Source organism: Spermophilus citellus (genome assembly GCF_964194105.1).
Source record: "Spermophilus citellus genome assembly, chromosome: 16".
Taxonomy (NCBI): domain Eukaryota; kingdom Metazoa; phylum Chordata; class Mammalia; order Rodentia; family Sciuridae; genus Spermophilus; species Spermophilus citellus.
The window spans coordinates 78,224,838-78,296,926 of record NC_138196.1 but is presented as its reverse complement, the minus strand read 5'-3'; the positions used below and the strand labels follow the sequence as shown (position 1 = coordinate 78,296,926).

At 42.0% G+C, this 72,089-nt stretch overlaps 1 long non-coding RNA gene across 1 annotated transcript; it reads right to left on the bottom strand.

Annotated features, from left to right (window-relative positions):
- Positions 1 to 21,198: 21,198 nt before the first annotated feature.
- LOC308635023 lies at positions 21,199 to 48,475 on the bottom strand. Its single transcript, XR_014019135.1, has 3 exons — positions 48,222 to 48,475; positions 47,968 to 48,121; positions 21,199 to 22,560 (listed from the first exon to the last, which is right to left on the bottom strand). It is a non-coding gene; the product is annotated as an uncharacterized lncRNA (long non-coding RNA).
- Positions 48,476 to 72,089: the final 23,614 nt, after the last annotated feature.

Sequence of the window (72,089 nt, the reverse complement as noted above, 5' to 3'; positions counted from 1 at the left end):
AGGGTTGTTTGTTTGCTTTATTACAGAAAGAGGCTTTTCACACCTCAATATATAGACTGCAGTAGCATTTCACCATTGATTGCTTCACACACCCATCAAGTTATTCTCCATGGTAATTCCAAAGTGTCATTCTAGTGGCTAAAATGCATGCACCCTCCTTACACACACACACACACACACACACACACACACACACACACCACCACCACATCCAAAATATATATTATATATTCAAGTAATTGTTTGAACTTTACAAAAAGCACAATAAAGGCACATTAATTTTTTTTAAACCTCCTGCAATCAACCTAAATTTATCCCTTTTTGAATATAAAACTCTTTTAAAGATGTCTACCACATCTAGGCTGAGAACTAGAAAAGCGTGATACAAGTATGCTCTAATTAAAAAAGAAAAAAGAAAAAAAAAACACTTATTCATTATTTATTTATTTATTGGTACTGGGGATTGAACCCATGGATGCTTTACCACGGAGCCACATCCCCAGTCTCTTTTTATACTTTATTTAGGGACAAGGTCTTGCTGAGTTGCTACGTGCCTCCCTAATCTGCTGAGACTGGCTTTGAACTCATGATTCTCCTGCCTCAGCCTTCTGAGTTGCTGGGATCACAGGCATTCACCACCAGGCCCAACCACCTCTTCATTTTTTTTTTTTAATCAAAGTAATGCACATGTGTATTTCAAAAACACAAATGGTAGTATGGTAGTGTGGTGGTAACAATGACAAAGAACAGTCCCTTAACTCTTCCATCCCTGTCCTGAAGATGGACATTCTCTTCCAGTGAGATGGCAGCTGTTTCCTACCATTATGAACTCTTCCTCGGACTCTTTACTTGATTGCCCTAAGTCGATATTGAGGCTGCTGTTTCTCTACTTTTCCGTTCCCCACCTCATCGGCGTTATCTGGTGACCTCATAGGCTGGTGGCTGAGGAGTCAGCGTTCTTCACTGTCTCTCGCACACATCCTCGTGGTAGGAATCTAACACACTTTTCGCCTAGATCTGGATTCAGCATCTGCAGCACTGTGACTGTGTAAATATTTTCCCCTGATGAGCCACATAGGATGTTATGTTTACATTTCTGTGTCAACTTTTTATCTTCCCAAGTAAATTTTCTCCAGTTTCTTCTTGGCTTCCTTAGAATTTCCTTCCTTAGAATTTCCACTGTCGATGCAAAAACACCTCTCGCCCTGCTTTTCATGTGGTCAAACTCTTGTCTGCCCCACTCCACCTTCTCCTTCTCTTTCTTCCTTTCTACTGACCCTTTCTGAAGATCTCGGTCCATTTCTAATCAGGATTAGTTTTGCTGCCTTCATCACTGCCCACCTGTAATCCTGGGACTTCTTTTGCAGTTCCTCCAGAAATTTTTCCTGGGATTCCCTATTTTCTGTACCCTGTACTTTTTTATTTAAGGTAATCCTGACTGCTGTAGCAAACATACTTCAAAATGCATTTGATTCATACAATAAAACTTATTCCATCTATTAGGGTTTAAACAGGAGATGTCCCCCGAAAATTCATGTGTGAGACAATGCAAAAATGTGTAGAGGTAAACGATTAGATTATGAGTGGTGGAACCCAACCAGTGAATTAATCCATTTGAAGGGTGTTTTCGTGAGCTTTCTCATCACTGTGACCAAAAGACCTGACAAGAACAATGTAGAGGAGGAGAAGTTTATCTTGGTTCAAAGGTCTCGTCCATAGATGGCTGACTTCGTAACTTTGGGCCCAAGGTGAGGCAGAATATCATGGTGGAAGCCCATGGCAAAGGAAAGCAGCTCAGGACATGGCAACAAGAAGCAGAGAGAGCAAGAGAGAGCTCTGTTCACCAGAGACAAAAGATAAATCCCAAAGGCACGCCCCAGGGAATTACCTCCTTCAGCCACATCCTACCTGCTTACCATTACCACCCAGTTAGTCCTTTCAGTAGATTCATCCACTGGTTGGTTTTAACTCTCAGAATCTAATCATTTCACCTCTTAACATTCTTTCCTTGTCTCCCACATGAGCTTTTGGGGGGCACTGGATATCCAAACCATAACGGATGGATTAACTGGGTCGTAACTATAGGCAAGTTGGGTGTGGCTGGCGGAAGGAGGTTGCTGGGGGTCTCCTTGGGGTTTACATTTTGTTCCTGGGAACTTGTGCTCTTTCTCTCTGCTTCCTCCCTTTTTCCATGCGGTTCTGCCTCACCTTGGACCTAGAGCTATAGACTTGGATGACCACAGACTGAACCTCTGAAACTCAGAGTCAAAATAAAACTCTTCCTGCTTTGAGCTGTTCTTCTCAGTTCTCTTGGTCACAGAGATGAAAAGCTGACTAACACACCACCCCCAATGTGAGAGTTTCGAGCGTCTTTACAGGGTGACTAAGGTACAGAGGCTTCGTCTCGTGGTGCTGCTGTCCTTCCGGATCTTGATGTATTCTGCTTCCAGCCTGTGCGAAGAGGAGAGAGGGTTATATGTGGGAGGATTCCATTAGCTTGCCTAAACCCAGTGACATGCAGTTCCTGGCAGCAGTGAGGCCTAGGAATGTCTTCTGTGTCCAATTCGAGAAGTGGTGATGAACATGCAATATTCGAGGAGGTGGTAGCTAAGAATTTTCCAGAATTGGAGAAAGACACATATCTTCATGTTTAAGATGTTCTGAATCCTGAATCCTATGCGACACAAGTGGAAAGAGATGGACACACAGCGAGAAGGGGGTTGTTGCTGCAGTGGTTTGTTACGCAAGCTCCCTTCTCCTTTCCCTCCATTCTCAGAATGTTTTTGATTGACAACCCTGTAGGTGTCAATACATCCTTAAGAAATTTTTTTTTTCCTTTTGGAATGGTGTACTTGACTTTGCTTAAAATCTGAAAATGTCAGTGGGCTTTACATCTGAATGATAAGTTGGTGGGCAGTATCATTTTTGCTCTCAAATCGGTAGACCAGAGACTCTCTTAAGGGAGAAGAGTCACCCTTTGCCCCTCTCTCTGGAGGGACATTGGATCAGGTGTGTAGACTCTTTTATCGTTTCCAACTGTGCATGTGCACGAGGGTGGAGGCTGGGAAGCAGCTGAATAACCTGCTGTGTACAGGACAGTGTCCCAGTGTGCCAGTGTCCCCAGGCATCAGCTGGTGAGGTTGAGAAACCCTGCTCTAGACAAAGCCTCCTTGCTTTCATTATCTTATGACAAGGCTCAGCGAGAGGTGTCTGACGTTAATCTGATTTTTTAAAAAATGTGTTGCAGGGTGGATGGCGAAAGGAGTTTTTGAGATATTTTTAAAAGACATGTTTGAGTTGCAAAAGAATTTCAGAGAGCTAAGTCTACCAAAAAAATTTAAAGTTTAGATGGAATGGATTTTTTTCAAAATCCAAAAGTTCTGTAGAATGGACTCAGAGATGGATAGAAAAAACATGCATAATCAACAACCATTTAAAAATTCAGTCAGTGCTTAGAGGATACATTTTTACTTGTGAATCATTTTTATTTGGCATAGCAGAGTTTTTAGTGGCTTCTGTCCCACCACTAATGAAGTGGCCACCTGGACGAGATCCTGTGGATGGTCCCTAGACATTTGTCTATGACACGCTCATCAGCATCGCTTTCTCACACCTAATTGACATTCACTCCTGCTTGCTTCCAGAATTAGAATTTTAATTTGGATAACAACGATGTAACCAATACCCATGTTGCTCCTGGTACTGATCTAGACCCTGGCAATGCAGGAATGAACAAGAGAGAAGGCAAACAAAAAGCCCTTGCTTCCATGGACCTTATCTTTAACTTTTGGAAAACGTGCCTGGATTATGGGACTCGCCTTTTCTGAGTCAACCTCTAAAGTTGGGTTGTATCCCACAGCTCTTACTTCATTGGGTTCAGAATTTTTCACCTCTTTTCTAGCCCCTAGGTGCTGAGGTCTCAGCACGCCTTACCAAAGTAAATACAGTCAACCCTGCATCCAGGGCTCCCCATACCTGCATCCAGATAACCATGGATAGAAGATATTTGCAAAAAATTCTTGCATGGCTACTGTGTTGTGCCAACTTTTCTCTGTTGTAATTACTTTCTACACAACAATGCAGCATAATAACTACTCACACAGCAGCTTCATCGTATTAGGTATTGTAGGTGATCTAGAGATGATTTAAATATACTGGAAGGTGTCAGTAGGGTGTATGTCAGTACTCTGCCATTTTTAATAAGGGACTTGGGCATCCTTGGATTTTTTTGGTATCTATAAGGGATCCTGTACAATAGTCCTGTTTTGGTCTTTTCCAATGGCCTACAAGCTTGTGAAGAGCTCTGAAAAGTATTGTTGCCTCACAGGTTGGGAGCCAGCAGCGTGGTTTCTGTTTATTCTGCCCAAGACACCACAGTGAGAAGCATGGAGGTTTGGGGGCAGCACCCTGTTCCACGAGGCCATTAATTGTATGAACTGGGCACTCTTTCATTTTTATCTACAGGGTCCCATAGCCACCCACAAGGTTTTAGGGAACAGGCAACAGCAGCTCTAGGTGGCCTAAGAGGATATCTTAAGGAGGAGTTAGCTAAAAAGGATGTCTCTGTAGCTTGGTCCACGTATTTATATTTGGATTACTGACTTTTCCAGCTTCCCCGTCTGAGCTTATCATCTGTGTGATTTCCTCTGTACCCAATACCAACTTTCTGAAGTTGCCCGTGGTCACCTCCATCTCAGCTTCTCTCTACTCCTCCACGGCTTCTAAGGGAGAAGGGTGAACGTCATCAGATACATACCCTCTTATAGATGTCACAAGGCAAATCAAACCTTTCAGATGATGCTTGGTGAAGGCCTTGAGAGTTTTAGAGCCTCCCAGACCTGCCCCTGCCTCTCTGAAGGACTAGGACAAGCCTTTGAGTTCAGAATGAAGGATGGAAACCCCTGCTTTGAGCAGAAGCACAGTGAGGCCATTTCTCCATGTGGCTTTGGAAGGATCACGTGGGATCCTCTGTGGCAAGAACAGACCCCAGAAGGAGGAAAATGAGTTAAAGCAGCAAGAAAATGTGGAGACAAACTAAAAACCCAGGACCTTACCACACCTGCCTTATTCCCAGCACCCATCCTCCGGCCAGACTGTACTGATCCCCCACACCCACGGGCAGGAGCCTGTCCACAGGAGACTCGGGTGGGAGGGCAAGACACAAGAAGGGATAAGAAAACCAAATATTTTTATTAAGTAAGGGCCTTTCATCCGTGATGATAGGGGAGACTTTTGTGTAATTTTTCTTTCCATAATTGTGCAGTTTGACATAAAACTAGTCTTAAAAATTGCTCTGAAAATTAGTTGGGTAGATGATCATCTTCTTCTTGTCTCTGAAACAGTTTAATAAGAGGTGGATTATTTATCTGCTCCTTGAAGGTTTGAAAAAACATAATATACAAAACCATCTGGGCTTGATGTCTGTGGGTGGATGGGTGCGGGAGACTTTGAGCACTGATTGAATTTTTAAAATGGTTGTGATTACTCATGTTTTCCTATCCATCGTGGAGTCAATTTTAGAAACTTATGTATTTAAAAAAATCCACTCCATCTAATCTTTAAAATTTCTTGGTATAAATTTATTCTCAGTGTCTGTCACTATGGTCTCTGATTCATTTTTTCCCCAATAGCCCTATTTATTTTGTTAGTTTTTTTTTTCTTAAGTAATGATTTTAGTTTTGGTTTTGGTGACTGTCCTGCAAGATGGATCTTTTCTGAATTTCTAACTGTGGATCCCAAGCTGCGTCTATACCTGTCATCACCAAGTGTACGGGATGAATGTCACCTCACTCTGTGAAGACATGATTCAAGAACAGCCCTCATTGGGAAGATGGACAGAGGTCAAGGTTAAATACAAGGGGAAGCCAGGGTCCTTGCCAACCCTGACACATGGAGAGGCCTGCAGGGGGAGTTCCTGCCTGGCTACAGGGAGCCTCTTCCTCTCCTGTCTTCTTTCCCCTGGGTCAGGGTGGGAAGGAGGCTTCCAGGGGTGAAGTAAGCAGGATGTTGTACCCAGTCATCTGGGTATGGGGCTCAGCTCTGCAGAAGCTGTCGCAATGTGAGCTACTTGGTACCTGGGGATCTCGTTTTTGACCTGCCTCATGGGGGAGCATATGTCATTATTTCCTTGGGAACTCAAGTTCTTCTGAGTCCCTCCTGCTAGAAGAACAGGGGGAAAGACCTCATCTGGTTTCAACTAGCTCATTTCCATACAATTTGGGGTGGGGGAGTCAGGTTACTTCACCTGCCGGATGGCTCTGTTTCTGCTGGACGTGCATCACAGCCTGCCCCCTGCTTCTGGGCTGTGTGCCATGTTCCTGGCACTTGCATTAGGTTTGCTGTGCATGTTTCAAGGTCATGTTTCTGATCATGACAGTCATGATTACTCTCTCTTTTTTGATGGTTTGTCCTGATTGTTTTGTAGTATCCCTCTCTATCACTGTTAACACAAGAAGACTTTTAAAAGATAAACTTTTTATTTTTCAACAATTTTGAATTTATATGAAAATTGTGAATACCAAGAGTTCCTAAGAAATATATATCCTACATCCAGCTTCCTCTACTAATAGCTGCTTATGTATTGATAATTTACTATTAACCACAGACCAGATTCCTTAGAATTATTCAGATTTCCTTAGTTTTTGCCTTTTTCAGTTCCAGGATACTACATGACATTCAATTGTCACATGTTCTTAGGCTCTGCCTACTTTGACAGTTTCTAAGATTTTCTTTGTTTTCAATGACCTTGACAGTTTTGAGGAGTGTGAGTCAGAGATTTTGTGGAAAGTTGTTTAATAAGAATTGATCTGTTTTTTTTTTTTCATGACTAGATTATAGTTACTCTCAGCAGATCCTGTCAACAGTGCACACTCTCAACTTCAGTAGGGATGAAGTTCTCCATCTCTAGAAAGCTCATCCCTGTTGACATTGACCTTGATCACCCAGCTGAGATAGCATTTGCAGGTTTCTCTACTATAAAGTTGCTCTGTTTACTTCCCATGTCCACACCACACTCTTTGGAAGAACGTCACCATGTGCCATCCACACTAAAGGAGCAGGGAGCCATGTCCCATCCCCTCAATGGTGTGGAATTTATGTAAATTATTTGCATGACTGCACAGGAGATTCCTATGATCTTTCATTTATCTATTCAGTTATTCAACATATTTGTATCAGTATGGAGCTGTGGGTATTTATATTGCACTGTGTATTAGAATCTGACATTAATATATTTACTTTGTAGTTGGTATTTGTTCCAGCTTTGGCATTTGGGGAACTCTCTTTTGGCTCCTGTGTTCCTCTGATAACCAACCCCCCAGGGATGTGACCTGTCATTTTTTTTTTGAATACTTCCTTACTTTCAGGCACTAAAAGTGCTCCAGGCTCACCTCATATATTTCTTGCCTTGGTCCTAGAAGCAACCATTCCTCCCGCAGCCTGGTTCCTCTTATTGAAGAATGGTATTAGAACCCCAAATATGGACTTCTCTACTTCTGGACCCTCTTAGCTGACAAACAAGGAAACATATGCACATGTGCCCCCAGCTGTACTTGCGCAGATGTAGAGGATTTCTGTATGTACCCATCTCTGTGAAGCTAGACATGGGTTCCCACTGACGCCACTGACCTCAACCCATGGTTGCACGACCATTCTACCTCCTTTCCCTTGCTTATGTGTAACCTTCCACTCCAGCAGGGAGACAACCTGGATCCTGCTGTCTGCCACCCATTTATTTAATGCTCAATTCCAGTTTACATGTACATATGGCAGCATTAGAACTGAAAACCCAAATCCCTGTGGGAAACAACCTTATCAAGCGCAGCACATGCTATAGGAAGTTTCTTTGATGTTAGTCTTAAGACTAGTTTAGATCTGTAGCTTTCCCCTTTCAGTGGAATTATTTCATATATTTGTAATATAATTTGATAGTTTTGTCCTGTTCTACAGTCCTCCCATCCTATTGAGGTCTTAAAATCACTTTTATGGAGCCATAACTATGTATAGTGAGCTGCATTAATTGAAAATATAATTTGATGAACTCTGACACAAATTCAGAAAATGATTGGCACATCCAGGAACCACTGCCATGGTCAAGTCCTCAATAATCCCCATCATCCTCAGATGCACCCTCAGATCCTTTCCTACTCACTACCTTGTCTCCACCCCTGGCTACAGCTGATATGCTTTCAGTTACATAAACAGGATTAATTTATTCAATAATTGTTGAGAATTATCCATACTGTTGTGTGCATCAATAATTTGCTCCTAAAGAAAAAAAGTCACATCCCATGGTGTGGCTTCCTACAACTTATCCTTTCACCTGTGAGGAGTATTTGGTTTGTTTAGTGTCTTAGCCATCAGGAATAGATAAAGCTCTATGAACGCTTATGTGCCAGCTCCTGTGTGGCATGGCATCTCATTTCTCCTGGGTAAATAACTTGGAGTTGAATGTTGGGGTCATATGGTAGGTGTACATTTTACTTTAGGAAAATGCCAAACACTTTTCCAAATTGATTGTATCATTTAATTCCCAGCAGCAGTACATAAGAGCCTTCACATCTCCTCCTTTACCTTTGCCCTTCTGCCCACCTATTGAACCTTGTGATTTCATTACATCCCCTGGAGAACCTCACCATCTCAAAATCCTTAACTTAAAACCAACAGCAGAACACCCTTATTGATCTACACCTGATATAAATGAACTGCACGTATTTAATGTTTACAATCTGATGAATTCAGACATACCCATATACCCCTGAAGCCATCACCTCCATCAAGGTGGTAGTATCCATCGTCTCTGAAAGTTCCCTGGTGACCCTTTGTCTTTGAGACCCATAACTTACCACATCTTCAAAGTCCCCCTTTGCCACATCAAGTAACATTCACAGACTCCAGAGATGAGAATGTGGACGTATTTGGGGAGTCATTATCCAGCTCACCACAGACCCTGACTCCACAATCAGACACTCTCACAGAACGGGTGCCATATTTCACTTTCTACACCAGTTACTTCAGGCCGCGGTGTGGCTGGAGTTCATGGAGCATAGAGGAATATAGAGGACAGCAGAAGTCAGAAGAGAACCAAGAGGGGAACTGGACAACCTGATCAGGTGGTTCCTTCTCGGGTAACAAGAGACCCTTGCTTTTCCCTGGAGTCAGATGGGAGGGAGTGGAGGCTTTTCCAGCAGATCCACGGCAAGATCCGACACATTGTTCCCAATCCTAGTCTGACTGTCGTGCTCAAAGGAGGGCAGGAGTGGAAATAGAAGAATTAGGGAGTTCTCATAGTCATCAGAGAAGTAGGGAGGAGCAGTCGGGTCAACACAGACAAGGTGGTGGTGGCCAAAGAGGGATCAGTTTTTTTCAAACAGTTTAAGGATGGGGCCAGAGGTTGGCTAGGGGTTGAATATCAGAAATGCAAGAAAGAGAGGATTCGAGCATGATTCCAAATGTCTGTTCTTTTGCTTCAGCCATTAGAACCCTGCAGTTAAAATCCATGACTTGGAGAGAGCTGCTGGAATAGGAGTCTGGAGAGAGAAGATCAGACCTTCAATTTTGTTGTGTCCAGGGGAGATGTCTGTAAGATAAGCTTCAAAGACACTGTGGAAACAACTGGATATGAGATGGAATGGGGGGGAAGGCAGGGCTGAGGACGTGAATCTTGGCGTTATCAGCATACAGGTGCCACTTCAGTCATGCAGCTGGAAAAAATCACCAGAACAGTGAGAACACACAGACCAAGAGGACCAGTCCATGGCAGGAGCCCAAGCTTTCCAAGGTTAAGTGGCCAGGGGAATAAGAGGTCCCCAGAAAGACAGGCAGAGAAGGCATGACTTTCAAGGTTGGAGGGAAAACCAAAAGAGTGTGTTGTCCTGGAAGACAAGCAAAGAAAGTGTTTTAAGGGTTCAGGAGAGATTCACCACCACGTAAGGTCCAGGTTGAAAATCAGTCACTGACTGTAGCCACGTGAAGGTCCCTGGTGACCTTGATAAGAGCAATTTTGATAAAGTTGGGGAAGAGTCCACAAAATCGGATCAAAATAGTTTCGAGAGCTAATGGAAGGACAGGAATTGGAAATAGAAAGTCTTTTCCAGGTGATGGTCTCGAAAGAAAGGAAATAAATAGGGTGACCTGCAAAGAGTGTAGGGAGGTCAAAATAGGTCGTTTTAAACCTAGAAAACCAAACAGAATGTTCCGAGAAGATTCAACAGACAGGGCTCCAGGAGACAGGGAAGGACAGAAGAGGAAAACCTGGTGGAGCAGGGAGAGAACTCCTGCTGGAGAGAGACCTGGAGGTGGGTCCATCTGGGAGCTGGACTTCTCAACAGTATTATTCTAACTAGGAGCAGAGAGAGAATCCACATTTTGATCTCATCTGCCTCAAAAAATCATACATGAAGGCAGAATCACAGGGAATTTGGCACTTCAATCTAGAAAGCTGGAACCTAGGAAAATTGACTTATTTATGACTGTTAGGTGTTGATAAAAAATTTAAAAAGGAAGAGAAAACCTACTTGTACAAGATGGTGTTATCTCCAATTATTCATTTCTGCCTTTATGCATGAAGAGGCTGTGGCACTGATAATCATGTCATTTGCTAAGGTCACATAGTGGTGTGACCAGGGCTTAGAATAAGGATTGTCTGCCTCTAAAGTTCATGCGTTCTCTAGTGAGTGATGAATAAATAATTATTGTATTTGGAAACTGAAGAAACTTAGAAAAAGGAGGTAAGTAGTTTAGCTCACGTTTATGACCTCTATGAATTGTTCTCCAGTTTTCAAAGGCAGAATAAATTGTTTTTCCTCTCACGATTTCTAAAACACATGATAATTGCTTTTATTTTTGAGTAGGTTTTTTTTAGAGTAATTTTGAGTTCACAGAAAGATTGAGCTGAAAGTATAGAGAGTTCCCATATATCCCCTGCATCTCCACACCCCAAAGACTCCCCTATATCAGAAGCCTGAACCGGAATGGTGAATTTGCTGCAACCAGTGAACCCACACATTGCCATTACCCCAAGTCCCTGGTTTACTGGGGATTATTCTTGGTGGTGTGCATTTTGCAGGTGCATTTGGATGGTGCATGATGGTATGAGCTCACCGTTCAGTACAGTACAGAATGGTTTCACTGCCCTAGAGGACCCTCTGCATGCTGCCTGTTCACCTCTCCCTGTCCTCCGCTCCATAATCACTGATCTTTTTACTGCTTCCATAGTTTAAGATTTTCTAGAATGCTGTATAGTTGGAATTGCATTATGTAGTCATTTGACTAGCGACTTTCACTTAGTAATTAATTAGCAATTAGTGCACTTCATTTTCCTCCAAGTCTTTCCATGGCTTCATTACACAGCTCCTTTTGAGTCCTGTAATGCTGTTTTATTATCCTTGCTAACACTCCCCCCTATTGGAGCTTCTTGAGTGTAATAACATCTCATTTTTATGATTCCATATTTTCATTCCGTTCTCGGCACCTATTAGATAAGCCGTTAAAGTTAAATGGATGACAATAAATGAATGAATAAGTAGATGGATGGATGAAATCACAGCTTGTTTGTGGAATTAAAAGCCAGATTTCTTACAGGTGAACCCAGATTCCTTAACGTAGACAAGCCTGACAAGATGGGTCTTGCAAAAAGGCAAAACTCAGGAAGATTGTAAAAACATGAGCAAGACCATTTGCAGGCTAACCAGTAAATGTATCTTTAGCATGGCAAGTATTAGTTTTTCTTGAAGCAATTCTAATGTAAATTTTTGTGTGACTTACATTATTGAGTGCATGTGTGTGTGTGTGTGTGTGTGTGTGTGTGAGTGTGTGTGTGTACAGTAAATTACTGCTTTCCTCTTCCACTGGGAAATTAGAATTTTAATTACAAAAGCTAAGTACACACTATGGTTTGAATGTATCCCCTCCAAAATTCCGATATTGAAACTTAATGGCCAATGTGGTAATTTCAAGAGGTAGGGATTTTAGGAGGTGATTAGTCCATGAAGACTCTTCCCTCTTGAATCAGATTAAGACTTATAAAAGAGACTTCCTGCGGTGTTCAGCTCTCTTACCCTCCTGCCTTCCACTAGATGGGGACACAGCCTTCCTCCCCTCCAGAGGACCAGCCATCTTTGAAGCAGAGAGCAGCCCTCACCAGACCACTGAACCTGTTGGCAATTTGATCTTGGACTTCCAGCCTCTAGAACTGTGAGAAGATAAATTTCTGTTCTTTATAAGTTACCCAGTCTCAGTTTTGTAAAGAAGCACAAATGGACAAAGATACCATATTTTCTACTGTTGAAAATATTTTCAATCAATCCACCACTCTCAAATGCTGTCTGACATAAATAAGATGTAAAGGATAAAGGGACATTCACACAAGCCCACGGAAATGCAATGAAGCTCTGTATTTTAAACAAGTGTCCTCATAAGAATAGGAGCAGACCCTGTGGAAAGGAAGCTGTTCTAACCTGAGGCCAATGCATTTATGTCACCCAATGTAATAATACCAGGCACATAGTAGTCAGGAAATAAATATTTGTGAGTTAATAAAAAGTGATCTGGGAACCTGGAGACCTTATCTTTGTAAGAGGCATGAGGTACAGTAGAAACAGCCCTGGCCTGGGGGACACCCCAGTACTGGGTGTCTTTACTACTCCTTCACCCACTTCAGCCCTTCTGCACCTCTCCCCGCTCCCTTGCTCTTGGCTTCCAGATGGGTCCAGCCAGTGGGGATCAGTGGTGAAAGGGCCATACAGAGGGGGGCAGAGAAGGAGGCCAGGTCACCTTCCCCTACCCAGTCAGCATTCTAATCCTAGAGCTGGTGAAGTTGGTACCCTCTCCAGGGTACTGCTCTGTTCCTTGTAGCTTCCCAACAACCTGCTCATAACTTTGCAAATAGTCCATTAATGCCGCAGTCCGTCTGCAGCAAAATAGCTGGGGGGTGACGAGCAACTTGTGTAGATTGATACAGCAGGAGTGGGAGCCGTTTATTGTAGGACAGGAGGGGTATATATACATTCCACACAGCTTATCTTAATTAACATAAACTAGATACAGCAGTCAACCAATAAGGAATCCCCACACTTAATGGCTCGCTGGCGTTACTTCATAAACCACTCCCTCTGGCAAAATGCCAGGCGCCATCTTGACTTGTTTACAGACCCTAACACATTGATGAAAAACTTTCTCAATTGCCTAAATTGGATATTTCCACCTTTTCTGATGTGGTCCTGAGATATACTAGTTATTAGGAAACACGGGACTTTGTGTAATAGAGACCTGCTTGAGTGCATCAGAGATACATGAATGTAAGCTAATGGGTACTTTCCAGAGCCTGGGGGTTCAGTGAGTGGAACCTCACCCATGGGACTGGAACTGGAACCATGACCCTGTAGATCTGATGGGTCTTTCATACTGCTTCCCGCTTGTCCATGACTGGCTTTCCTGGTTTCCCTGGTGGAAGATGATCCCCCTTCCCTTCATTCACAGGTTTATATGTTCTTAACACAACAACCCATGAAGGTTCACAGTGGCTCTTAGGTCTAAAAGAATGCTTGGGTTTTCCCAGACAGGGCCAGCACTCCACAATTGTCCAGTTAGCCATGGCCAGGGGTCAGTGTCATGCTGTTTCAGACTTTGTGAATGAGGAAACTGTGGCACAAATAACCACATCATTTGTTAAAGTCTCTTGGTAGTAGGACTAGAACTTAGTATAAGAATGTTCTTTCCAGTAGATGATGAACAAATAATTATAGTTTTTGGATGATGAAGATATTGAGAAATGGAAACACTAAGTAGTTTGGCTAAGTTGTCCCAAAGGTAGGACAGGTTGCTCTTGGTATAGGGTATGAAGTCTCTGAGGAAGGCATAGTCACAGGTGTCTTACTGTAAGAGACAGTAGGAAGATCCAGTCTTTGACCTCATGTGCAGTCCTGCGTCACATTCACTCATAACTATGTAAACAAAACCAAGGTCTGTGCAGGTGCAGACTTCATGGTGCTGGTGTGAGATTAAAGCATGGCGCCTTCTATTTACTCATCACAAAAGTGATCTTCTAAGGTCGTTTAACTCAGCATTTTTTTTTTTTTTTTTTTTTTTTTTTGCTGCTGTGTCTAAAAGACCCTACCGGAACAATGGTAGCGGAGGAAAATTTTATTTGAGGTTACTTGAGGGCTCAAGGTTTCAGAGGTCTCAGTCCAGGACAGCCAGCTCCATTCCTCAGGACTTAAGGTGAGGCTGAACATCATGGAGGAAGAGTGTGGCAGAGGGAAGCAGCTCACATGACGATCAGAAAGCAGGGAGACTCCTCTTGCCAGATACAAATATATACTCCAAAGCCACACCCCCAATGCCCACCTCCTCCAGCCACACACCACCAGCCTTCCTCACCACTCAGTTAATCCCATCAGGCGATTGATTCACTGATTGGTTTAAGATTCTCACAACCCAGTCATTTCTTCTCTGAACCTTCTTGCATTGTCTCACACGTGAGCTTTGGAGGATACCTCACATCTAAACCATAACAAAAGTGATGAAACAATGTACAAATTATGCTTGCTGAAATATGTATTTTAGAGATATTATTCTTTTGGAGTTACAGAAGATGATAAGGAATGCATCCTTTAATTTTCTCTATGTGCATGGCCGGTACTCACCAAAATAAGGACCCAGTTGGGTCTGTGCTAAGAGAGCTTCCCATTGAATGAGGACACCACATCTAAGTTAACTAAAAATGCTTTCCCAAATACCCTGGGTGTTTTCCATAATGGAAACTCAGATTTCCCATGTTAACTTTACCTCCTGCCTTAAAGTGAAGAAGTACTGGTTTAGAAATGATAATTTCAGTCTTAGGAATTGCAGTGGGAGGCACATCTGGCTCAGGTAAGTGCTGAAATGCTGGAGAAGGTGGTAGTGGGAGCCATGGGCTGGGGAGAGCGCATAACTGGACCAAGGGGTCTTTTTGATCACACCCAGGCCTGCAGTGGTGAGGGTCATGGGCAGGTAGAGGTGGCCCCTTGATGGTTCCCTGGAGGCCAGGGATAAATTTCATTTGATATTTCTATACTTAGCACAGTGACCAACAACACTGAGCATCTTTCCATGTGCTCATTAACTATTTGGATCTCTTTTTCAGAGAAACATCTCCTCAAATCCTTTGCCTGTGTTAAAAATTAGGTTATTTGTCTTTTTGTCATTGAGCAGTATGAGTTTTTTTAAATGCCTTCGAAATCATAGGCCCTTATCAGACATATGATTGGCACATGTTTCTGCCATTTCGTTGTCTGTCTTCTCACCTCCTTGTGTCAAAAAATAAAATGAGATCAAAATTTTAAAATGCAGAAGTTGATCGTGCATACAAAAGAACAGTTAAAAAACCAGGAGACCTCAGGTGAAATGGGCAGGAGCCACAGCAGCTGGGGCAGCTTAGGAAGTAGAGATGAGAAGGTGCTCTGACCTTTTCCTCGATTGGCTGTTACACATTAGTGTTCTTTCTAGGTAAAATAGAGCTGTGTGAACTGATTGGCCTGTAGCCGACTGGCTGTATTTCACTGAATCATGCTGACAAGGGATGTGCGTCTCATTTGGATTAGAGGTAGGGTTTAGGGAAAAACGTTAAGAATGGGTTGGTCTAGCTTTATCTCTTATGAAAAGCTTCTAGGACAATTTTTATGTGTCTTTTTGTAGTGTTTCTGAATTCCCAACATATAGTCATATTTGGGATTTAGGAATAAGTAATCAGAATTCTTGAAATCCTAAGTTATTCTGTATTTTTTAATATTTTATTCGTATGTTTTAAAGCCATAACGAATGACCATAATGAACTTTCGCTTTCCTGTGGTAAAAAATTATACTCAGTTGCAGAGTATTTTTGCTTTTAAAAATTATATGATTATAAAGGTACTGTTCATTATCAGTAGAAACTAATACCATGACAAGATTATTTCAGTGTTGTGTAAATGTAGTTATACTTTACAAATAATTTGATACCAGGGAATATTAAAAGAAGGAAACATTAATCCAAAGCAAATGTTGAATATGCATTTTAAAGACTGAAAGATAATATCACACAGAATTAAAAGTTATTTTTAAACTAAAACTTCTAAGCATTCAAACCTCAACTTCCTTATACGGTCATCCTGATCTTTGATTCATGACAAATATTCAAGATGTAAGTTTTTCATTTTTTTTTATATGATACTGGTTGAATCATTGATTGCTACGAAAAGCATTTTCAATCTGGGTGTTGGGATCCCTGTTGCCTCATATAAGCTCGTTTGCTTTTTTAAAATAAGGACAACCTATTGTCTGCTTGCCGTGATTTTGGACTTGTCGTTGAAAATGCTACTGCTTTTGCTAGTTCAGATTTGGATTCATTTCTGATAGCCTCTCGTAGTATTACATGACATTTCACGTACGCTTCTCTTTGTGTTCATCTTGGTAAAGTGTTTATAAAGAACTGTAGCCTATAGGCAGTATTTGAAGTACTGAAAAATGCCAGCAAACGTTATTTAGTAGTCATCAAATAACTTAGCATTTGGATCTTCCAACAACGTTAACAGCAGTATCATGAAGAAACCCATCAATATTGCCAATGTCTGGACTTCTTTTCTTCCAAAATGTATTGTTTCTTGGAACACTCACAGGATCTGTCAAAAATTCTATACATACGACTATGCTAATGTTTATTTTCCTTGCAAGGATGCAGATGGGGACGTGTACACAACTTGAACGAGGCCGTGACTATAACCATGTCAGTGAATTGGATCAGGGGACGTGAACCTTAGCCTCTGACTCCTGATCTTGCCTTCAGCATGGTTCAGTGGATTTCTTCCAAATCTCTAACATCTTTGCGCAAATTGTGAAGCTTTAGTTTTCACAGGAGAATTATGATACTTTTTCCCATTTTTTTTTCAGCTGATTTTTCTCAGAATTGGAAAACATACATTTCCCAGTACATGACAAGCAGGGACTCCTGCATCGACATGCTCAACTTACGATGTTCATGTGCACTCATTTCTCTTGAGCATATTCTCAGGCGTGGAATTGCTGGGCTATGGGGTGAGCTTTAGAATCTCAACACTTTCCAGTGTTGGAATTTTAATTCAGATCCCCAGGAGAGAGGTAAGGGAATTTCATTGCTTCATTCTCAAAAACAAACAAACAAATAAACAAAAAAACCGAAACAGTATTGTCTTTTTAATTTTGCTTTTTCTGGTGAGTATGTTGTTGTGGTATTTACTATAGACTTATGTCAGCAAACACTCTTTGGTAGTAATCACATAATATTGGAATCTTAGGGGTAATGTAAATGACTAAGGTAATATAAGATATATAAAAAGTTTCTTCTTTTTTAGACCAACACATAGCAGTTATTTGGCCTTTTAAAATCTGGAAAGGTAAGTCCAAGTCTCTGTTCCTTCTATAGCTTATTGAGATCAGGCGATTTCCGGAGTGATTTTCTGAATTTCCAGGTAATCCATCATCTGTGGTTGCCTTTGGCTCTGACTCCTGCTTCTTCTAAATGCTGATTCTGTGTTCCGTGTTTTGCTGCAATTTGTCATTAGTCCCGTCATTGGCCCAAATGGAACACAGCCACTTTTCTTGCCATGAGCACATAACCACTTACACAAGCCCTTTTGTGTCAACTTTGCAGGAGATCCCAAGAGCTGCATCTTAAACCAGAAATGACCTAAAATTAAAAATTAAACATTCCAGTTAAGAGTCTTTTTGGCTGTTGTACCACAAGAGAGGAATGAAAGCTCCCTTCCCCCTTTCATTCCTCTCTTGTTTCCCCTCCCTTTTCTTTTCTGCTCCCTTCTTTCTTAGGCACAAAGAAATAAAAACCTAAATTTTCTTATGCATAAGAGCTCAGCTTTTACCAGTTCTTCCCCTTAAACCCATTTCCAAACTCCCCTTCACAAATCCAAACAATTGGCTAAAGCTTAGGAATTCCTTCTTGTAGGGACCTGATTAGGCTTCGGGACAAAAGCCCCATTCTATTTCCCTGTCTGGAAGCAGATAGTGGCTCCATTCTTCTAGTGCAATAGGCAATGAAAGAGGAAACCAGCAGAATATTAACAGAAGGCCCATATTATCTCTGAATATAGTTTCTCTGGAATTATTCTTGTTTTGTGAGACTTAACTTTCCATATATTCTAAATTTTCTAAGTAAACAAATCACGCTGTTCTTCTGTTAGAGATCAGTCCATTGAAGGAAACTTTTTTCTTCTTTGGGAACAAAGGTATCAGTCCAAGTGTAGCGTAGATGCTGAGACCTTGGGACTCAGATAGACCTAGGCTCAAATTGTGCTTCCATTTCTTATAAATTGGGTCATGTCTTCCTTTCTTATATAAATGGAGGATGTGGCCAGCATTTTGTCAGATAATATATGTTAAATGCTTAACACAGTGCCTGCTCTATACCAAGATGAACCCTGGGACCTGAAAAGATCAAGTTCAGTTGTATTGAAGGCACAACTCACCAGCAGATTGAACTAAATAGTGCCAGGTACAAAAAATAGAGTATTACCAATTATAATAAATGCATGAAAGCTTGAAAATTAAATACTTATGTTTTGTTCAATTAATTTATTTAAAGTATATATAAGTGGCTCTGAGGTAACTATGGTCCCATTGCTTTTTTTCATATTCAATTTCAGAATAACTTCTTGGTGGAAGAAAAAAGGGGTGAAGTTATTCTAAAAGTTCCAGACAAGTGTATTTTCTGTGTCACCTTTCATTTAGCCCTTTCTCATTGGTCAAATAGATTATGAATGATTTAACTGCTTGTGACCCTGTGATTGGGTAATCATTTCATTGTTAAAACTGAGTTTTTTACTGCCAGGAGTAATTTATGGTAAGAAAGAAAGCACAAATTAAGAAGTCTAAAGTTCAGTTCCCGTATTGTATCAGGGGGAAGGATGCAATAAGCATCTTTGTTTGAAGAATACAGCAATCAGAATGCCAAAGAAATCCAAAATGATAATCAGATGACTTTGCAGGAAATACTTCTATATTTCTAATTTATAAACTCTCTCACTGATTTCACTACCTTCATAAAAGACAGTATTTGCCATTATGTACTTTATTTCTGGCCAAGTCTTTAATTTCTTTTATACATGTTTTGGTGGGCGGGGGGAGGTGAAAATGTTCCTTTTCCTTAGATTTTCCAGTCTATCCTGAGATCTGGAATTGTGTAACCACGAGGCTTTCTTCCTCCTTTTAGTAAGCTCTTCATCTGAGTTCTCTTCTTTTATTTTTTTCTGCCTAAATTTGTTTCTTTCTATTTCTTTTCCTGGACCTTCTTCTTTCATTATGGAACCCAGAGATGTATATTCAGATATTAAGAAAATTAGTTGTAAAAATAAGACACAAACAAACCACAAAACACAAAATCCATTTTCACAGAGAAGGAAATAAAAGATGGAAAGGAGCTATTCTTGTAGGACAGATCTGTAGGAGCTCTGACTCGGGCGAGCATTATTGAAAACAACGTTCTCTGTGGATCTGCCAGACGATTATTAATTGATGCAAAAAGCATTTAATTTTGGTTGCTTTGTGTGGAGGGGACGGCAACAACCACAGCGATGTATAGAAAGAACTTAGAAAACCAAATGTGCTTTTCAGTAAATCTCATATCCTCATAGAAAATATGATTTAATACGTTGAGATGGCTATCGCTTATGAGCAGAAACTTAGAACTGTTCTGGATCCTCTAGCAAATCAGCATCTCCTGTGTTCCCTGTGGAGAGCCCAACCATTCTCACATGAATTAGGAATCAGAGATGGAGGACCCAATCAAAACCAAGTGAGCCCCAGAGGGGATTCCACAGCATTAGCCACTGGGTCTCTATGGTGGCTCATCTGAATTGGGAGCTACTAGTATAACATTGGTTACAACTTAATTTATATATATATATATATATATGGTGTGTGTGTTTCTATACTTTCATGTATATTTTTTCTATGTTTTCATATATATATATATATGAAATATATATATATGAAATATATATATATATATATATATATTAGGGATTCAGGAACTTCAAGTTAGCATGGGTGAGATAGTTTTCATTGTAAATTACTATGGCTCATTGATTCAAAGGATGGATAAACAGAATCATATTATTGTGTACCGTGCATTTGGCTTTGAGTGTGTTGGCAGGTGCTTAGCCAATCAGGAGACCATCTCACATCCACTGTGCTAGATGCTTACAGAAAATGATTTATCCATCCAAGAAATAAATATCTTAGAAATCTTCTTGATGAGCCATGTCCTCATCTGATCATAGGCCAAATAGTTTAAGGGATCAGCTCCTTGGTTAAATCGCTGGGCCGAGATGGGAAAACTTGCATTCAAAAACAATTTATTGCAGTAGAAGGTCAGGGGAAAGGATGTTCTCAAGACACGCTTGAATCTCTGGATTCAACTTTACTGAGAGTCGTTCTCCTCCTCCTCCTCACCCACACGTCCCTCCATCCCAGAGCATAGTTCCTGTTTATCCAGTGGCCTCTGGGAACAAGCAACATTTGGCTGCTGATTTGAAAATATTCACAATGGATGCCATGTCACTGAGAAGCACCTCAGGGCACCAAAAAAAGAAGGCCTCTCGATGCTTCTCCATGAACATTCACCTTAATTGAAGACAAGTTGGACATCTTGCATGGGCTGGGACTGGTGGCACACAATAACTCAGCTGTTGTCCCCTGACTGGTGAAGAGCTTCCAGGGAAAGGGAGAAGTTACAGGGAATTGACGGTCAGGAAATGGGCGTGGGTGAAACAATGTAGGGCCCCAGAGGGTGTCTCCTGGAGGTAATTACTGCTCAGCTTCTGACGGAGAGGGCTTGCCTAGGAGGGATGTTGTGCCATGTTAACATGTTGGAGTTTCCTAGGCAGGACATTTAAGCCAGGCCTAGGAACAGGGTAGAATTAGGCAAGACGTTCTCCAAGAGCATCTGAGCAAGAGGAGAGGCAAGAGAGAAGGACCCAATAAGGCGCTGCAAAATATCCTTGCTAGGGCCAGTTTTCCTGGTTGGGACAACCAGATCTGCTTCCCTGAACACCTGGACTTTCATCTTCGAAATGTGGCTCTGTTGAAATAAAGAATCAATTGCATCCCCTGCATTTTCTCAGTAAAGTGCCATTTAATTGTGTCTATAAAGAAAATCAATCCTGGAGGCTTTATTTTTAGCACAGAACAATTTCAATAGCTTTAAGGTTCCATGACTGTTGGAAATGCTTGTCACATTTTCGTTTTATTAGAATGAATTGCTAACACAGCACTGTATGAGAATCACTATGAACTTTGGGAGGTATAGCTGACAGTAACAGAAAACAATATTTAGGGATAGAAATTAGTATTTATCAATCAGGTATTTGCCCAGCAGCATGCCAAAAGATTTACGTACACATTATCATTAATCTCACAAAACCTTATGCAGTAAGTACTAGTTTCATGATTTTAGGTAAGACAAGTTAATGCTAAGACAGGATAAGTAACTTACCTAAGACCACACCATTATCCTGAGGCAAAGCCAGAACCAGCCCTCATTAGCACTCTTAAGCGCGCCAAGTATACACACACTTTAGCTTGACACTTAGCTAACATCAAGCTGAGAGATGAGAGAGAAAAACTGGAGACCGTCTTCAGAATGCTCACTGTGCATTGTTTTATCACCTCTCCTTCAATAAAGCCTCAATTAACTGGTGAGTGCACTCAGCAAATGGACAAATCTATGTTTCTAGTTAACTGAGGATTATGAAGAAAGCTTTTTCTTTGGGCTTCAGAGTGAGCAAGACCAAATCAAGTCTGCTCCTTGAGATGCTAGAGGCATCTCAGTTGGGTACAGAAAATATTAATGGCACGCCAGTGGGGACACTGCACTGTGTCAAGCCTTCCAAGCATCACAGTTGACTCTCTTCTACCAAAGTAATGAGGACCAGAGCCAGCTGCTTTCCAGCTGAAGAGTGCATAATTTGGAATAAAGGAAAATCATCTCAATCTTAAATAGAATGAAGGCAAAGGAGTCCTAGAGAAAAAGGTATTGGCCAACATTGAAGGACCTCACTGGCTTGGCTTAAGAAAGTGGAGAATATCATTTTCTTCAAGACCTGAAATCAGAGGGGACAATGGGGACACCCCAACTGCACACCCAGTGCATTGCTGGGGTTGGGGCTGTTTGGCCATTATCATTTTCTTATAGATCCTATAACCTAAAAAGTCAGCAATCATTTATTTAAATATCACTTGTTAACCGAATGAATTAAATTTTTGAGAATATTTAACTCTTAAATGTTCCAGTGTTGTTCATAGGCTTAGTAAAATATTCTTGAATCTTTCTGCTAAATTAATTTCCTTCAAGTCACAGGTGGTGGGATGACCTCCCAAAGATGCCCCACATCCCCTTCCAGGAACCTGTGAGCACACATGTGATGCTACAGTAGATGAGGCTTCACAGACGAGGCTCTGGACCTGAAGGTGGGACATCAGCCTGGCTTATCTGGGTGAGAGCAATTTAATCCCTCGACGAGCCCTTAAAACAGGAGTTTCTTTATCTGGGAAACAGAACTGCAGTGGAGAAGAAAAGAGATGTTAGGCAAAAGTGGAGGTTGGTTGGAGAGATTAGAAGCCTGAGAAGGGGCTTCTCCTTGCATCGCTGGCCTGCAGGAAGGCAGAGGAACCACAAGCCCAGGAACATGGATGGCCTCTTGAAGTTGACAACCGGCCAAGGTTGGTTCCACCTACAGCGGCAAGGAACTGAATTCCCCCAACAACCTGAGTCTGGTGCAGATTCTTCTCAGGACCTCTAGCCAGGGACATGGGCCTGCTGACACCTGGGTCACAGCTCATTGTGAGCAGCTTTAGAATTCTGGCCTACTTACCTGTGAGACAATAAATTTGTGTTTTAGGGGTGCTAAGTTTGTTATACTTTGTTAAGACAACAATAGAAAGTGAATACACTCAAAATGCATTTGCAATTAAATTCAGAATTTAATAATATGTCATCTTCTCACCCACAGTAGGTTATAAATTAGTCCAAAGTCAAATATAAAATATTAATTTTATGTATTGAGTTCATTTATTTATTCAGTGGTACTGAGGATTGAACCCAGGTGTTCTCCACCTCTGAGCTACATCCTCAGCCCTTTTTATTTCTTATTTTGAAACAGGGTCTCACTAAGTTGCCCAGACTGGCCTTGAACTTGCCATTCTCCTGCTTTAGCCTCCTGAATGGGTGAGATTACAGGAGTATGCCACTGTGCCCAGATGTATGGGATATATTTAGTCATCTCTCTAGGTGATTCTGAATCCTCTTGGGTCAAGAGACATGCAAGTTAAAGGCACACTCGGCCCATGCCAAGCTACATGGGACCATTTTCCTATGTAAATTTGAATGTCCTTGGTTGAAGTTGCATATTGACCAGAGATTTTGATACATTCATAGGATACAAAGTTATAAACATTTAGAATTTTTTTGCAATGACCTAGACATCCTGACTGAATTCTTTGGATCAGCTGTGAACATCTGGGGACTCCAAGTTCTACCCTGTAAGTGGGATGGACTTCAGGACTGGAGTCCTCAGAGCTCAAGATAAGCTCTTGCTAATTAACCATTTATCTCCAGATCAGCATTGCTGAAGTTCTGAAAGGCCAGGCCAATTACTTCACTACTAGATTGAATCCAATCAACCAATACTGCTTCATTCTCAGTTCTTTACAGATTCCCCCTCTTTCAGGGCCTCAGTGCCTATATTTAAGTGACATCTGATTATGCTCTATGTATCTGTCAAGGCCGATGCACTCTGGAATTGCAAAACTAAGGTAGTGTGGTTTGTAACTTTTAAAAATAATCACAGAACCCTGATGTCTCAGAAGAAAAGTCAGTGTTCCACAAGACAATTTTAACAGCAGAGGAGTTAAATGTGTCTTCTTTTCTTAACATAGCAAACATTTTGTATTTTAAAAAAATAGAAGTATGAATACAAATTCATCTAGAACATTCATATTTTCACTTCAAAAGAACCTGGGGGAGGGGGGGCGTTCTTTCTATTAACATAGCAAAATTCCATGAGGCCCTTGTAGAAATAGTGCTGCTCAGTGCTTTAACAGATGCAATAGAAGCAAAATAAAAAAGTTACAGCACAAAGATAATTTAAGATGTAGAAAATACATGAGGGAAACCGGCACAGAACAATTTGAGAATCTGTGGAAACAGGAGAAGCCATTGTAGAAACCATACCTAGGAGTGTGAAAGGAAGGCAAGAGAAGCAAGATTTCAGTTAAGGGAAGATGGGACATTTTGGAGACTTGCAAATGTTTTAAAAGATATCAAATGCCATAGACAAAGGAAAAGGATGTGCTGGACTTTTCCAGAAATACATACACTTGGCAATGATACTTTGTATTTCAGAATCCACTTTTATTTTATCAAACAGGTGTTTTGGAAAAAAATATATACCATTGTTTAGAATAGTTCTGCTCCATCTAGCTCCCATCTCCTTCTTCTTGTCAAAATGCCAATTCTTCATAAGTAGAATAGACCAGGAGTGTGTGCCGATTTGGTTAGTAAACTCATCAAGTGCACAGGTGCACATGGTGGAAAATACAACAACATCTTCAAGAATGAGGTGTGAAGAGTAAAGGGAACAAATTCCATAAATGTTGTGTGAAATCCCTCAGTTTTGCTAGGAATTTACTTTCAGGTCCTAAAGTTTGGAAGAAAGAAACTTTAGGCAAAAATATCCTCAAAACTCCATGATTTAGGAAAGAACATCCAGGGGAACCATAAGCAATCCCATCCTCCAAAAAACTGGCGATCATCCGAAGTCCAGAGTCAATTCACATGTACTCTTAAGAATGGGTTGAAGTCACTAAGTTTGAAAACAAAAGTTTAGGCACATCAGCCTTTTGTCAAATTGATCATTAGGTAAATTAATTTCAAGGAAATTCTTCTTGTTTTTAATGGATCTGTTACCACTCCTGACAGGGAGATGGGTATCTGTGAGCCTAGAAGAAGGTCATGCTCTCTGTGGACAGAAATAAAATGAGCCTCACTAGGGAGGAAGGCAGGGTGAGTGTGGGAATCCCCCAAGAAGGACTTTCCAAAAGGATGACAATGGCACTAGGTCTCTCTCAACTCAAAGTCCCAGTCGTGTGTGTGGGAAGCTGCGGTGAGGACCTCAGGGGTACAATGTGAAACACTGTGAGGTTGGAGGTCGTCTCTGCTGTGTTGACCGGAGGCCACGTGTGCTGGCGCCCAAGGAGCACCGAGTATGGCACTGCGTTCACAGGAACATACTCATCACTTTCTAGAGGGAGTCCGTGACCTTTGTCCAGAGGCTCCTGGCCTCCCACCAGTGAGGCAAGTTCAAAATCAAATAAGCACCTTTTTGTGTGGATACTGAAAACCTATGTTTAAAAAAAAATGTATAAGTAGAACATGGGGAGTAATAAAAAATGAGAAAATTTCGAGAAGCACGCAGAAGGAAATACAAATCATCAGTATTCACACCTCCCAAGATGAAGGCTGTTTTGATTTTCATTCTTCCAGCTTTTCCTGGGTGCACATTCAAGTAGTAGAGAGAGGGAGGGCCTCTCATCTCAGGGGCTGCATTAGTTTAGCTGAGTTCTTTCAAAATGCTTCCATGTCCCTTAATACCATCTTAGGGCGACTCCAGATTGTCCTGGTGAAAACTGATTATTCAGAGTCTCGTTTGAGATGTAACCTGAGCCTCAACTCTGAGAACACTTCTGTCTCCCAGTGTGGGCAGTCTTATGGCTGGAGGACAGAGACCCCTCTCCCGGTCTCTTCTCTTCTGCAGTATGGTTGCAGCAGGGCTCGGTGCCGGCTGAGTTTTGCCGACCTAGAGCCAGCACCGTGGGCTGCGTCTGTTCTACTTGCAGGGGTGAAGACCTAGCATCCCTCTGTCTTCAGCTTTGTTCTCAGGAGAACTTCTGGGCGACCAAAGTCTTACTCCGAGTTCCAGGACATGCATATGTTTATTTTTTTCTTTACAAAATCTATACATGTATACACATTACTGTATTATTTGCTGTATTTTTTTTTTTTTTTACTTAAAAGAATATTAGGTGGCCAAAGTAGTGTAGACGCATTTCTCTGTGGTCTTTGCTGGAAACTCTGAACATTATACATAAAACAAACACAGGTTCTGAACGGTGCAGAGAGGGCAGACCAGCAAGGAACCTGGAGACACGGAGATCAACAGGGCTGCGAGCTTGGTGGGCTTTCTTCTCACCTCCCACATTCTGAATTCTAACAGGCATCTGGAAATAGCCACAAGATGCAGGGGGAAGGGGCGGGGCAAGTGAAGCTTGCTTTGTATGCACAAAGGACCAGAAAAAGAGGCACTTATTTATATAATTTTTCATAATTTACTCTTCAGTTGTTTGGAATTTATTATGATGAGTTGATGTAAAACAAAAATACATATTTCAAAAAGTAGTTAACCAGTGGTCAAGGTAGGTTTACTTAGTCGCTCGCCATCCCGCTGTTGAGCCAGTACCTTTATCCCTTGTTGTGTTCTTCCGTAGGACTGGATCTGTTTCAAGGGCTTCTCTTCTGCTTCTTTAATTTATTTGTCTATTATGGTGCCAAAAACCTACTGCTTTAATCATTCCAGATTTGAAACATGTTTACATATCTGCTACTGCAACTTCTCTTTCATTATGGTTTTCTCCTGTATGTTTTCTTGGCTATTCTTGACCATTTATATTTCCAAATTAACTTTAGAATTCCTTTGAAAATTCAATTAAAACTGCATCATTGGATTTACAAAATAATTTAGACAGAGTGCTTATGTTTTCAATATTGGATCCCCTCTCTCTCTCTCTCTCTCTCTCTCTCTCTCTCTCTCTCACACACACACACACACACACACACACACACACACATTTTCTTCCTACTGGTACACAAAATTTCTTGCTCAATTTACCCTCGGTGAGTTTGTGTTTATTACAGCCCTTGTTGAGGACATTTTTCTCTCCTTATATTTTAAAGCTGGTAGATCTTATATTGGGAGAAATCTTCTGTTTGTTTTTTTTGTAGAACCTCTATCTCCAGCTCCGTGGGTCTGGTGTGTTATTGTTTTTACCCTGTAGATTTGTAGTGCTCTTGGAGAGTTCCAATATGTCTCCTGCTCAAATGGCCATCCCATCTGACAGCCACGCCGACTACAAAATGTTAGGTAAGGTTTCCAAGAAGGAGTCGGTCTGCTTCCAGTACAGGGATGTCTGATGATGTGGGAGGGGGGGGGGCTGGGTGATGGCCTTGTGCCGTGGACAGGTAGCAGCCTAGTGACCTGCATGGGAAGAGCGCTCTGGAGCTCTGCAGAGGGGCTGCTGCTGGGAGGTGTTTCTGCTGAGCCTCTTGTGAGCTGTGCGTGAGCTACAACTGCGGGCTTTGGATCCGGTCCGGAGACTTACTCGAGCCCAGAGGCTCTGATTTCTGTGCGGGTGGTCACAGCGCTGGTGCTTTCTGTGAGAATCCGCTGGCTCCTGGAGATCCGATCTGGGAACTGCCCCCACCTCATATGGCGGGAATGTTGGGCTGCGGTCTGCTCTCAGGTGTCTGGTGAGGTGGGGGAGCCGGGCGATGGCGTTGTGCTGTGGGTAGCTAGCAGCTGAGTGTTGGGAGAAATCCTTATGTGTTTACTTTGTTGCCAACTATGAAATTCTAGTCTTGGTTTTTATGGCTTCTCAGTAGATTCTTTGGGATATTCTGGGCTAACGATATTGCCATTTACAGCTGATGATAACTGCTTTCTCCTATCAGACTTTTTCCTCTTATTTATTTTTCTCTTCTTGTAATGAGCAGAATTTCCGTAACAATGGTAAATAACAGATTGTGATGCTTTTCTTGCTTAATATTTTGTGTAATTGGGGTGTTTGGGGGGCAGAATTCTAGTCAGGGCCTTGAGTTGCCTTCTCTCACTCCTCTGTCATCTCCTCAAACTACCTCATCTCCCACCTCTCCATTGGCTCCCACCTCTCCATCATCTCCCACCACTCCATCTTCCCCTCCCCTCCATCATCTCCCCCTCCTACATCATCTCCAACCCCTCCATTGTCTTCCCCTCCTTCGTCCTGTACTCTTCCATCATCTCCCACAACTACATCATCTCCCGCCACTCCAGCTTCTCCCCTCCATTATTTCTCATGCTTTCATTGTCTCCTGTTCATCACCTCCCACCTCTCCTCATGTCACGCAGTTACTTCCCCAGACTCTACTCTTCCTAACCTTGGTGGCTTGTTCCTCTTTCTGAGTTTTGAGGAGGCCTCATCTCCTGTCCCTGAGAGGACCTGCTTCACTGCAGAGAGTCAAGGATAGCCCAAGCACGGTGCACCCCCACTGGGAGGCGGCAGCAGGATGACCTGCCCTGGGGTGCTCTGGCTCAGCAGCTCCCATTTCATCCTGTGCCTGGAGGAGAGATAAAGAGCAGCCAGCACAGATGCCCAGCAGTTCTCGGCCCGCAGGAGGATGGCTTCACTTTGCCCTCTTGCAATCTGCTTTTAAAAGCAAGGTTTAAGGGGGTATAATTCACCTATGGTAAAATTCACCATGTTAGTGTAGGGTTCCATGTACCAATTCATATAGTCACGCAATCACACGATGTGAAACACTAATACGCACTTTAAAATAAGCATTTGGTGCTCTTTTCTGGTTTATGTAGTAATCATCTCAGTGCTTCCTTTTGTCTTCACATCTTTGGGTGTGAGATTTAAACACATCCATTTCTTTCCCACTCAAATTCACAGGTATACGGGATCCATGACAAAACAGTGGAAACCAGACACAGTTGTCTGTCTTTCCATTTGGGGAATCTATATGCAAGTCTATGTGCAAAAATGGGCCAGCCACTACCTGAAAACTTAAGGAATTTTTTGAATTGGAGATAGAAGCAAAATAGGATCATGTACATCAGGCCTGTGGTCACACTGCCCACAGTTAATGTTTCTGGCCTGGAGGTAAACTCTCTCCAGCCATGATGGAACATGTTAGGCTTTCTTCCTCATAGTTCCCAACCATGTCTCTGCTAAGTGGCCTTAGACCACCCAATGACCTCCCCTGCAGGCCACAAAAATGATGCAATTTTTTTTTTTTTGCATCAACGCTTTTACTATCCTCAAGTAAACACCTTTACTATCCTCTAGGCAGGGGGAGAACTTTTCTTGTTCAAACACAACCCCTTTGCTTGGTGCCCCCTCTTTAAGTTCCATTTGTAACCTAGGGCATAGCTTCTCCAAAGCCACAGGCAGCAGAATCCTGATGAACAGTCACTGGAGCTAAGGGACCATCTTCCTTTATCTAATCCAGGTCTTCAGTGCTCACCATTGCAGCCATTCTGCTCAAAGAGTAAACCCACTTTCTGTTTGGGCCCCAGTGTTACATACCTGGCACACGGGGAAGAATGACAGGGACATTCTCCCCACTCCCTCTCCAGGCTGCAGCAGCCCAGTGGTTAATATTAGAGCCTGCTGCTTCACTTCTCTTTGATCTCAGTGTCCACATCTGTTATATGCAGTGACAAAAATAGTGCCTACCATCATCAGCTTGCTGAATGGACAAAGGAGATAATATGTGAGAAAGTGAAAAGCGGTGCTGGCGGCCAGGTTGCGATGTTCCCAACAGAAGGTAAACATGCTCACCGAGCAGGATAAGCCACACTCAGAAAGTCAGGCCCACGCTTGACCAGCCAGGGATCAGGCCACTCCACAGCCACAAAATGACTCAGCATCTCCCTCTTCCACCCTTTGTCCTCACTGCTACTTGCTTATTTGTTCATTAAGCAAAAAAACCTTCATTGTCTTTTGAACTGAAAATAGGATGAAAGTGCTTATTCTTGCCTTTGACTTGTGGTTCCATAAAGCACTATGGAATATGCGGACTTACGTCAGTGACCCTGGCTCTGATGAAACCTGTCTCCAAGATAACAATTATGAAGGTGCTGCAACACCAGACTATCTTCACTTCTAGAAAAAAATCCAACCAAGACCTGCCGCTCTCTACTGCCTTAACTCCTCCTCGGGATCCGGAAGAACACACAGATCCCACCCGCTCCCTCTTGCTGACCCCGTGGCTCCCGTGGATGCATGTTCCCTTGCTGCAACAAGCTAACCAAGCCTCCCTCTTGCCCAGGGAGCAAAGGGTCGTGTTGTGCAGCACTTTTCTGGCTACTCAGGATCTGTTTTCTTTCTTACAACACATTTAATTTGGCAGACTCGTCTTGTCAGCCATCCAGCGCCTCTATCTCATTAGGCTTTCTCAATCTCCAAGTCTCCAAGTAGATCTATCTGGGGAATTTCCATAGTAAGCCAATGAGACTTCTGATTCTAAATGGTGCCTAGCCAGCAGCCCCCAGGCCGCTGATCTCAGTTCCTTGCTGAGATGCCCACAAAGCCAAGGCAGAGCCGGTTACAAACTAGGACTGACAACTCAATGCCAGAATCTTGAAAGAAGTCACACTAATTATAAGGCAAATGAGCAGAGCTGAGAATAACCTACCACGTTTTAACTCATGGCACACCCAGGATTGGCTCGCAAATTAGACAACATCTGTAAAAACAGAGCAGGAGATGGTTTGGACTTCCCTAACAAATGTTGCTCAGAGCAACCACAGAATAGCAAACAGGTGACTTGTGAACTTGCTCTTCTCTGCACACCCCCAACCCACCCCTGCTCCATATTCAGGCAGAGGTGGAAAATACCAGAAGGCATTGAGGGGAGGGAGGAGGAGGCCAGGAGACTGTGAAGGAGGTAAGAGAGACTGGGATGATGCACCCACGGGTCCAGTGAGGAGTCAGAAAGAGGCTCACAGCAGTGCATTCTGGGAGTTGGTACTCTCTTGGATTACATCAGCAGAATACAAGGAAATCCACTGAGACCCAGGCAGAAAATATTAGGACTTCTATTTCTATTCACTTTTTGTTTAAAAAACTTAAAAGACAATAAGGTAGTTAATAATAGTTCCATAATTTTTTTTTTAATTTTCACAAATATACCATGTGTTATATACTAGACTAATAATGGGGAAACAGAGGATATAGGAACTGTGTACCAACATCTAAATTTTTCACTACATCCAGAACTGTTATGAGGTAAAATCTGGTAAAATACTCAATACTTGAAAACAAAGAGGTAAAGATTGATTAATACATAATGTGCAATGACACTTGGGCCCTAGTGTGCACTATATGTCAGATGATCATTGTTACCTCCTATAAGTGAGGGGCAAGTAGAGGTCCTGCAGCACAGAGGACTGACAGGGGTCTTCAGTAGGTCCCTTACTTCCAGCCTCTGGGGATATTTATGCATGCTTCATTAAGTGGCTAGGTGGCTATGTGCATTGCAACATATGATTTTATGTGAACCAATATTCCTCAAATGACAAATGGGCTGGAAGGTTCTTGTAAAGGTAAACAGAAACAAGGAAATGGAAGAGCATGGCAGAGTTATTCCTCTGTGTGTGTGTGTGTGTGTGTGTGTGTGTGTGTGTGACATAAATACAAAGACTCAAGAAGACTGTTCAAAGTATCACACTAATGATGAATCTACTCTAATATTTTTAATGATGACCTTTATCCATCTGCTTAGTATGCCTTTGGTGTTAGTAGATTAAATTTTATCCATGATTTCCTACAACATTTTAAATGATGACCTTTTCCTATCTGCTTAGTATGCCTTTAATATTAACTAATTAAATATGAAGCTGTCATCATTAACATCTAAAAAACTTTATGTTAACCCAGCCAGTAGACAAACTTGTATGGTTTTCATAGGATGCTTAAGAGTGTGCCGTTCAAATCTGGGACATCACAAAATTTTAATGAGCTTATAAATGTTTAGCTTCCTGTTTGGAGGTCTCCAACTTAATAAAGACAAAAATTCACAGGCCATTGGGAAGAGAATATGCTGTTGTTTTCCTGCTGTAGAAGATACAGCTGAAATGTTTCTTGAAATAAAGGTGACAAACTAAAATGTGTTTATATGATAGGAGATTTGGGTATAAAATGCCTGAAGAAATATTGCCAAATAGTAGAATAAATTGCACATTTTAAGAGGTTTGTTATATTTGCCATGAATTATGAAATGCTCCAGATTCTCTTTTAATATCAATATATGGGGAGAAGTGTTCTTTGTGTGTCACTAAAGAAGGATATTCTGAAGATACCGTGTTTTCAGGATTAGATTTCTTAATAACGCTAAAGTTTTTATGGGGAGGTTTGTGCAGAGCTGTCTGTGATGGAAAGACTCCAGGGATGTAGGAAAGAGGTAACTCTGGAGGGACTGTGCAGAGATGGTGTCTTTCAGGTGACTTCAATGTGTCGAGCGCTTGCAGCTGAGTTGATGCAAGAGGTACCCAGGGCTGTAGCAGTCCTTTTGCACCCATTCCATTCGTGTAAATGTTTATGAAAATATGCCTTCCAAGATAGAATGCTTTCAAAGAGATGAGGAATGATGGTGAAAATCTTTTGCATCAGGTGGTGGTTGCTGATCACTAACGGTAAAATACATGAAAGAAAAGAATCATCGACACAAAGATGAGCCACTCTCTTGCTTTTCCAAAGTGCTTGTGCTGATCTGTTTCTTCCTAGTGTATCTATTTTGAAGGAATAAACAATCTGTCCCTTTGAGGTACTATTTGATATTTGTAAAATAGAGCAGAGAGCTATTCTTTAAAAGAATAGCGAAGTGGAGGGTACATTTTAAAAACATTTTAATTGTAGCAGAAAACACAATATAAAATGTAGCCTTTTCACTTCACAAGAGGTAAGCTGTGGAACCAATCTAGGTACCCTTCAAAAGATGAATGGATAAAGAAAATATGATATATATATATATATATATATATATATATATATATGTATATATATACACACACACACACACACACACACTAGAATATTACTCAGCCATAAAGAAGAATCACTTTATGACATTTGCCAGTAAATGGATGGATCTGGATACTACCATGCTAACTGAAAGCCAAAGGTTAAATGTTTTCACTGATATGTGGAAGCTAAACCACAATAAGGGGGGACAGAGGAAGAACAGAAGTTCAGTAGATTAGAAAAATAGAATGAAAGGAAGGGAGGGAGATAGGAATAGGAAAGACAGTAGAATTAATCTGATGTATATATATGAATACACCATTGTGAATCCCACCATCATGTATAATCATAAGATTGGATATTAGAATAAGATATATTCTGTCCTTGGATAATTATATCAAAATGAATTCTACTGTCATGTTTAACTAAAAAGAATCAATACAAAAATAAAATGTAGCATCTTAACCATTTTGAAGTGTACAGTTCAGTAGTGTTAGGTATATTCACATTTTCCCTGTACAACAGATGTTTGAATACAGGTGTTTAATGCCTATCTCAGGGTGGTAGGCTTTGCTTTTCTTCTCTTTTTGGCATCTTTCAGGGTGTTGTACTTTTATGTTTTTAATGATTTTGTGTATCATCTTATAGTACCACAAAATCAAATTATTTCTTCAAAAAGTGCTTGGCACAAGCTGGCAATCCATACAAGATCTTTCATATGCTGAAGAAAAATGGAATAGGCCAACCAAAGTTCTCCTCCAATTGCTGGGATCAAATAAAACTGAAGCAAGAAATACTCAAGACACAACTGAGTGTTTTTCCTTGAGGTCATTGTAAGTGAACAGGAATCCTTAAGTGGTTGCTTCTTCCGTGGTGATACTGGCCTGCCTGTCTGGGAGGGAACAAAGTTAGAAGAATTTCTCAGTCACGGGGTCTTTGTTCTTCCTACAAGCTTTGGTTAAGAGCAACCTGAGAAGGAACTAGAACCATCTGGAGTAAGTTTCCCCATGAAATACACAACACTCTCAGGGTCAGCCCGAAGTTCCTGCCCCGATAGAGCTGTGATTTTGCTGGCCCTAAAATGTTGGACTTTCTGGAAAAGTTTGGCTAACACAATGTACTGGCAGCTCCTCCTGTCTGGGGGAAACTCAGAGGGGAAATGGAGGAGGTACAGTTCCCTGGACAAACTCACCTGAGCAAGGACCACAGGAGGCAGTGAACAGGTATCTGGGTGCTTTAGAGTGGAGATAGGGACAAGCCCCATGAAGTCAAGAATGCTCTCAGCTCAGGAGGGGACCTTCCCTACTCCCAGAGTGGAAATCAGTTAAATTGGAGTAGGAAATGTTGCATTTCCCAATTCATCAAGTTTTAGCAACCATTTATTTCTCACTTTTCTACCTGAAAGAGTTAACTGCTGCAAGACGGAACCCCATCTCCATCTTGCTTAGACTCAACCTCCTCATATATAAAATACTTAATGATAAATAATCCTCTAAAATTGGATTAAGAAAGGAGAAGAATAAAGCACAGAGCACAGCCCCTGTCCAGCAGCAGGTACTAACCGCAGGTTCAGCGTTACTGTTCTGGTTAGTACTCATTACCATGACTTGCCCAGTCTTCTGGTTATCGCAGCCTCGCTGAGCTCTGTCCTTAGATCCACGTCTCCCTCTTGGCATGGGCCCTTCTGTCCTGGGAAGGCAGATGGGATCTGAATTCCAGCTCTGCACTCAGGAATTGGAGGTTTTTTGGTGTTAATCTCGGTGGTAGTTAAAGCTGTTTTGATGTCTAATTTTCTGTGTCCACTTAACTGGGCCATGGGGTTCCCAGATATCTCCTGTGTCTAAAACAGTGTTTCCAGAAGAGACTGGCATCTGAACTGGTGGGCTGAGGGGAGCAGAGGGCCCTCCTCCAGGAGTGGGCATCATCCAGTCTGTTGAGGGCCTGATGGATCAAAAAGGCCAGGAAGGCAGAATTCTCTCTCTGCCTGACTACTTGACCTGAACGTCCCCCTTCTCCTGCAGCTGCAGTTACCCCAGTGCCTCGCCTCTCCCCAGGACTTGGGCTTGGATTGCGGGTCTTTTGCATTCAGATTGGAATGACACCACTGGGTCCCCTGGAGCAAAAGCCATCATCAGTGTGGGAGAGTGACTAGACCCTACAGGGCAAAAGCATTTCAGTGACAACCAGGTTCCTCCAAGTCCCATCCCAGACATCACCCCTTCAGTGGGGCTTCTCTGACTCTCTCCTCAGCGCAGCCACACCCTGTTCCCATCTTGAACTCCATTACTGGTTTAGTATTGTCATGTATTTTAATGCTCTATTTACTCATCTTATTTTCTCTCATAGATGCCTTCCCACAAGGCAGAAGATATTCTATTTATCTCTGTTTTGCTGCTTATATTTCAGTGTCTGGAAGATGTTAGGTTCTGGATAAATGTTTGAAGAATGAATGCAAGAACAGGAAGAGAAGAAGGCAGGAAGAGAGGCTGGGGAAAGCCTATGAGAGATTTCTAAATAGAGAAATTTCTCAATAAATAGGAACTTTTATTTTTAGAAGAATAATGATTGGTATTGTTTTGGGAACTAATTTTTTTTTTCTGATTAAACCAGCAGTTCTCTCATCGCTTAGTTTTGCCAAATGATGCACATTGAGAGATAAGAGGGTTTGGAGACCTAAAGTCGTATCAAAAGATATGACCCTGAACTTCAAGAGCACAGGGACAGCTTCAAGGCTGCCCGGAAATGTGGTTGGTTGAGTATCTGATTAGCCTGGGCTTTCCTTTTCATTTGTGAATACCTGGAAGGCTGCAGAGAAAGGGGAACTAAAAACATCCCCAGAAAGCTTGAGAACCCACTGGAAGTGCCAGCCCTGCAGTTCTATATAGGCACTGGCTTTAAAATATTTGACATTATTTTCCCAGATGATCATAGTGGTTTGGCTAAAGAAATGGATGATGTAAAATGCAGGTGCTGGGAGCAGGGAAAGGGCGCTACTAACTTCTACAGACAGTGTGGTGTGGCAGAGAGAACCCTGAAAGTCGAGGCTTGTGCCCCATTTGGGATCTACGAGTGATTAGCTGTGGCCTTTTGTGCCCATCTCCTAAGTAAACTTAACCCTACTCTGTAATATTAAGGCTAAAATGAGAGGAGAGAGTTGCATAAAAGATTTGTAGCATCTCTTCCAGCCTGGTTTTAGAATCCCAGAGAGCAGTCTCTCCTCTCCATGGGGATGGGTCCTAAATCCCCACCCATGTCCTAAACCACAATCAGTACTGAGCCCTCTGCACAAGCACTGTGATCGAGTAACTGTGGGTCTGATAGTTGTGACTGAGGGGTGGGTAGTGCACACAGCACTGAGAACCTGGGCAAAGAGGCGATGCATCCCGGACAGGACAGGACAGGAGGAGAGAGACCTCCTCAGAGTGGTGTGCAGTTTTAAATTTAAGAATGATTTCTGGCATTTTCTGCTTATTATTTTCAGACCACAGATGACCATGGGTAACTGAAATGGTAGAAAGAGAAACCACGGATTAGGGAGTACTGCTGTATGCAAAATTTGTAGAGCTAAACCATAGAAAATGTGGGAAATAGCTGCAATTTATTTCTGAAAGCTGCTCAGTAGTCCCAGTGCACAATCCTCTTCTATTCCCTCAGGCTCTCCCTGTGTCTTTTGCCTCCTGCTCAAACTGTGGACTAAAGTTCCCATCGCAGATTCCACCCAGACTAGCCCTCATTTAATGTTTCTTTCTCATGCTCCAAATTATCTCTCATATCTCATTTTACCCCATGAAATCCCCTACTACCTCAGTTTACCTTATCTTAGTGAGGAATAGATGGTAGTTTGCAGTACAACAGGCAGGACTGGTCAGCAGTACTCTCAAGAAGAGCACAGTCTTCCGTAGAGACCATGTGAGGACTTGAATGAATACCCAGTTGGAAGGAAAACCAGTGAAAATCAAGTGCAGATATTTGTCAGCACACCGCATTTGGAAATTTGGGGAACAGAAGTTTTCTGTGTCCTTTAAAATTTTGCCCCACGTACCCATCACCTATTGCATTGCTACACATTAGGCTCAGGGAGAGACTCAAAATCAACTTCTCGGCCAAACTGCGATTCTCCCTTAGCTTCAGCAGTGAGCTCTCACAGGACTTGGGACTCACTCCCTGGGGACTGACATTTCCTTCTTTAATAACCGAAGCTCAACAAACCAACCGCCGCACATCCAAGTTTCATTCCAGCCCCTCTCCGAGGACATTTATTCTCTGTGTTTTAGATAAGCCTAAACCTGCCAAACAGTAATCTTCTTGCTAATTAGTCAACTCATTTTCAGTTTTAAATGCACTTATTCATTAACTACTCTCCTCTCCCCTACATCTCATTAGTGTGTTCAAGAAATGTGTCTTGGACTCAATTCTACCCTCTCGACATTTGGTGCATTAGCACATTCTCTCAACAAGCTTCGCAGGTGTCACAGATGAAATTCTCTCTGTGGGAAGAGAATAGACCCTCGATAATCTGGGTACATTCTTTCTACTTCTTCACATATGATTTTATGAATAGGTTTCCTGAGAGTGGATTGAGTTGGTCATCAAGGAGTCAGAAAGAGCTTTTTAATGCTTACACCTTACCACAACTATAAAATATTTACGGGACCCCCAAAGGATAGACAGATTTATTCACTCGTGCCTCCGATTCCCAAATGCCTGTGTCTTTTTTATAGCCATCACTAAGAAATTAAACAATCATGATTCAGTTCTGTGTTTCCTGTCAAGGTGCACAGCAAATGCCTTATGACTGATGTTTTAATTGGGTGGATTCCTGCCTTGAAGCCCCACACCACTCACAGGATATTTTAGCTGTTTATTTTGTTCAGATGACATTGAGCACACTTAGTCATAGGAGGAGGCTTTTCCGCTGCAGAGACCTAAGACTGTTCTCCTTGAAGTTGCTGCTGTCAAACTTCCAGTGGAGATGTTGACAGGACCTCAATGACCTTTCCTCATTATTGATTTGATGGGAATACCTGGGCTATGTCTATGGGACACAGAAATAGGTTGTGATTGATTTCTGATGAGCAGCATAGGTGTGGAAGATTATTGCTTATATTTAGGTTCATTAACTCATTCCTTCTCTGTGAATGAATTTTTATTATTAACCTTGCTCTGCAATGGAATTCTCATCCTAAACCCATATAGAATTTAATGTTTTGACTAAGCAGGTTTTGTTAGTTTCTCTATTATTGCAATGTTGCTAGGTGATAATACATTTTCATAAATTCTTTGTTTACATGAAATAACATTTCAGACACATGTAGCACTTCCAAATGTCCAGAAGTCTTGAAATGCTCTCATTCAGCATCTCGAAGAAAATCAGTCCAAAAATTTTTTGGCCTGTTAGAAGTCAACCAGCAGTGATACACCTAACACGGACTGAGGCAGGGCCTGTGCTGAGAGTACCTTACAAGTGTGATCTTGTGGAATACTATAACCTCATGGGAAAATCAATAATGGTAGAGATTATTTCAGAGATCAAGACATTGAAGCAGAGAGAGATTATTAAATGGCGTGCCCAAGAAACAAGCTATGGAGCACACATCTGGGCAGAGTTCAGATTAACAACCTGGGTGTCCAGTGATTACACCACATGAACTTCGCACAAGGCCAAATGCCCGATGAGCAAGGACAGAGTCATAACACACAACAGCTGGGCTGAAAGGACAGAGGTGTCTTTAACAAGCAGTGGGTTGTAGAGCCCACCAGTGGGGCATCCTCAGAAACAACTACATGATTTATATACATTGTATACACTTCTATACAATGTATCATAAACTATGTGAATCATATGTTAATTATATGTAATAACTGTATTATTCCAAAAAAAGAAAGAAAGAAATGAACTAGCAAACCACAAAAAGATATGGAGGGAACATAAGCATATGTTACCAAGTAAAGGAAGCCCATTCAGAAGGACAAATTCTGTATTTTCTTCCAGCAATTCAACATTATGGAACTGGCAAAACTATGGGAATAATAACAAGAGCAGTGGTTTCCAGGATTAGTGGAAAGGGAAGTATAAATGGGCAGAGTATAGAGAACTTTAAGGGCGGTGGATCTATTTTCATATAGAGTACGTGTCGTCTAACATTGACCAGCTGCCCTGGAGTGAGCCCTTACGTAAGCCCTGGACTTCGGGTGGTACCCACGTGTCCATGGAGGTTCATCCGTTGTACTCTCGGGTACAGGATGTGGCTAGTGGAGGAGGCACACAGGTGCACATGTGGTGTAGGGGGTTCATGGGAAGACTGAATCTTCTGCTTGATTTTGCTGTGAACCTAAAACTTCCCTGAGAATTAGCCTTTTAATTTTTTTAAAGGAACTTAGTACAGTGCTTAGTACTCATCAAGGACTATATAAAAGTTTGTAAAATAGAAGACATTTTAGTAGTTAATACCAAAAGAGGGGAAAAGGCATCAGGATGAGAAGAACAAGAGAAACAACAAGAGATCTAAACCTAGAGGCAGGAGAGGAACCTGAGAGCAGGAGTATGGGCAGCCATGGGCGCATATGGTGGGCTGTCTGGTCCTTCCCCCGCCCTTTCCCCAGATGTTTTGATTATGCACAACTCAGTTGCAGCTGCTGGGACACTACATTAAAGCAGAGCCTTTTCCACCTCACCTACCACCTGTGCTCATAGCTCAGCTTTCCCCAGAGTAGGGAGAGGCATCCTGAACTCTTCCTGTCACCTCAGGAGGAACGCAGGTGACCAGACTCCTCCAAGCACCACCAGACACACACAGACTAGGGCTCTGCTCTCTCCAGTGATGTAGGGCCTGGGGGCGTAATCCCAAGTCCAGAGGGGTGAAGTCCCTGCATCAGCTCCCTAGAGTTGCTGTAACAAAGTGCGGTTTCACAAACTGGCTGGCTCAGAGCTGGAGAAGTCTATTCTCTCACTTTCTGGAGGCTGGAAATCCAAACAAGTAACCAGCAGGGCCATCCTCCCTGTGAAGTTCCAGGGAAGAGTCCTTCTCCACTGCTCCCTGGATTCTTTCTAGGTTCTTTTCAGCAATCCCTGGCCTTCCTTGGCTCGCAGACTCGGGTGCCAATATTTGCCTCCATCCTTGCCTTGTGTGTCTCTGTGTGTCTGTGTCTCTGTTTTCTTTCCTTACAAGGTCAGCAGTCATATTGAATTATGACCTCATTTTAATTGGGTTACACCTGCTAAGCCAAATATAGTCACATAAGCTTTAGGGGTCAGGACTTCAACCTATTGGTGGTGTGGGGCGGGGGGGTACAGTAAGAGAGACTCAGTTCAACCTAAAAGAGTCCCATAGGGGTAACCTTGATCAGACTCTTCCCACAGTGGTTCTTGCTTCTGTAGTAGTCAGAGGAATAAGGAAAAGATAAATATAAGCCAAGTTCAAATATTGTTCTTGGGACTCACCTGCAAATAATCCTGCCTCTTTATTAGTGAGAAATTTGAATCAGTTACTGATTCTTCAGCAGGAAATTCGACCATTACATTGACGTGAGCCATGGTTTCTGTGGAGGTTAATTAACCTTTGTTAATTAGGTTTCAGCCTTACAGTTGGAGATTGTGATATAAAGTTACCTGTATCAATGTCAATCGTGCTGCCTTTAGATTTCCCTGGTTTAGAGAATCCTCTCAGCCATAAATTCTTTCCCTTGTTCTTTGTCATCATCTTTCTCCTCTTGAGGTGTAGAAGAATGCTTTGAAAAGGAGTGTGCCTTTAACTACTCCTTCATTTTAACAAAGTGGAGAATAGAGTTTTGTTCAGCAAGCACTTTCATCGAAGGCTGCACAGTAGCAATTGTGGGAAGGAAGTTCTTTGACCTGTCATTTCATAAACACAGCTTCTGGATTTCATGCCAACCATTGCTCAAACAATGTTGCAAAAGGGGATGAGTCTGCTCACTGAGATTCACATGGGTTTGCACCTGTTCCGCTTGGAGAATGCAAACTATTTTATGTTTTCACCTAAACCAAGACTTTGACCTTTATTTCAAGATATCAATGTTTCAAATTTTAAAATAAGTTGACTGCTTCACCACAACCAAAAATATATAGGCTTTTGACTTAAAAAGAGCACGAAAAACATATTACCAGAATGACAAGAGGTTATCCTTTCCATCACTAGCTGTAGGATCTGTGAAAAGAGTTGATTGATAGTCCCCACTCCAATTCGATCCTCAGCACCACATACAAACAAATATGTTGTGTCCGCCAATAACTAAAAAATAAATATTAAAAAAATTCTCTCTCTCCCCTCACTCTCTCTTTAAAAAAAAAAAAAGAATTACAATTCTATCAACGTTCCATTGAGCAATTATATAACCACTTCACCACAGCAGTGAAACAAAATGAGGGAAAATTCACAACTTAAGAAAACATACCAAAAATGTGCCTATAATCCAGATCAAAGAGATTTGTTAAATAGTGATGACAAATCTACATCCTAGAAATCAAATAGGATACAATTACAGGTAAAAAAAATTCACATTTATATACCAGAAATTTATGTAATAATATCCTAAGAATTATAATCCTTTCAGGCTGCCATTTGAGCTATTATATTTTGCTTGAAAAGTATCAATAAACTCCAAAGAGAAAAAATGCAGAATATTTTAAAAGAAATGGTGGTTCAAGGCACTAGGCAACTCAGTGAGACCCTGTCTATAAATAAAATAGAAAATAGGGCTGGGGATATGGCTCAGTGGTCGAGTGCCTCTGAGTTCAATCTCTCCACAAACAAACAAACAAAAAAGAAAAAGAAAGAAAGAAAGAAATGATGGTTCTAAATTATTTCAGTGGGTTTCTTAACAATAACAAAACACTATAATTACACTACCTACAAACAGAATAAAATGAAAGTAGTTAACTTACAAGATTCACATTTAAATCCCCTATAATGAAGAAGCATTATCTTCAGAGATATAATCCTACCATGCTTCCATCCATCTGGGAGAAAGATGAGTGAGGAAGGAGCCAGTAAGAGATGCAGTAAAGGAGAGCAGAGCGACAGACTTCATGGGTATGATAGGGTTGAGCAAGGGTTTGGGCCTTGATTTTAAATGATGAAAAGATTTATTGAAAAGTTTTGAGCACTGTGATAATGTTCCAAGTAATTTTGGGGAGTCCATTGAACATTTAAATTATCAGAAATGAAATGGCTTGGTGAAAGGGTATGAACTTTTTTGAGCTATATTGTCAAGCTGTTCACCATATTAGTGGTAAACAGCTTCACTGGAAACTTATAGCAGATTTATAAACAACAAAAGTGGGTGGGGGGGCTGAAACATAGTCTTCTAATAAAAAATAGTAAATTTGGAATTCTATACCCAGCTGGAGTTTCACTAAAGACTATAGATAAAATAGAAAATGTTTTAGAGAAGCAAGTCTTGACCCTAAACAACCATCAGTGAAATCTCCCAAAATATTCTTTAGAAAGGTGAATGAATCTTGAAATAGAGAATTACTAAATGTTGAGCAAAGAAATAATAAGTATGTGAGTCAATTAAAAGGAGCATCAACTACAGGATAATGTGGCAACAAAGAGGATGATAGTGATAATGAATAAGTTTGAGCTACACACCAAGCATTAATAACATATTTTATAACAATACTCTGAAGAATGCTGGGGATAGGTAGGTTGGAGAATTGAAACTCAAGTATTCTAAAATTCGTATGTTCTTCAGGCAGCTAATGGTATTGATTAAAATCAGAGTTTAAGAAGTTCAGTACGTGGGCTGGGGATGTGGCTCAAGCAGTATCGCGCTCGCCTGGCATGCGTGCGGCCCGGGTTTGATTCTCAGCACCACATACAAACAAAGATGTTGTGTCCGCCGAGAACTAAAAAATAAATATTAAAATTATCTCTCTCTCTTTCTCTCTCTCCCTCTCTCACTCTCTCTTTTTTAAAAAAAAAAGAAGTTAAGTATGTGAAAATATTTAAGTAACCAGAAAAAAAAATAGAATAGCTAACTTCTAAAACTTGCAAAAATAAGCAATCAAAAACCCTAAATAAACAAAGGAGAGTAACAAAAAAGAAGGAAGGAAAAGAGAAAGACATAGCTTAGAAAGTCACATTAACAGAAAACCAAATAAGTTGATAGGAATGTATTTAAAACAGAGAAAATAGCACTTAAGAATGTCAACTTTAGAAATATTGCTGTGGACAATATTTCAATTCTTCGCTTTCATCAGAGTAGATAGACCACTGTATGATCATGAGATTACTGATGTCGAACAATTCTATTCTCAGATAACATGCCCAGATCCACAAATTATCAAGTTAATCATGGACCTAGTGCATCCTCAAGGATTTTTCCAATCCTTGATCATCTTTAATTCTTTCAATGCCCTTCATAACAGGATGTTCTATTAAGAGCTATATCTCAGACCGTTTGTGGTATTGGATTTAAGAACTGAGAAGATGAATCTTGGTCCTCTCTCCACGGCTGCCTATTCTTTGACTCTCCTCTTTCTAATATTTTCTATTTTACTCAGCAAAGAGAAGTTGTGAAATTGTTTTTATTCTGGCTCAGGGTTTTCACTGGAAAAGCTCAGAGGAATTAGGTGAGGAAAGTTGGGAGTACCGAACAATTTTAAAAGGAAAAGGTCTCATCACACAGGAGAGGAGAATTGAAGTGAGACTGATCTCGTGGCACCCTCTCTCTCTTTTTGCCTCTGGTACTAAATGTCTGGGTAACCACTTTTGGTAGGACAAGCAGAGAATATATAGTTATATTTTCCTTCCAGTAGCTGAGTAATAAAAATTTTTTATTGTCATTTTTCAACTCATTTCTAAACTCCCATTCCTACAATTTTGAGACTACCAGGAGAGCAAGTTCATTTGCTACAGGGAAAGATTTTGGCAGAATGAGTAGAATTGCTTGTTGGCTTTGTGTCTTTGGAGGCCACCAATAACTAACTGTCCTTAGTCCATTATTGACTAAACCCTTTTGAAGGATGAACCTCTAAATATGGTTTATGATTAGGGTGAGCATACGTACCGGTTTGTTCAAGAGCATCTTAGTTTGGATGAAATTTTATGGTAGTGCAGTGCTATTGCCTCAATGGACTCAAATTGTTTTAAAATATTTTTTAAATGTTTTCTCCGGTTTTTTTATAGGCAAATAAACTCTCAGTTTCAACTCTGAATCCCTACCCGCCAAAGACACTGTATTGATTGATTTTAGGTCAAATTCTATCATCTAAGTAATAAAAAGTCCCCACAAATCATAATGTATAGCCATTATTAAGAATGGTCACATCAAGAAATCCATCTGTCCAGAGACACTCAACAATGTCAAGGAACACCTCTGAGAGGCACATGTGCCCAGAGGGAGTTGGAATTATTCCATGTAAGGCAAAAATGCCTTGAAAATGAATTTATTATCTTTCTTTTTATTTATTTAGCTCCAACATTAATTATTTACTCCATTTTCTCTATTTCAGTTAACAATGCCTAGTGATGCAGATTTACAACTGTAATCTGACCTGTGCTTTCCCTAGGCAGACATTAACACTGGCAGGCACACCCCAAGGGCCCTTGCTCTCCAGGCTCATTCTTCCCTCCTTCAAAGAGAGCAGAACAAAAGGAGCCCTGTTCCCCGCCCCCACCTTTGACAGCTTCCTGGGAGACTGTTGTTTTCCTCTCAGTCCTTTACAGCTTTGCAAACTCCCGCTTTGGGCACTGGGGCAGGGTTGGCATCTGCTTTGGAAATATTTCTGCAGCTAAGGACAGAAAAGACATCTGCTGTGAAAGGCAAGGCGCAGGTAAACTTGGGTTGCAGCCATCTGGGGAATAAATACAGACAGAGAATAATGGTGTTGGCCTGTGTTTTGGGTCCCAGGTGTTCCTCGGGTCTCAGGAAGAGCCACCTGTCCTGCGTGGGTGAGGGTAACAAAGCCTCTCCCCATGGCGGCACTTTCTGTGTGGGTGGCTGCAATGACTCCTGGAACCTGGCCGTGCTGGGCAGGCAGACTGCTCAGGCAGGGCTCAGGGCAGAAGCATCTGCAGGAGGGGGATGCTCTAGTCAGGCCTCTTGGCAGCGGGCCTGTTGCAAAGCGCTTATAAACACCTCCTTTCACCCAGCTCCTTTCTGTCTGCCAGTATCTCATCCAGAAGAGCCCCTAAAGCTCACCTACTCTCACTTTGCTCCTTTCAGATTTCCTCAAAGAATGGGTTGTTTCCTTGGACTTAGGGTGGGGCTTAGAAACAAAGCCACACTGCTGGTGGCACATGCCTGTAATCCCGATGGCTCAGGAGGCTGAGGCAGGAGGATTGCAAGTCCCAAACCAGCCTCAGTAACTTATCAAGGCTCTAAGCAACTTAGACCCTGTCTCAAAATAAGAAATAAAAAGGGTTGGGGATGTGGCTCAGTGATTAAGCACCCCAGGGTTCAATCCCTGGTACCAAAAATAAATAAATAAAAGAAAAAAGAAAAAAGAAAAAAAAGCAATGTTTATTCTGATCTAATACAGAGAAAATAACACTTAAGAATGTCAACCTTTAGAAATATTGCTTTAGACAATACTTTCATACTTAGCTTTCATCAGAATTTATGGACGACTGTATGATCATAAGGTCATTGATATCTACTAATTCTATCACAGATAACGCTCACAGTACCATGAGTTAGCAAGTTAACCTCGGACCCAATACATCTTCAAAGGTTTTTCTAATCCTTTATCTACTTTGATTCTTACAAAGCCTTCATAATAGGGTATTCTCGTGGTCAGGCTAGTCTGTGGAAATAATTCTACATGTAGAGCAAAGAAGAGGCAAAGGAAAGATTCTCGTCTCTTAGTGAGATGGGCGAGATACACTCACATCCATCCTCCTGGTTAAGCTTGACAACCTTTCCTGGTGGTAGGAATCCTTGGTCCCAATTCATAGGCTGAGGAGTTGAGATGCAGACAGATTGGCTCATCCCCAAACCAGTAAATGACAAAGCAATGTTTTGACCCAGCCCTGTTATGATTCCAGAATCTGTTTTCTGATATTTCTACTGGAAAATACTCAGAGCACAGTGACTAACATTTAAGAAGCTTGTTTCTGGGGCTGGGGATGTGGCTCAAGCGGTAGCACGCCCGTCTGTCATGCAGCGCGGCCCGGGTTCGATCCTCAGCACCACATACCAACAAAGATGTTGTGTCCGCCGAGAACTAAAAAATAAATATTAAAAATTCTCTCTCTCTCTCTCACTCTCTCTCCTCTCTCACTCTCTCTTTAAAAAAAAGAAGCTTGTTTCTATTATCTATATTCTTCATGTGACAGGAAGCTGAATCGGATAAGGAGAAAACCCAAGTTTATGGCTCTATTCAGCAGTTCAACAACACACTCTTGTTTCGATATTTGAGATGGCCTTTGCCTATACAATAAAACTGCATTAAGTGTATGATTTTTATGAGTTTGACATACGCATGCATCTGTGATACCACCATCTCAACGTAATAGACATAACCATGACCTTTAAAAGTCTCCTTACGTCTCTCTCATTCCTTTCCTCCTCTTCCTATTCCTCCTCCTCGTTCTTTTTTATGTAAGAACATTTTGAAGTGGCAATGCCTGATTATTAGCATTGGCTTGACATTGTACAGAAGATCACTAGAACTTCTTTACCTTCATTCCCCAAGCCTCTGGCAACCCCTATTCTATTCTCTGCTTCTAAGAGTTTGACTATTTCATATTCCACATGTAAGTGGAATACACAAAGGTCAGCCTTTGTCCTTCTCTGGCTGGCCTAGTTCCCATAGCATAGTGTCCTCCATGTTTTAATGGTTTCTTCCCCCTCCCAAAGTCCTGGGTGTGTTTCTGCCGGTGGCCACAAAGAGGTGCCCAAGAGCAGCAAGCCTGCCTTTGTAGGGTGTCTTAGTCCTGGTATTAAAAGAAAGACCACTGAGTTGCCGTTTGTTACAAATCTGGGCCTGTCCACGACCTGCAGTTCTTAGATCGCTGGATCATAGTGCAGCATCGGCAGGCAAAGGCTCAAGGATGGGGAATTTCAGGAGATCCCATATAAGAGCCACACACAGTGTCTAGGGTGGCTTAGGCACGCCATAGATGTGAGCTTTCCTTTTCCTCCTCCTTCCCCTTCCCTGCACCTCCCCAGCTCCACCACCAGTCTTTCTCACTGTTTCTCCACTTGTTGTTGACTTTCATAGCGTCAAATATTTCCTAGGAACAAAATTACAGAAATTTCAGAGCATGGAAAATACCACCAACCAACCCTAGACTCAAACAGGGCTGGCCCCTCTGAGCCCCGTGAGCACCAGTAAAGCTTCCCCTGAAGCCTGGATACCCTCCTGAAGCAGAGTCGTGGACCTCAGGACTTGATCTCAGTTCAAACACCCAGCATGACGGGAAGTTCTGCATTCCCCGAGTGACAGCTTCCTTCTCTATAAAGCAAGCTCAATACCTACTTTGCAGGAGCTGCCAAGGGTTAACTGAAAGAGGTCCTCAAAGCATCCCCCATAGTTCTTTGCATCTTCTAAGTGTCGGTGGACTCTATTTAAAACACGACTTTTGGTAGGGAGGGTGAGGGGCAAGATGTAACCTTGACCTCAGAGTAGTACTAAATTCTGGTGACCTATGTTTCCCTGAGGGAGGACAAGCATTCCCTGGCTCAGTAAGGTGGCCCCCTCAGCCAGGACAGCTGCAGGCTCAGAAAGAAAACATTCCCCAGAGCCCGGGAGGGAGATAGGAGAGCCCTCCTCTGTCGATTGTGCTAGCCTTGGGGACCATGACCAACCCAGTGCTGCTCCCCAGGGAAATTTGCTGATGAGAAAAACTCCTGGTTGGACCAATTGACCCTTAAGGGCTTAACTTAATATAAATATGCAGAACATGCGTGTGTGTATACATGTGAGGGGAAGGGAAGGGCAAAGGATTCCGGGACATCATTGCCTCTCTATTGTGTAAGTCATGAGCCACAAATACATAGCAGAATCCCTGAAGAAAACCACATTCTTCTAAGAGTGTGTGTGTGTGTGTGTGTGTGTGTGTGTGTGTGTGTGTGTGAAGGTACCACGAACAGGAAATTTCATAAAGGCTGTTGATGATCTTGGAGAGATGGTAAGTTTGGTTTATGCCCAATACCTACCAAAGCATAGAAGCTTGATAGCTTGGCTGGGGATTCCATCTTGCTTGTCCCAGGGCCTTCAGTAGAGCCAGGATTTCCTGCACACAGGGCGACAGCTAGACATGACCTGGACCTGGGAGTCGGCTTCCTCGGGTTTGCCTTGCTGTCTGCAGGCCTGTGGAGCCTGTAGAGGAAGTCCTGCTGCTTGGACAGAAGTTTTTCCCAGGGTGGCCTCACACCAGCCCTCACACAGCACCCAGGGCCAGGAACCCTACCTGGAACACTGTCCCCGCAGGTCCGGGGTCTCACTCACTCCGTGGCTCAATCAGCTCTCAAGTGAAGTGTAGCCTCTTTAGAATCTTCCCGGGCTCTCCGTTCTAGAGGGTACAACGCAGCCTGCCGATCACACTCCCATTTTCTTCTTTTTAGAATATTTGCAAATTGCTGGTCTCCCCTTCCCTAGAATGCGAGCTCCAGGAGAAGAGAAACTTGGCCTTTTCCCCTCTTTCATCCACTGGGGATGGCTGTCCACCAACGCCTGCCGAACATGAGAGCAAATCTTAGGCTTCCCTGCACCATAGACCCAAAGGGCTCTAGACTTAACTTTTAAAGAGAAAAGGAGAAAAAAAACAACAACCAAAACACCTGAATATGCTTAAAAATGGAATATGCTTAAAAATATGAATATGCTTAAAAATGGGATGCGTGTTTGAAACTCCTGCAAGGGAGACATAATTAAAGTGTTCCACTCTCCCCTGACCTCTAAGAGAAAAATCAGCATGATGGAGAAAAGTGCATAATAGGAAAGATGACAAGCTTTAAAATGTTTGCTTCATGCAAATTGCACAATCTAGTTAGGATTCATGCATGGAAAAAAAACCACTTTTTTTTTTTCCTGACTTGTTAGAATTGACATCAGTTTAAATGCTTCAGACACATAAAGCTTTAATGTTGAATGTGGACTTAATGTAGCAAGGATTTACTAGGCACTTGTGCAGGGCTGGTGACCTTCCTAGGCAATGGGGTGACGATGATAAACAAAAGGAACCCCTACTGATCCCTTCTTGCTGTTCCCAGCCTAGATGGCAGCAGAGACAAGCAAGGGGTGTGCACAACCTGCTGTGACAAGAGGTACCGGGACAGACCAGACGGGGCTTAGGAAAGCACAGCGGTGGTGGTGCTGTGGCTTTGTGATAAATACAGCCACAAAATATTGCAGTGCAGGAAAATTTCATACTCTTTAAAGATATGCCTTCTAAAGTAGTAGAAGCTGATGGATTAAAAAAAAAAAAAAAACAGGCAGAAATCAAATTTAACAATGGGCTTGAGCAGGTGCCAGGAGTCTATCAGCAGCGTTCACTGGGGACCTCCTCTGCACCAGACCCTCCCGGGTGCTGTCAGCTGGTCCTCAGGCAGCTCCCAGCTCACATTGTGCTGGGCCCGTGAAGGTGTTCCAGAGGAACTGGGGCTGCTCTCTATCTTCCCAGCCTGTCAGTCTCAGGGATCCACCCAAAAGCACTTCAGCACCATCAGACTGCAATACCTCCCCCCACTGAAAGGCAGACATTTTGATAAAACCCTTCCAAGGGGCTGAAATGGGAAGAGAATCTGTCAGATAACTCAAGGGCCACCCCCAGCCTCTGGGAATTGACTCCAAATCCTCTGGGTGTCTGTGTGCCCTCTGGGTCCGCTGCAGCTGACATCTTCCTTTTCAGAAGCCCTTCATCTCCCCCTGCTTTGCATGCAACTCCTGGATGCGGCCCAAGCCCTACTGAGATGGGTGGGAATGGTTTGATTTATGACAGTGGAGAAAAAGGCTTTCGGTTAGTTTTTGAATCAGAAGCATCTTGTAACTCCAAAATAAATGGTGACGGGAAGCGCGGCCTCTGCCAAGCACCCTGCGTCAGATTGAGTTACAGCTTCAGGTTTAAAGGGAATGTAGCAGAAGTGGCTCACTAGGAAATGTGCTCCTTGCTCGCTCAGGGAGTTATGAGATTGAATTCTTCAAAAAATGTTTACTCTTTTCTCCTTTCTGCTCTCTTTGCTCAAACCTGGTCTCTTCCTAGAGTCCCCCTTCCTGTCTTTATGGTCGTGACTCAAGCAGTGTCCAGGAGAACTTGCCTTTGGGATGAGGTGAAGTCATTACTCTCCTGGCACAGCCTGTCTGACCAGTGACCCTGCAGATCTTCCTAGCAGTGCCTGGGGTGTGTGTGTGTGTGTGTGTGTGTGTTGGGGCAGGAGTCGGGGGACAGGAGAGCAAGGATACCACACTCCTGGTGACCATGACAGAACCAGACTGCATCTTGGGAGACCCCAGGAGGGACACAGCCCTCCCACAGCGCCCAGTGCCAGGACTCTCCATCTCTGCCTTCCAAAGTCCATAAATGACTTTCTGATTGTAGTACATCCAATAATCCAAGAGAAAGAGTGCTGTGTCCCCAGCCTGCGTTCTCAGAACCAGAAGCCAGTGTTTCACACATCCATACCAGGCTGGCAGCGTCGGGCACCGAGAACACCTCAGCCCAAGAAACAGGACACATCCGTGGATTCGGCGAGGATTTCAACACAATGCCCAGCCTCATCAAGAAGAGACTGGAGATGTTTGGGCCATGGCACTAAAGCCCTGAAATCAACATTATAGGAAGAAACTCCCAGAGAGCTTTCCAAAGACGGGTATATGTGTAGGACTTTTGATATAAAGTAGCCCTTAGGAATGTACTTATTTCTAAAGGGCCCCCAGATTGTTCTTCATTATTATTATCATTATTTAGTCAGGGTGAATTATTGTATGTATTTAATGGGTGAAGACCACAGTAGTGGAAATAAATGGCGAACATCTCCTTTCCTTACACATCTACCCTCCTCTGTTGCCACTGTCACTGACGCAGGAGAATGGACGCCACCGCGAATCTACACCAGGAAGTCTGTTGAGAGGCATGACCTCACGTGATCACCACAGGGACACCAACCAAGGACACGTATCATGGCTTACATTTTACAGAGGAGGGAAGCGTTCACAGGTCACGTGACTGACCCACGTTCTCACAGCTGGTGAATCGTAGATCCCCTCCCCACAGGCCTTGTGAGTGCAAAGAGCTTGCTCCGTGACATCATCCCATCTGGAAGCAGCCAGGAGAACTGGGGTCTTCGGCTTTCCTTCCAGCCAGGGTTTCCCAGGCCTCCCTGTGACCTCTAGTTGGGACTGGGCGCTCCCAGCTTCCCCAGTGCCACTCCTGGACTTATCCTATACGCAGTGTATGGCCTTTCTTAAAATATAAACCTATGTACCAAACAGACGCCACCAAACGAATACCAGACCAAGATAGAATCTTTAATTTCACCCTTAAAACTTCCTCTTGACAGGATGATGGATCACACCGCCAAGTGGGGCTAGATCTCCTCCCCTTGGGTCCTGGCTGCTGTGATCCAGGCTTCCTTATTCCTGTCCTCTCTAGGAGCGGGATGAGGTGGCCGTGGGACCCAGCAGTGCTGAGGCTTTCCTTATACTATCTGGCAACCATGGCCTACCTGAGAGCACTTGGCAGCTACAGCCTCAGGAGCCAGGAGTCGTCCTGACTTCAGTCAAGCCTTTTTCTTTCCCATTTGTTCAGGAGCTCAGTTTCCTGATGGCCTCTGGCTTTTTTCTGCCAGCATTGCTGGCGTTGAGGTTTCCAGATGCTTCCATTGGCCTTGCTTATTGAGGCAAACGGTTAATGCTGCTAGTCCCCTGCTCTTCCCACTGGACTCCAATTCTGTGGCAGGAACCCGGTCTTAGCTTTGTAGTTCTGGGGCCTGGTGTGGGGGGTGGGTGTGAGCGCTTGGTAAAACCAGGAGGAAGGAGGGAGGGGGGAGGGAGGAAGGAAGGAAGGGAATTATCATAGTAGCCTCCGTATCTGCAGTTTCAATTTCTTGGTTTCAATTACCTACAGTCCAAAAATGCATTATAGTACAGCATCATATTTTGGGAGAGATCATATTCACACAACTTTTATTACAGTGTATCGGTATATATGTTTTATTTTATTATCAGTTACTGTTCTTGATCTCTCTGTGTGCCTCATTTATTTTCTTTTTTTTCTTTTTTTTTATTGGTTGTTCACAACTTTACAAAGCTCTTGACATATCATATTTCATACATTAGATTGAAGTGGGTTATGAACCCCCAATTTTACCCCAAATACAGATTGCAGAATCACGTCGGTTACACATCCACAATTTTACATAATGCCCTATTAGTAATTGTTGTATTCTGCTACCTTTCCTATCCCCTACTATCCCCCCTCCCCTCCCCTCCCTTCTTCTCTCTCTACCCCATCTACTGTAATTCATTTCTCTCCTTGTTTATTTTCCCATTCCCCTCACAATCTCTTATATGTAATTTTGTATAGCAATGAGGGTCTCCCTTCATTTCCATGCAATTTTCCTCATCTCTCCCTTTCCCTCCCATCTCATGTCACTGATTAATGTTACTCTTTTCTTCCTACTCTTCCTCCCTGCTCTGTTCATATTTGCTCTCATTATATCAAAGAAGACATTTGGCATTTGTTTTTTAGGGATTGGCTAGCTTCACTGAGCATAATCTGCTCTAGTGCCGTCCATTTCCCTGCAAATTCTATGATTTTGTCATTTTTTATTGCTGCATAGTACTCCATTGTGTATAGATGCCACATTTTTTTTTATCCATTCATCTACTGAGGGGCATCTGGGTTGGTTCCACAGTCTAGCAATTGTGAATTGTGCTGCTATGAACATCGATGTGGCAGTATCCCTGTAGCATGCTTTTTTAAGGTCTTCAGGGAATAGTCCGAGAAGGGCAATAGCAGGGTCAAATGGTGGTTCCATTCCCATCTTTCCTAGGAATCTCCAAACTGCTTTCCAAATTGGCCTCACCAATTTGCAGTCCCACCAGCAATGTACAAGTGTACCCTTTTCTCCACATCCTCGCCAGCACTTGTTGTTGTTTGACTTCATAGTGGCTGCCAATCTTACTGGAGTGAGATGGTATCTTAGGGTGGTTTTGATTTGCATTTCTCTGACTGCTAGAGATGGTGAGCATTTTTTCATGTACTTGTTGATTGATTGTATATCCTCCTCTGAGAAGTGTCTGTTCAGGTCCTTGGCCCATTTGTTGATTGGGTTATTTGTTATCTTATTGTCTATTTTTTTGAGTTCTTTGTATACTCTGGATATTAGGGCTCTATCTGAAGTGTGAGGAGTAAAAATTTGTTCCCAGGATGTAGGCTCCCTATTTACCTCTCTTATTGTTTCTCTTGCTGAGAAAAAAACTTTTAAGTTTAATTAAGTCCCATTTGTTGATTCTTGTTGTTAACTCTTGTGCTATGGGTGTCCTATTAAGGAATTTGGAGCCCGACCCCACAATCTGTAGATCGGAGCCAACTTTTTCTTCTATCAGACGCAGAGTCTCTGGTTTGATATCAAGCTCCTTGATCCATTTTGAGTTAACTTTTGTGCATGGCGAGAGAAAGGGATTCAGTTTCATTTTGTTGCATATGGATTTCCAGTTTTCCCAACACCATTTATTGAAGATGCTATCCTTCCTCCATTGCATGCTTTTAGCCCCTTTATCAAATATAAGATAGTTGTAACTTTGTGGATTAGTCTCTGTGTCCTCTATTCTATACCATTGGTCCACCCACCTGTTTTGGTACCAGTACCATGCTGTTTTTGTCACTATTGCTCTGTAATATAGTTTGACATCTGGTATCGCTATACCGCCTGATTCACACTTCCTGTTTAGAATTGCTTTTGCTATTCTGGGTCTTTTATTTTTCCATATGAATTTCATGATTGCTTTGTCAATTTCTACAAGATATGTCGTTGGGATTTTGATTGGCATTGCATTATGTGCCTCATTTATGAATTACATTTTGTCACAGGTATATATGGAGAGTACAGGGAAAACCAGTCTCTCTAGGGTTTGGGTGATCTGCAAGCCCAGACATCCTCTGAGAGTCAGGATGTATTCCCCAGGGATTGGGCAGCTACTGTATTCTCCCTGTGGTTATTATTTGGTTTGGTTTGGTGTTTGTATGGTTTGCTTTCTGGTGAGGGCACCTGAAGCAGAGAGATAATCAGTGGAGGGGATGGAATCTTCCACCATACCTCTGGACCCCTCCTGAACCCCTCCTAGGGCGGTGATTTAATGGGGAATCAGGAGCGCTGATTCAGAGGCAGATGGCTGACCTTCCAAGGCCCAAGACTACTGCTCTGTGTGTCACTGATGCGGGTTTATTAACCTCTCTCATCCTTAGCTCCATCAACTGTAAAGTAGAGAAAAATGAAAGTATCTTTCTCACGAGAGTTTAACGAGCAGTAAATGAGTAAACAGGTGAAGCACGAGCAGAGAAAGAACTGCTTCAGTACCTGTGTTGTCAGGAGATGGCAAGAGGCGGCAAAAACTGCGGGCCTGCCTCTAGGAAGAACGTCCCTGCATTGGCTGAATTTGTGTGGCCTGCTTTGTACCAAGCATCATGCTAAGATTAGGGAAGAGACCTAATCAAAGCGGAAATGACACAGAATTTACAGTCACTCCCTTTTATCCATAGGGCATATATCCCAAGACCCCCAGTGGATGCCTGCCACTGAGATGGTGCCAATCCCTGTAGAGATGACACTTCTTCTAAGCTGTGAATAAGAGATTCACAACAATAACAATAATAAAACAGTCATCATCACAGTAGGCCGCAGTCAAAGCTCTGAGAATGTGGTCTCTTTCTCTTGAAAGAGTTAAGATAAATCTTAATATTTTGGGACCTCAGTCAACTGAAGGTAATTGGAATTGCAAAAGGAAAACGGGAAAGAGCACCTGTTGCACATCGATAATTACACACCCTGTCGTGACTGGTGCCAAGGGAGGGCCAGTGCTGCAGAGGAGAGCAAGGCGGGCGGGAACGGGTCTACCTAGGTCGGCAGCCAGGGAGAGAAGGCTGTCCACATGCCACAGCTGGTGACACGCCAGGCTGCGAGGCCTCCTGAGCTGTCTCAACATGGTGGCTCTTTCCTTGCCTTTCTGTCCCAGTTTCCCTGCAGCCCTTCAAAGATCAGCACTCAGAGTGGGGGAAGGCAGTCTTCACGGACGTCATTATCAGACTGTCCCAAACGGCTGTTCCAGAACGCGCTTCTCCAAGGCATCTCTGTACATGGAAGACGTACGCCATGGCCTGGTTTTGCAGAAGCAGGCAGAGTTGGGCAGAAGCCAACAGGGGAGGGGGCTCTGCAGTCCTGCATGAAGGCACAGAGCCTGCACCTCCGGGTCCTCTGTGGAAGCACGTCCTCTCTTGTGCTCAGAGGGCGGTGGTGTCGGGGCCATCTAGGTTGCCCAAAGGCATGAGAATTCTGCAAATTTCTCTGTTGACTGTGGCTATTTACAAAAGAGCTTCAATTTCTTCCTTCTTGGTATAAAACCTGTGCAAAACTATGAAGCAGTTTCTTAGATTCTTCCCTAATGTTTATATTTATTTGGAGTGTGTAATATCTGATTATTACCTTTTTTTTTTTCTTCTTGGGATATTATTACAAATCGACCTTTGTATTTTCTCACTTTGAGCACACGTTTTTCTGTTTCTGACTTAGAATTGCTATGTTATTGCATATTTCTTGAGTAGAACTCATTTAAAAATCTTTGTAGCCTCTGGCAATGTGAGACCTTTTGGTATTTCTGGATCTTTATATGAACAAGATGTCAAATTCTTGATTTCATTAAATCTTTTAAGGACTGGGAATGGTTGCCTCTGTGAATAATAGTAAAAGATCTGGTTTTCTTTAAAAAAGAAAGACAGCCAGTGATAAGAACCAGAAATTATTCATACAAACTTTTCCATGAGACTTCTGTTTTCTTCCATGTTTGAGCCTTGCCAAATATTCTCTCCAAGATTGTGCTCCAAGAGAACTGGGCCAATGAACCCCAGAGATGACACTGCATTACTTATAGAGGGTCGGCTTCTTTTGTATCACTTTCCCGACAACTGTGTGTGCTAATATGTATGATACGTAAAATGCTATATGGAATATATTTATTTCAGGAAGGAGCTCTCTGTTTTATTACCTATATATAAAAATATCATACTATATTGTATAGTAAAATATTACCAAGTACATAGAGCAAATACTATATATACTATATCGGTACATGAAGTATGTAAATTTACTCTGTAGTATGTATTATAATGTACTCTAGTAAAATAGCATTAATCACTGATATTACAGTTAATGTACATATAAAATTTAATATATTAAGTAAGTGAAGTGTTTTCTTTTTGAAAGGGAAAATTCGAACTGCTAGGCAGATACTCTGAATTAATCAGTAATCTTTCATTTGCTTTTCAATTCCTAGAGAATTGACATGTGTGCCCATGTGAAAAGTACCAAGTCAGGGACTGATCTAGGCAAACAACCTAATTCATGAAAAAAAATGCATTTTATAATACTATCTACCAAAGGGGAAGAGACCTCCCCAACCCTGCTGCCTCTGTTGTCTGTCCCAGAGCAAACCCCCTGTGAGGCCACCGTTTAGGGCAACCAACAGTGACCTCAGATGACAAAGGCTCCCGTGCAACAGGCTCTCAAGGTCATTTACAAGTGTGTCCTGTTTGCAGCAACCAGCTGGGTCTCCGTCCTTCAGGGCCCTGGAACAGGCATTATTTTTCTCATGGTGTTTGGGGTTGGTGAGTTTCTGAAGAGCAGAGAGTGAATCTCCTTTGAATCCTGCTTCCCACACCCCTCAGCCAGGAAGCTCAGAAACAGTCTTGAATGAATGAGCTGAGGAGAATGGAACAAAGTGTCAAGGAAGGCCACTGGGTGGTCATGGGCCACCTGAGCACCACTCTGTGAAAAGAAGCAGCTCTCTTCTGGGTCTGTCCAGTGGGCAAGCCCCAGCGCAGAACACTGAGCTGGGACCTGAGTTGTTCGCTCTCTCTGGATGAATTATTGTAATTAGTGAAGTTTGCTGTTCTTCTCTCCTCCTCTTATTCCTTCTCATCCTTCTCCTTCTCCATCTCCTCCTCCTCCTCCTCCTCCTCCTCCTCCTTTCTCTCTCTCTCTCTCTCTCTCTCTCTCTCCTCCAGCTCACCATGAAACCCAGGATCCACAATTCTATTTTTTACAGACCAACAATGAATTTTTTTTTATTCTAACTACGCTCCGAATATTGCTCACACACTTTGACTAAAAGTTACTTCTTGTTCATCTGAATTTAAATCTAAATGAGCATCTTTTACTTTCATTTGCTAAATCTGGTAACCCACTCTTTCTACTTTTCTTAGTATCTTTAAAAATAGGGAAAAATAAAATTCTATCGAGCCCTTCCAGCCTTTGGCTCTATTATCAAAGCCCCAAATCTACTATATTCTTAAAAGTTTTGGGGAAAAGAAAACACACATTTTGAATGAAATTGGTTTATAGAGTAAGAGGTAATCTATCCCTCATGTTCCTACATCATGCTGGATAATCTTCCATATGTAAGAAAGAACTGTAGAAAGCTGCAGGAGAAGCAGGACAGCATGTTCTGGGGAGTACAAAGTGGCACCCACTTTATAGGAACACGGAAAGAAATCCGACAGGGAGAACTCTCCCTCGAGTTCATTCTCTTCCCAGACACACTGTGAATGGGAGGGCAACGGGTGCATGTTGCATTTTAATAAAGCTGAAAAAAATAAGAAATCCTGTGAGGTCACCCTCAGGATGCTATTTAATGTTTTCTTTTCTCTTTCCCATTACAATAACCACCTCATTTTGTGGGGGTGGGTACCAGGGATTGAACTCAGAGGCACTTGACCCCTGAGCCACATCCCCAGCCCTATTTTGTATTTTATTTAGAGACAGGGTCTCACCGAGTTGCTTAATGCTTCGCTTTTGCAGAGGCTGGTTTTGAACTCGCCATCCTCCTGCCTCAGCCTCCAGGGTCACTGGGATTATAGGTGTGCACTACCGCGCCTGGCACCACCTCATCTTAATATGAGAAAAACTGAAACTATTAACAGTCCTTCCCTTTCATATTTGTTATTTAGCTTTTAAAAAGATATGCATTTCCAGAATGCTGTCTAACTTTGGACAGACAGAGAGCAGCGTTTTAAGCTTTCTGTCTGGCAGACAGAGCAGAAATTATGTTGGAGCCAGAAATCCAAGGTCCCCAGCTGAGTATTGCTGTGTGAACTTGAACGAACCCACGGGCCTCTCTGATCCCTACAATGGAGCAGGCACAAGGTCCCTAAATTTCCTTTCCTGCCCCCAGTCCTATGATTCCAAAATGACTCAGAAATATCCGAGGCGGTCTCGTCATGAAATTCTCTCTTCCCCAAGTCTGGATGGACTGGCTTTCTCCCTGTCCAACGTTGTGGCTGTCCCTTTGCTCTGTAGAGTCAACAGTAGGGAAAGTTCTGTAGAGAGGCCTGAAATAGCATCAGCCAGGAGGCCGTGGCTCCACGGGTCTGGAGGCTGCCAGAAGCTTGTCAGCAAGTCACCAGCAGGACATGGGAAGGGACCAGTGCTTGCGGCTAAGGTTCAGACTTGTGACTTGTGTTATTACCTTCCCCAGAGAGACCCTGGCCAACGAGGAAGTCCTCAGAGATCCCCCAGGAAACCAAGTCTCTGGCTGGAGCAAAAAATGCTCCTGGGGCCACCAGCCAATTAACTGCTTGTGTGCTGACTGGGCTGAGGTGGGGGTGCTGGACAGCACTTCCCGTTCCTATGGTAACTCCAAAGTCTCCTTGAAGAACCCTGAGACTGGGCCACCGCGTCAGCTGCGTGCTGTGGAGTCACAGATTGGCACCACCCCAAATCTCCAAGGGGCTAGAGTCCTAGACTTTGAATACTGGCTCGAGCCTTTGAAGGCCACTGTAGTGTGTCCATATTCTGGCCCTTGAGATCACTGCACTAAACATGTGATAAATTAGGTGCTCGGTGCAGTACTAGGTCAAGAAGAATGTGATACCTTAGTCACTGGTCTCTAGGAATAGGAGTTCCAGATTTATCCACGGCCGGACATAAACCCCCGGAAATAAAGGAGGTTGTAGCTCTCTATGATGGCACCTTATTCCTTCTTAATCTGGTTGGTTCAGTAAAAATCCTAACTGGAATAATTATTTATTGAAATAACAGATTTATATTTTACCCTAAATTCATCTGACTGCATATCTTAAAAGTGCACTTACACAAAGAGATTTCTTCTCACCCTGAAATCCAGCCTGTGAAGTGCTCTGAGATATGGGTTGTAATTTCCATTAGGAGATTTTAAAAAAGTTCACGTGTTCAAACATATGCCATCTGCATCATAAATCACAAGGCTGCCGCATTTAGGAATGCCGCGGCTGTGACCGCAGTTAAATGAGGAGAAGAATAGAGCCCTTCTTTCCCACAGAGCGTGCACTTTATCCGGGATTTTTACTTACTCCATCAGTTCATTTGGAGTCTACTAAGAGATACTCAATAGCTAGGCTCTGCCAAACTTTGCAGCAGGCATTGGACACATGAAGGTGCCTGAGGGAATCCCCTGAAGGGGTTGTTGCCCTGAGAGGTTGGGGGGGGGGCGGTCACACATGAACAGACAGAGGAAACACAGGGCCCTGGACAGAAGCTACAGATCACCGTGGCTTTGAAAACCAGAGGAACCTTCTACACAAGCTGGGTGGGGATGAGATAAAGAGATGGTGCTTTTGAAAAGGGGGATTAATTATTTGAAGTAGTGGTAATATTTCTACTTACCAGAAGGGAAAAGCCAAGCTGAGAAAGTCATGTGAGTGCTTCTTACAAAGAGCAGAGTCGCAGCTCGAATCCATTTCAAACCGAGCTCCTGTTCTTTCTACCGTAACAAATTGTTTTCACTTTCTCCTTTCTCTAAAAAACTCACCCATGCCATGAACACCATCATCTTATTCAAGCGGGAATACATTTCTTTCCTCTTAACCTTCCTCTGCCATAAGCTCCCTCGTCCTGATAGCATTCTCCAGATTGAAAAACCTCCCTCGTCCAGAAGATTTCATGATCTGAACATCTAACGACGTTCGCTCTTCTCTCTAGTCCACCGGCAATTGACACCCTGTGAAGCGCTGTTGCTGGAGACAGCAGGCACGAGTCTGAAAACAGAAGGGACTTAATATTAAATAACCCAGCCTTTGAGGAGCCAGGCCACGTAAATGTGGAGAGTGAGGAGGTCACGGCTAAAAACCCAGGTCCTGCTGTGCCGGACCTCAGGGTTTTTTAGGAGACATTGGGAAATAGGACCAAATAAAAGGAATACAACAGACATAAGTATGGCAATATGTAAATCAATGGAAGTGTAACCGATGTGATTCTGCAATCTGTATACGGGGTAAAAATGGGAGTTCATAACCCACTTGAATCAAAGTGTGAAATATGACATCTCAAGAACTATGTAATGTTTAGAACAACCAACAATAAAAATTAAAAATAAAAAAAAGGAATTTGGAGGGTTGCATGTTCTGAATCCTCTTGGCCATGACTGTGAGGATCAAAGGTGAAAAAATAAAGCTCCCCCGACATGTTGGTGAACCAGATGGATGGCAAGAGCTCCCCAGGAAGGCCCAGAAACTGTGAGTCTTTAGAAGCCATCTCGACCTGTCACATGGCTAACAGAACAAGGAGTGGACAAATCAGGCCACCTTGTTGTCAGCTTTTTCTCTGCCATGACTATAACAATAATTTTAGAGGAGGAAAAGTTAATCTGGGGCTCACAGTTGCAGAAGTCTCAGTCCATAGACAGCCAACTCCATTCCTCTGGACTCAGTTGAGGTTGGACACAATGGAGGAAGAGTGTGGTGGAGAGAAGCAGCTCACATGTTGACCAGAAAGCGGAGAGAGAGTCCACTCTCCAGATACAAAATATATACTCCAAAGGCAACCCCCTATGCCCACCTCCTCCAGCCACACCCTACTTGCCTGAAGTCACCACTCAGTAAATCCCATCAGGAGATGAATTCGCTGATTGGGTTAAGGCTCTCACAACCCAATCATTTATCCTCTAAATCTTTTTGCCTTGCTCACACATGAGCTTTTGGGGGACACCTCACATCCAAACCATACCATACATGTAGGCAAGAATGTTCTGAGCAGAAGTGTACAAATACAGCTGCTCTAGAACTCACAAGGAAATAGGGTGTCATTTACAAACAGCAGAATTTATGCAGGGGTGGTGAACGGAGAGGGTGGGTGGACACACCTGTGCTCCTGGAGGGATTCCTATTGGATGGAGAGCAATGGGGTCTGAACTGAAGACAGACCCCGTGACTCTGGGAACCATCCATGTGTGGATTTCTCCAATGTTGAAGAAAAGGGGGGATTTGATTTAGTATCTCATTTTCACTAGCATCCCTTGGTTTGCCAATGAGATCAAAGATTTTTTAAGTTCAGTTGTTTCTCCGTATGTATGATGCTTATTTTTTATGAATGGCTTATCATATATCTTGCCAGTTTTTATGTTGGAGTTTTGTTTATGGTGGAATCTGAAGTTTTGTTTGCTTTTAAATTTTTTAATTTTTATCTTATTTTAAATTGACAATAGTTGTATATATCTGAGAAGTACAATATGATGTTTCAATAAATGTGAATGCTATGGAATGATCAAGCCCTAATAATTAGCATGCCCCTCACCTTAAATATTATTTTTTTGGTAGTGACAGTGCTTAAAATACCCTGTTAACTATTATGAATTTTTAAAAAAATTTTTTACACAAAGGGAGCACAACTTTTCCTTTCTCTGGTTGTACATGATGTAGAGTCACACCATTCGTGCAATCATACCCATACACAGGGATAATTATGTCCATCTCATTTCTACCATCTTCCCCCTATACACTCCTCCTCCCTTCCCCCACCCCTGCTTACTTCCCTCCCTTCCAAAGTCCCTCCATTCTTCTCTTGCCCCCTGCCCATTATGGATCAGATACCTCCACTTATAGAGAAAACATTTGGCTTGGTTTTGGGGGGATTGACTTACATTGCTTAGCATGATATTCTCCAACTCTGCCCATTTACCTGAAAATGCCCTAATTTCATTCTTCTTTAAGGCTGAGTAGTATTCCATTGTGTGTGTGTGTGTGTGTATTAACTACTTTTAAAGGTACAACACATTATTATTAATTATCGTCATTGCACTGTGCAATGAAACACCAGAACATTTTTATACTATCTAAATTTGAACCTGTGGGTTGAAGTCACCCCTTTCCCTACTCACCTCTGCCTGTCTCTGGTGACCATCATTCTACTCTCTCCTTGTATGAATTTGTATTTATTTTTTTAATGAAGGATATTTATCTGTTTGCCTGTTAAAATATAACCAACATCTTTTCCCATGGGGATATAGCTCTTCCGTCGTACATTCAGTTAATTAGCTGCTCCAATGCCATTATGAACTAAGCCATTCTTTCCCACACTATTTTAACAGTTATAATGTCATACTGAAGGGAAATGTTTTCTATATATATTTGTTTATTTTCCAGGAATATCCTGGCTTTCCAATACACACTTAGTTTTCTAAATAAGTTTTATATATTTTCTAAACAATCAGATTTGATTAGAGTTGTATTTATAAGTTAACTTGGGAAAATCATCTTTCTGTCTTGACCCTTAATATCCAAATGGTCATTACTTATATAGTATTTTCCTTTTCTTTTATGATCATTGGCCATTTTAGGTCTTGCACAACTTTTGTTGTTTATTAGTGGTATGTAATATTTTTTTGTATTATCAAAAGATGAAAATGTATATAATTGGCTTAATTACTTTTTCCTGAAATACTTTCTGCAGAGTTTTCAAAGAAGTTTATGGTGTGGTAAACAGAAAAGTTACTCCTTGTCAATAGAAACTCTTAGAATTTTCCTTTTCCTTTTTCATTCTTAATCATCACTGTAATATTCTAGATGTGGGGTTTCCTTTATCTTTTTGCAACCTTTTGAGCCTTTATAAGCTAAGATCTTTTGTCTTTCTTAAATTATGGAGCATTACTGATCATTATTTTTTAAATTATTTTTTCCTCCCTATTTTTTCTCTCTCTTTATGAAACCCCCTAGTACATAGACAGACACTTGGGCTTCTAATCTACAAAAAAATTAACTCTGGGGCTGTGTTTTCCAGATCTTCACTTCTCCCCAACACTTTTGAGGAGACTTCTTGCCCTGAACCTCCAAATTACCAAGTCCTTCTTTGACTTTACCCATAAAGCAATGCATCTAATCTGCGGTCTTAATTCAATACTTTTAATATTAATACCCAATGTTTCTACTTAGTTATTTTTTATAACTCTTCTTGCCTGATTTTTCTTACCAATATTCTGACTTATATGCTTACAGATATATATTACGCTTCTTCTTAATGATTAATAATTTCATTCTTAACTATAGCACAACCATATTTTGTTGTCATCTGATTATTTTTTAATGCCAACTAAGCACATCGAGTGTCCATTTTACCTCAGTGACTTCAGCTCTCTTGCCTGCAGGTGTTCTGGGGCAGAGAATAAGGCCTTCGCATGCACTGCTTCTGCTGCATCTGGTAGGAGAGGTACACACTGGGACAGGGAGCCAGAAGATCACCAGATGGACGTGACCACTGTCTCAGGCATTTCATTATTCAAAGACCTGTCTCTCCTGGGTCTCATTTCCCAACTGTGAAGGACAGAGGAAGACAGAGGGTGGAGGGCAACTCAGAGATGGACCGGCCCTCCAGCTCCTGTTCCCATCCTCACTCCTGACACCAGCCTGCCTTTGCACTCTGCTTTTCGGTGTCCTGGGCTGACGCTGTCATGTTTCTCTCCTGAAGTGATGAGGAGGCGAGGTAGGAGTCCTTGCCCGCAGTGGAAACGAGAATGGAAAGCCGGAACCTTTGCTCAAGCCCAGACTTGGTCTTCTGGTCCACCCCAGGCTGCTGCCACTGTCTCCACAGACGACTTTGTCCTCCCAGAAGTTTTCTTAAAGTCGTGTTTTCATTTTCCAAGTCCAACACTTTCTTTTTTCTCTGTGATAATCTCATCGGTAGGATGGAGGAGATACCAGTAGCCCACACTATTCTGCTATCTTCTTGGGACCCCAATACATTTTACATTTAATTATTGCTGATTTATAGCATTACTGATTTTGGAATACTTATTTTGTAAGATGCACCCTTTCAATGACCCCTTTCAATGGTTCTCATCATTTTTTCTTCCTCCACAGTATTTCACATTGGTAGTACACATTTTTCTTAATTAATAAACTTCATTTTTTAGAGCAGTTTATGATTATAGAAAATTGAGCAGATAGTACACTTTTAAGAATTTTTTTTCATACTTTGCATACCAGTCATTCATTAGCTATTTATTTGGAAAATATTATCTCCCAGTCTTTGTTTTTGTTTTTAATTTTAAAATTATTTTAGCAGCAAGCCTGTGCGACCAAGTGGGTACATTTCTCTCCTTCAATTATTCAGAAGACCAGACCTCTTGAAAATGTAAGTGGGGAAAAAGGTATATTTTATATACTGAATACATAATGTTAATATCTGTTAAGAGTAGAAATTCTGGATTCAGAAAAATAATGTATGTGTAAAGTAAACAACTTTTCATTGGCATTAAAAAAATAAAAATTATTTTAGCAGTGCCTTTTGCAGAGCAGATATTTTCAATTGTAATGAGGCCCACATTATCAGTTTTTTCTTTCATAGAACGTGCTTGTGCTTCTTACATAAATAGACCCTGTGTATTGATGAAAATGCTCCCAGTTGTTGCCCATTACATCAGGCTGGGACGGTTATCCCAAGGCCAACAGACACTAAGCTCAAATTCTTACACATCCAGTTGCTTTAAATATGGTCAAATAAACAGTTTTCTAGAGCACGCCTACTATGCGTTCTCCATGAAATTGTATCCAATATTTGTTAGATATAAAGGAGACAAAAACTGCGGCTATGAAAGGCCACCTCTGCTGCTCTTTGGAGCTCTCTCCCTCAGGGACTCCTCACCTCTCTGCTAGGTTGACTCCTCTCAAGTGTCCCCTTCCCTCTCCAAGGGGCCCCTCCCTTTTCCTAAGGCATGGTGGCCTGTGCCACTGTCTCTGAAAGGTCTTTTGCTGTGAGGCACTTCCCCTAAGAGCTGTCCAGTAAAGCTTGCCTGCACATCACTGCTTCTTACAGACCCGCGTCTTCCTTGATCCACCCCCTATCCTGAAGTTGATCAATGCTCATCTGAAATATCATTGCTGAGCCCAATATCACCGAGGTTATCTTCTATGTTATCTTCTAGAAGTATAGTTTTGCATTTTATGCTTTGATCTGTGACCCATCATTTTGTGAAAGTCGTAGGGCCAGCATCTAGATTTGCTTTTAGGGTTATTTTACACCTGCTTATTCCATGATAGGGATCATCTGGGTGGTAACTGTAGGCAGGAGGGTATGGCTGGAGGAGGTGGGTCCCTGGAGGCATGCCTTTGGGGTACATGTTTTGTCCTTGTTGAGCAGAGCTTTCTTTCTACTTCCTGGTGCCGCGTCCTGAGCTGCTCTTCTCTGTCCTGATATTCTGCATTACCACAGGCCCCAAGGAATGGAGCCAGCCATCTATGGACTGAGACCTCGGAAACTGTGAAACCCAAAATAAACTCTACCTCCTCTAAAATTGATCTTGTCAGGTCTTTTGGGTGTGGATTTACTTCTGGGTTTTCTCTTGCAATGCGCTGATTTCACTGTTCTTTTTACCAATACTACGCTGTCTCGATCATTGTGGCTTTGCTGGAGGTTTTGAAATAGGGTAGTGTCAGTCCTCTGACTGTTATTCTTCCATGTAGGTTTCCCTCTTCTGGGCCTTTTGCTCTTTGCACAGAAACTTAGAATCAGTTTATTGATATCCACAAAACAACTTGCTGACATTGCAGTATACTTGTATCAGCAACCTCTCTCTCTCTATATATATATATATGTGTGTGTGTGTGTGTGTGTGTGTGTGTGTGTGTGTGTGGTGGTCTTGAGGACTGAACCTGGCTCATGTATGCCAGCAGACGCTCTACCACCGAGCCACATCCCCAGCCATCTCAAAACATCAAGTAGCACTGTTCTAGTTGGACCGAATAGTTTCCCAGTTAATTCTCTTGGGTTTTCCTGTCTCCTCCTTTCTCAGGTTACCAGTTCTCACTTCCACGTTGTTGTATTGGCTAGTGCCTTCAGAGTAACATTAAATACGAGTTGCTGTAGGCTTTCTCTGTTGCTGCTCATCTTCTATTGGATAATGAGCTTATTACTTCACATGTGAATTTGACATTGCCACACATTCCAGGCAGACATTTTCATCCTGTTTTGCCAGTAGCTTTCTTTCTGTACTTTCTTCTTTTTAAAATTGATTTCGTTTTTTATTCTAAGGTACTGGGGATCGAACCCAGGGCCACATGCATGCCAGGCAGGCACTCTACCACTGAGCCATCGCCGTATCCCCAGCCCCATCTTTCTGTGCTTTTGTGGAATAATTTCTTTTTTCTCAATCTCATCAAATAGATGTCTTTTATCAAGTACTGTTTTTGCATCCTCAAAATGACTGATGGATCGATGCTGTCATATGAACATAAACATATGTCAGCTTCTCAATCTTGAACTCTCCTTGAGTTCCTAGTTCAAGTTTTTCTTAAATTTATCTGGGGAAGCTGTTATTGTAGTGTACTCAGGATTTGACTTAATGTCTTTTTTCTTTCTCACACACACACACACACACACACACACACACACACACTGAGGATTGAACTCAGGGGCACTCAACCACTAAGCCACATCCCAGCCCTATTTTTATATTTTATTTAGAGACAGAGTCTCACTGAGTTGCTAAGCACCTTGCCACTGCTGAGGCTGGCTCTGAACTCATGATCCTCCTGCCTCAGCCTCCTGAGCCGCTGGAATTACAGGCGTGTGCCACTGTGCCCAGCTTCATCTTTAATATTTTATACTTATATTCATAAATGAGATTGGCTGAAGTTTTTTTTAATAATCTTTGCCTTTCTATATATCCTCAGTTTAAATAGAACAATTATCTCTTCCTTGATAGGTTGAAAATGTAGTCTTTAAACCTCTCTGAATTGTTGCTTTCATAGGGATTTATTCTCTAATATAAATCTTCCAATTTGTTCTTGGATGAATGTCTATTAAGGGTTTTTAAAAATGAGTTTATATTCAGTTGTATACATTTCACCTACATCAATGACATTTAAAACTGGAACAAGATACAGAATTATCACATGGTTTAGAAAATCTCCCCTGATCTCTTTTTATTTCCCCTTTCTTAACTTTCTATTGTTGTTTTGCCTCTTCCTGATTTAGATTTCCCAAGGCTCAGGTTTTGAATTCGCTTTCAGTCAACTTTTTTTAAATTTTTTCCTTTTATATTTTTCTAAGTCTTTCCTCCTGTATCTCTAGATTCTTATTTCATTTATTTTCATTTCTTTATAAGAATGCATAGGTCATTTGCATTTATTACCTTATGTCTAGTAAGGAAAGCACCAAAAGCTGTAGCTTTTTCCTGAACACAACTTATCCACAGCATTCAATTTTTGATATGAAATATTCTCATTGTGATTAATTTCTTTCCCAAAATATGGGAGAGAAGTATACTCTTTTCAGAAAAGTAAAAAGAGCAAAACAAAAATTACCTGTAGTTCCACAATATATGATATCTTTTATTTAGATTCAACAATTTTTTTATTAATTTCTGTATGTCAAGACCAGTAATAATCAAAGTTAAAAGGTAAACTGGGAATACTAGTACCCTTCATATAAAAACGGCACCTGTAAAGCTTTAGGAAAACATAAAAGACTCTAATAGAATTAGAGTATTTATTCAGGTGCTTCACAAATGAAAAAGCAGCAGGCCCCAAACCATATTTTAAAAAAATCAATTTGACTTAGAAAACAAAGAAATGTAAATTAAAGCTACCGTGAGAAATTTTTTTTTGGGGGGGGGGCTTTAAATTAGCAAAATGTTTTTCCTTCAACTATAACTGCAAAGTTAGCAAAATTGGAGGAAATAGATTCTCTTATTTTTGATAAAATTAAAAATGGGAGGGCTAGGTCTGGAGCTCAGGGGTAGGGCTTTTGCCAGCATGAGTGAGTTGCTGGGTTCTATCCCCAGCACTGCAAGAAATTAAAAAAGAAAACCTTAAACATGGTTATATTGTAAGAATATAACTAAAAATTCACCAAAGATTTAACTAAAAAAATGTTTGCCACATATCTAAGATATGTGTCTTATTTGCATTTGAGAAAACGTATGGATATATCTATTATGGGTAATTTCCCTTCTCCCCTTTATCTTGCTTTTTTATTGCAAAGTTTAGGAAAAAGCAAAGATTAGGACACATTAAATTTACCCTCATTATCTTCCTTCACAGATTTGGTAATCAGATGGTTGCCATGGCTAGGTCCCCCAGGGACATTTAGAAGAGTGGAGAGAGCAAAAATCCATCAGAAGGTGGTGAGAGTCTGAACACTAAGTGTATACAGATCCAAGAACAGATAACTGTTTGGGAAAGTGTACGTTCATTTGAATTTCTAAGAAATCATACCAAAATTCTCTCCCTACCAGTTTTCAACAATAATAACATTTTTACAGGACAGTCGTGTGCAGTCAACACAAAGATGCTGATTGTGACACAATTCAGTGATCTTACGTTTCCCCAATTTTGCTTGTACTCACACTTGTGCAAGTTCTCCGCACAGTTTCACCATTTGTGCTTATGTATCCTCAACCAGTCAAAACACTCACCATCCACCAAGAGGACCTTGTGGTTTTCTTGATATCAACACCCACCTCCCTCCTGCCCCCCACTTGCCTCCAGTCCCATGAGCAGGGAAACCACCAATCTGTTCTTCTTTTCTAAAATGTTGTCATTTCAAAAACACTTTACAAATGCAATCACACAAGATGTGACTTTGTTTGGATTGGTGCCCCCTCCACCTAGCACAGTTCTCTGGAGATTTTCCAAATTCTCTTGTGTCTCAAAATTCATTCCATTTTTTTTATTGCTGAGTAGGGAGGGTTCCACGGTGTGGACATACCACAGTTTGTTTCACAGTTACCTGTTGAAGGGCCTCTGGACTAATTCCGTTTTTTGGCTGTTGTAAACCCACTGCTGTGAACATTGGTGTGCAGGTTTTGTGTAATCATTACTTCATTTCTCTGGAATCGATGCCCAAGGCTGTCATTTCTGGGTCATACAGTCATTGTATTTTTAGTCTTTTAGGAAACTGCCAAACTGTTTTCCCGAGGCTGTACCACTCTACATTCCCATCCGTGATATGCAAGTGGACTGGCTCTTCCATGTCCTCACCAGCATCTGGTGTCCTCACTTTCTTATTTTAACCATTCTGATGGGTATGCAATGTCATACCCATAGTAAACTCAGCAATAAAAGAATATAAAATCATGACATTTGCAGGTAAATGGATGGAGTTGGAGAAGATAATGCTAAGTGAAGTTAGCCAATCCCCAAAAAACAAATGGCAAATGTTTTCTGTGATATAAGGTGATTGACTCATAGTGGGTTAGGGAGAGGGAGCATGGGAGGAATCCTAGATAGGGCAGAGAGGTGGGAGGGGAAGGGAGGGGGCAGGGGGTTAGCAATGATGGTGGAATGTGATGTACATCATCATCCAAAGTACATTATGAAGACATGAATTGGTGTGAACATACTTGATGTACCGAGATATGAAAAATTGTGTTCTATATGTGTAATAAGAATTGTGATGCATTCCACTGTCATGTATTTAAAAAAAATAAAAGCAATTTTTTAAAAAGAATAGAACTTTGGAGTGACCTGCACAATATGAAGACTTACTGTGCAGCTACAGTAATCAGATAATCAAGCCACTGTGGTGTTGATGGAGGGACAGACAGGTCAGTAGAATAGAACATGCAGAGTTCAGACCCATGAGAACATGCTCAACTAACATTTTACATATATCAGAAGCAGATTAATGGAGAAAGGATAGAGAAACTGTTTAATAAACAGCACTGGAGTAAATGAACATCCAAAGTTGTGCTAGCTAGCTTTCCATTACTGTGACAAAAATACCAGAGAAAATCAACTTAAGGGAGGAAAAGTTGATTTTGGCTCATGGTTTCAGTTCATGGTCCCTTGGCTCCATTGTTATTGGGCCTGTGGTAAGAAAAAAACATTGGGGGCAGGGGTAGGCACTTGGTGGAGCAAAGTTAATTACTTCATGGTGGCCAGAAAGCAGAGAGAGAGAGAGAGAGAGATGGGGGGGGGGAGAGTGGTGGGGGGAGAAGGAGGAAAAACTGGGGGACAAAAAACCCCTTAAGGGAAACTCCCAATGACCCACTTCCTCCAGGTAGGCTCCATCTCCTGGTTCCCACCATCTCCCAATAGCCCATTATGCTGTAATCCACAAATGCAGTGGTTTGTTGTGAGGTCAGACTTTATAACCTGATCACCTCCAAGGCTCACCTTGGAACACAGTTGCTTTGGAGACCCATTTTTTTTTTGACATATGAGGGGTTGGGGATATTTCAGGTCCAAACTATAACAAAAGACAAATGACATGAACCACAACCTCAACCCAAGGCCTTATACAAACATTCACAACAAATGAATTAGGGACAAACTGGAAAATGTGAAACTATAAAAATCTTAGGAAAAAATAGAATAAATTACTTGGAATCTAAGACTAACTAAAAGACTTTAGACTTGGTACAAAAAGCACAATCCATATGAGGAAAAATTGATAAGCTGGACTTTATAAAAATTTTTTTTTTGCCAAGCAAAACCATAGGAAAAGGATGAAAAGATTAGCTACATCCTGAGATGTTGAGAGCCACAGCCAAAGGGGCCCCAGCAAACTTCCAGCTGCCAGCAAACTTCCAGCTGCCGGCTGATGATTGGTTCACAGCGGCCCCAGCAACAACTAGCTGATTGGCTCCTCTACGGTGATGTTCATTGGGCTGTTTCCCCGCCCTTCAGACTGCAAAGCTGATAATTGGCTCACAGCGGCCCCAGCAACATCTAGCTGATTGGCTCCTCTGTGGTGATGTTCATTGGGCTGTTTCCCTGCCCTTTCAGATCACGGAGCTGCTCATTGGGGGAATTCTTTGGCTCCGCCCATGTGACCCAGCCAATCGGCCTCAAGAGCAGGAGGATTGTGGGAGGTGGTGAGGCTTGTGTGGGTGAGAGGCTTGTGGGAAGCCCATAGTGGCAGTTGGGCTCTGAGGGTTTTTTCCTGAAGAGCTGTTTTGTTTGGCGTTTGTAGTTCTAAAAATAAAGTTCGTTTCTTTTGACAAGTGGCTCCTGAATTGTGCCCAGCCAGACTGTGGCACTGAGAGAAAATATTTGCAAACTATGTATTCAAAAAAGGATTAGCAATCAGAACATATTTTTAAAATAATCTTCCAAAATCAGCAATTAAAACCCCAAAACCAATCCAATTAGAAAATGAGAAAAACACATGAATACTGACCAAAATATACAAAGAAAGTTTTTAGTTGGAATCCATCCCATTTATTGATTCTTTGTTTTAATTCTTTCGCTATAGGAGTCTTATTAAGGAAGTTGGGGCCTAATCCCACATGATCGAGATTAGGGCCTACTTTTTCTTCTATTAGACGCAGAGTCTCTGGTTTAATTCCTAGGTCCTTGATCCATTTTGAGTTAAGTTTTGTGCATGGTGAGAGATAGGGGTTTAATTTCATTTTATTGCATAGGGATTTCCAGGTTTCCCAGCACCATTTGTTGAAGAGGCTATCTTTTCTCCAGTGCATGTTTTTGGCACCTTTGTCTAATATAAGATAATTGTAATTTTGTGGGTTAGTCTCTGTGTCCTCTTCTCTGTACCATTGGTCAACCTGCCTGTTTGGGTGCCAATCCCAGTCTGTGTTTGTTACTGTTGCTCTGTAGTATAGTTGAAGTTCTGGTATAGTGATACCACCTGCTTCACTCTTCCTGCTTAGGATTGCTTTAGCTATCCTGGGTCTCTTATTTTTCCAGATGAATTTCATGATTGTTTTTTCTATTTCTATGAGGAATTCCATTGTGATTTTGATGGGAATTGCATTAAATCTGTATAGTGCTTTTGGAAGTATGGTCATTTTGATAATATTAATTCTGCTTACCCAGGAGCAAGGTAGATCTTTCCATCTACTAAGGTCTTCTTTGATT